Source organism: Azolla caroliniana, unplaced genomic scaffold, assembly GCF_043228905.1.
Source record: "Azolla caroliniana isolate FFs.n. ecotype wild unplaced genomic scaffold, voAzoCaro1.0.p SCAF_11, whole genome shotgun sequence".
Classification (NCBI taxonomy): Eukaryota; Viridiplantae; Streptophyta; class Polypodiopsida; order Salviniales; family Salviniaceae; genus Azolla; species Azolla caroliniana.
This window is the reverse complement of record NW_028230446.1, coordinates 9,058,235-9,130,323: the sequence shown is the minus strand read 5'-3', so window position 1 is coordinate 9,130,323 and position 72,089 is coordinate 9,058,235. Positions and strand designations below refer to the sequence as shown.

The following is a 72,089-nucleotide window of genomic DNA, read 5'->3' as shown; positions in this document are numbered from 1 at the left end:
GATAAGTTAAAAATGCAGCAATAGTTCGAGTCACATGGCATAAGCGTAAATGCACTACAACCGTTCCAATATACCTTGGATTGGTCCCATCTAAACATGACCAAAATTGAAAATAATAGAGTGATTTGAACTAATGTTATTAACTTGGAAATCAAGATAACATGGAGCAGCTCCAAAATATAACTTGGTAGGACAATGTGAGTACACACTTTCTATATGCATCAGAGGATGGATTCATCAATAGGCCCTCTTATATGGACGTATGTCTTTCCATGAGTTGCACAATTGCATAGGTCTGCTGTAGCTTCATCACATCAGTTAGAGATTGAGATAGGGAGATATGCACGAATGCCTCTAGAAGGAAGAATTTGCCAATTGTTTAGGAAATTGTAGTGTTTTTTATGAAATAAGAGGGAGATACCATTGCCTTTTTAAGCAAGGCTTTCGCTCACTATGCAAGGTAATGGAATACAAGGACCGACAATGCTTGGGGTTTTTCTCGCTAGAACTTACGAGTCACAGGGAAAAATTATTGAAGGACAATAGCATGACCACACAATTTTCTTTAGCTCCATCACTCCTCATATACAAGTCAATCACGGACAGGCTACACAAATGGGCTCCCAACAAGGAGATAGCAAAGGGCCTAGAATAGATCAGGCAATAGCAATTTTCCATGCACATATGCCTCGGCCTCATGAACCATGATCCCTTGTCATCGCCGACAAAGTCCATTATCTCCCGGCATTGCAGGTGCTTCCCTCGCTTTGGAGACCTCTCCATTCTAAATCTACCTATGCTAGAGGTTTTTTGAAGGTGAAAATTGCAATATATTTGACGTGAGAATCTTATATGTATAGGTAACAAGATTCTTCAGTCACGTTTCATCTTATTTATTTTTTCGTTTACCTAGTAACACTTACAATGTAATCTTTTGTTGGTCTTATAGGTCATTTTGGCCTCTAGCATTTCATGCCAGCAATCATATAGACTAGGTATTTTATGCTTTTTCTTTGCAGTTTCTTGTCAGGTACACGTGTGAAGGCAAAGGACCTTAGGGCAGGTGCAGCTCTTGTACTTGCAGGGTTGGCTGCAGAGGGGATAACAACTATTGAAGGTGCAGAGCATGTGGATAGAGGCTATGAGGGGTTCGATAAGAAGTTGAGAATGCTGGGTGCAAACATAGAGAAAACAAAATCAGCCTAGCATTGTTTTTTGGCCATGATAATGAATAAACCGACCACCACCCTTCAACTCATATTCCTTTCTCTCCACAATCTTCTTCTGGATGTAAAATATATGCAAATTAATAACAGATATATAATATCTCAGCATTTCTTCCTTTATTTTGGTCAAAGACCGTAGTAACAAAGATAAAGACCATAGTCCTAATGCTATTCATATCCCACCATTTTTAGTAGGGGTGCACTACGTTAGTTGTGCCCTTCATATCTTGCACCCATTGTCATACATTTAAGGATGTCATAATAGGGTTGCAATCTTCGTATATGCTAAATTTTCTCAATGTATAACATGCATGAACTTGGCCAACAATAGATCCTCTTAATTTTTTAATGTGCAAATGGGAATGATGATTCTCATCATTCCTGTTTAGATAATAATTATCTGTAGGTTGAGTATTTCTCTTCATTATATTCTGTACCATAAAGAGTTTCCTCATCATGAGGTTTGTGTAAAATAATTTACGTTTTCAATGATCTTCAGTTTTGCAATTATCTTGCTGTACTAAGCTATATCTGTGCTTTGTATTCTCTTCCAAGTGAAATTGTCAGAATATATTGATTTAAGTGTCTCATTGGTATACAATGTTCTGGTGCCCACGAAGTAGAATAATACCAGCAAGGAATCAACTATACTGTCCAATTGTCCTAGCTATATGATAACATTTTTGCAGCATGGGAAGAAACACTATTGTAGAAATGAGCTAAGGGTGACTGAGCATGGGATGTATGTAACTTTGGTGTACTGGTAGTGGAAGATGGATCAATCAAGGGGCAATGACAATGAAGTGTGCATATTAAATATTCGTGAGTGGTTCAATTATTGCTCATGTCTCATAAAGATATGGTATATGCACTCACTTATCAAGGTCTAAATCAATAGCTTGACGCGAGTGAAAATTGTGCATTGGAGTATGTAGTGGGTGTGGTTTCAGCTCAAACCGAACTGCATTGTTAAGCCATGGTTTAACAATTGATTGGTTCCAATATAATTAAAAGATTTTGTTTTGTTCAATTATTATTAAATGGTTTGGTTTGGTTCTAAAACTCAAAATTACCACTTAAGAGGTTTAAGTGGTTAGGTTTAGGTGTGGTCATCTAAATCTAATGAATATCTTCTCATAATTGGATATGTGATTTCATACAAAATGTTAGAAAATGGTTTGATCTCTTGTCTTGTCCTTATCCTTATCCACAAAACCTTTCATGGGGATATTGTTGAGGAACGATATAATAATGCCCAACCAATACATAAAAGAGCCCAACATCATGGAATCTTGGCACCAATAATGATCAAAATGCAATCCCATAACATTGTATTCATCGCATTTGTTGTGCGAGCCACAACAAAGCTCTCTAATAAAGTTAAATGTGGTGCTCCAAATCTAATGAACATCTTCTCATGATCGGATATATGATTTGATACAACATTTTAGCAATTCATTCTATCTTTAGTCTTCTCCTTACACTCATCAAGGGAACCTATCATGGGAATGTTGTCAAGGAATGACATAATAATGCTCAAGATGCAATCTCATAACACCGTATTCATCGCATTCACCATGTGGGTAACATAGTTCATAACGATTACATAAAAGAGCTTAGCATCATGAAAACTTGACATATACTATAATGTGAAATTCAATGTTCTTGTATGTTTGAACATTGGTTTCAATGTTATAATTTTTGTGACCATTAGCATCGCTTAAAAAATCTAGCACTATATGGTGCTAAGCATTGCCCTATAACATATAATTGTTTTTTTACAAATATCCTATTTTCTATATTCATTATCATTTATTTTGTTCTCTCTTACTCTCCACCTTTCCCACTTGTTCTCTTTTACCCCCTTCATGAATTAATTGTTACCATACGAGATGTATGGAGATTTGAGAATGACAAGTGAAGATGAAAGAGTAAAGTGTTTATGTGTATGTATAAATGTGCACAAGTATAATTGTGGGTGTGAGTAGATGCGTATGTCAACATATGCACACATGTGTGCATTTAGACAGATAAGAAGAGGTGTGAGTGACTGATTAGTGTGGATGGCTAAGGGGGCTTGCACCCCTATGTATCTACCCTCCCTCTTTGTACTATTTAACCCCCTTATAGGAAATGAATGAAACGTAAGGAAGGATTTCTGTCTCTCAACTTCTCTCTCTTGTCATGTCTCTCTCTCTCTCTCTCCTGCCTCACGTTGAACCCCCTTGGGAGGGGGGTGGAGCCATTCTAGGCGCCACCCCCCACCCCACAATTCTTCCCAATGCACATCGCAATCATGCTATTACCTCGTTACATTCATCATCTCCATCATCATTTACATTCGTCATCAATCCATTGTCGCTAACCATTTCTATCTTCATCACTATCATAATCATTAACCCTAAACCAATAACACTATTTTGGCATGCCCTACGGCCTACCCCACTTGGAGAAAAAGTCGAAGAAGGATGCACAATGACAACTAATGTTCGAGAACAACGAGAAATAATGATGATGTGCAAGACATGAAGAAAAAGTGCAAGAAATGGCAGAAATGTTCGAGAATGGCAATGACGTATGTGTGAGTGTACGATTAACGACAATGTGTGTGTGGTGGGAAAGTGTAATGCAAGAGACGACCAAAACGGATAGGAGGACGGTGGAGATGGGGACGAAGGCGGAAAATGAAGATGGCAACATCAACAACAAACGGAGCTGGTGATGATGGCGAAGAAGAAAAAAAAACAAACAGAGTTGATGCCGAAACGATGAATCCAATGGAAAACATGAACAGAGCCGGTTATGATGGCAACAGAGAAGGGAAAAAAAATGAACAATGGCGAGAGCCGAACAACGAGCGACCGGAGTGGCCAAGGAGCGGTCGGATTGACCAGACATTGATCGAAGAATGGCCGGAACGAATGAAAGCAACTAGACAAAGAGCAACAACAATCAAAATGGCGGTCGGCCTGGACAACCGGCGACGGCAGCCGAGTAGTAGACAATTGGCAACAGTAACCGAAAATCAACCGATAAACACAACCAAAAATCGATGGCTAGAACAAACAGAGTAGGGGTTGGAATGGCCAAACAGGGGCCGAACGGAGGTTGGATGAAGAGAGGTGGCGGCTCTCAAAGAATGACTATGCAAGAGGCAAACATAGGCAGCCAATTGTCGACAATCGGAATAACAAGCCAGATAGCGACGAACAACAGCCAATGGCCGAACAATGGGCAGAGAAGCAGCCGAACGAGGCCTAAAGGGCTGAACAGAGACCGACGATTGTCATGAACATCGACTGGAATTCGTAGATTAGGTTCTTGTATATATAGATATATATATATCTATATATATATCCTAGACAAACTTTAGACTTTAAACCTTTGTATAAAGAGTAGTATGTAAGACTTGACATGTAAGAATTAGTATGCGTGATGTTATAATATGTAAGACTAAGTGTGCATGACTTGGCATGACTCGCATGCTTATCATGCATCACTACATGTATAAAAAGGGTTTATCTCCCTTCTTAACATCAAGGAGATCAACACTAGTCATGGAATAGATATTCTCATTCATTGTCATCAACTTCCGCATCTCTCTATCTTGTGAACTTCCCATCTCCCTATCTTCCAACTAATCATTCGTGACAAATTGATCTCCTTCCTTCTTTTTCTTCTTTCTCAATACCCTATTATCTCAAAATCATCTTGTAACCTTGACCAAAATTTGGCGGCCTTGTAACAACTCCAACATGAGAATGAGAACTTGCAAAACTCTATCCAAGAACTTCAGGCGACCACAACTATCATAGCTTACCCAATTATTGACCCTTTTGCCATAGAGCCCAATATCAACTTGCCAGATAAATTCGATGGAACAAGGTCACAGTTAAGAGGTTTCATCAACCAGATCCGCCTTATTATTCACCTTCAGCCCCGGCGTTATTCTTATGACTTTTGACGAGCTAGGCTCATCGGCACGTTCTTGATAGGATAAACCGAAGCTTTGGTTGCCCCTCTAGTGGAGACCTCTTCACCCCTGTTGACCGACTTCCAAGCATTTGTTACCGAATTTGAAGCAACTTTCGGCGAGACCAACAAACAACAAGCCGCACTCAACAAACTATATGCATTACAACAAGGAGAACGTGCGGCATCAATCTATGCATCTGAATTTTGTTAGCTTGAGTGTAATATCGAATGGGACGGACAACCCCTCCTTGATCAATTCCATCGAGGATTATGAGGTGAGATAAAAAAATCTATTGCTTAACTTTCTTGAACCCACATCTTTGAATGGGGCTATTTCCCAACCTGTGTGTTGTCATGAGGAATTCCAGCTGCTAGGAGAAAAGGCTCAGAGAGCACGTGAACGGGGGTGTGCATCAATGCACTCAAAATGTCTTCATGTATAATCATGTGTAAATAAACATAGTATTAGTTGAGTGACCGAGGAATACTAGGCAACTTGAGATGAATGGGTACTTTAATGTCCCACACGTATAAGGGGAATAAAGTAGATTGAAAGGGGGAGGAGATCGAGGGAGGATCTCTAACGGGAAGCAAGTGTCTTAATAGCCTGATGTAACGGCTTCTCTCGCTCCTTGGGCTATAAAAGGAGAGAGAGAAGACAAAAGTGGGGCTACGATTTGGAGGACGAAGTGCGATCATTTTGAGCGTTGAAGCTCTCTCCCTCCCTCTGTCTTGTGCTTTGTGTTGATTCGAGGAAGAAGGTGAAGTCTTTCCTCGCGCAAGAAGCCCGAGAGCTCCCCACCAGAGTTTCATCATTCTATGTGTGTAGGTGGGTGTGTGGAGCTCGAAGCTCTGTTGCCAGCCGCGCCCGGTTGTCCTCTTTCTGGTCCTTTGTTAATCATTACTATTTTGCTAAGTCTGTTCTTGTGTTCGGGTGTTTCCGTGTTGTTCCTTTTTGTTGCTTATGTGCGTCTGAGTCTATGAGGCCGTGAGCTCATAGTTGTTGCCCGTCATCAAGGAATCATTTCCAGATCGGATACGCGTCCGAGAACCAATACGGAAAAGCTATCCGGGATCAATCCAGACTACCTTTCTCACTTACCGGCTCCTTGGTCCGAGACCCCGGTGGTCTTGCCCCATTTCTACGCATCCATGCGGAATACGGCGACAACGCTATGACAACCATCTCCTTGAGTTCCAGCAAGATGTCCAACATCCTTACCAGATCCATGCACCTTGGCCAGCCGATACGCGAAGTCACCAATCGTGGTTGACACCCCCCCCCCCCCCCCCCCCCCCCCTCCCATGTCATCCTCCCCTTCATCTTCAACTCTCGCCATAGATTTTAGCTCCCCAAAGGAGATCAATCTATCACGGATGAACAGTTGGAAGAGAAGGAGATGGGGAAGTTGGCAAGATAGAGAGATGGGGAAGTTGATGGCAATGAGTGAGAATATCTATTCCATGACTGGTGTTGATCTCCTTGATATTAACAAGGGAGAATGACCCTTTTATACATTTATGACACATGATAAGTTTGGTCATGCCAAGTCATACATACTTAGTCTTACATACTATAATATCAAGCATATTAATTCTTGCATGCCAAGTCTTACATACTACTCTTTATACAAAGGTTTAAAATCTAAAGTTTGTCTAGGAGAAATATAAATATATACAAGGACCTAAGGCTCGAATTCGAGTCAATGTTCATTACAACGACGAACGACGAGGATGGGGACAACCAAATGATCAGAGACTACGAACAAAGATTCAAAAGTGCGACAAGGAAAAAGCGGTTGGAGTAATGGCCAATGGCCAAATAACAACAACGGCCCTATGCCTCATCAAAAAGAGACAAACATTGTTGGCAACTAATTGTTGCATCATTGCTGAATGACGGAACGGCCTGCCATATAGCAATAGAGATGGAGACACTGAATAATGGGTGGTCGACAACAATAGGCAAAGTGGCGGACGAGCCGAACAGAAACGATGACCAAACAAACAACCAACCAAAGATGGGGATGATGGTGGAAAGAAAGGACAATGGACGACAATCATGGCGGCTGAACAATGGTTGGGACAATGGCCAACCAACGGTGATGGCCGGATAACCGATAGATAGCTGACCGAAACGAACACAGAGACGAAACCGAAGCCGAAGACAGAGATGGAGATACAGACACAAACATGGGCACAAACAACCGATGATGGAAACAACAAGGTGAAGCGAGAAACAAAAAATGCATAAAAGAAGAAGGAACATAGGAAATGTAGACAAGAAGAAGAATGAAGGAGAAAGAAGATGACGTCAGATCAACGGCAGATGCAGAAACAGAAAGGAAGACAAGAAGAAGAAAAAAAAAAAGAGGAAAAAAAAAGAAAAAAGAAAAAAGAGAGAGTCAAGGCCATTTGACAATTTCACAAACATGAGGGGCACTGGGAGAAATTTTAAAAAATTTGAGGGTATATAATAGAATTTTAAAAACTGAAGGGCATCGACAAAATTTTGAAAACTCATCAACCTTAAAGAAATGGACGCGATCGACTCACGACAACTCAGAGAAAATTAAAGGAAGAACACACATACACACAACGTTTTTTTAAAAGACCCGAAAGATGATACCAAAGTTTGTGTGCCAACAGAACGAGATGTTCATGTCGGGGAAGATTTGCTGACTAAATGATATGTTCAGGTCAAGCATTTCAATCGAGGGAGTCAATTGCAAAGAAGACCGATGAAGTTCCCATTGAATAGAGATGATGATCAAGCGATGTAGAATCGACGTGCAATGCATTGTCCACGAGCATTGCCATATGTGTTACTGTACAAGATGTATAGAGATTTGAGAATGACAAGTGACGGTGAAAAAGTAAAGTGTTGATTTGTATGTGTAAATGTCCACAAGTGTAATTGTGGGTGTGAGTAGATGCATATGTCAACATATGCACATGTGTGTGCATGTGGATAGATAAGAAGAGGTGAGAGTGTGTGATTAGTGTGGATGGCTAAGGGGGCTTGCACCCCTATGTATCTACCCCCCTCTTTGTACTATTTAACCCCCTTATAGGAAATGAATGAAACATAAGAAAGATTTCTCTCTCTCTCTCTTTCCCCCCCCCCCCCCCCACCCCCCCACGTTGAACCTCCTTGGGATGGGGGTGAACCCATTCTAGGCGCCACCCCCACCTGCAATGCTTCTCAATGCACATCGCAAACATGTTATTACCCCGCAACACTCATCATCTCCATCACCATCTACATTCTTTATCAATCCATCGTCGCTAACCATTTCTATCTTCATCATTATCATAATCATTAACCCTTAACCAATAACATTAATTTCCATGTCTCTAGAAACATAAAACTGTCCTTTGGAATCGCTCCCTTTGTCCATCTTTGGACTCAGTTGCGGCGTGCTTTGGTCGCTTGGAGGCTCCTGTGCTCCACTCAATCTGGTCTGTTGGCCGGTTCAAACAACCAAGTGTGAAAAGGCTAAGAAACAGTTATGGGCTGAACTAAAGACAGGTGAGGCCGAGTGAGCAGCAAAGAAAGTTGAACTTAAAATGGCAATAGTTATTATTAGTAGGGGCAATTCACACTCTCTTCGTAACCGCCCATGATCCCTTTTTTAATATAATCTGATTGCTAATACTCTGTTTCTGTGTCCTGTGTCGAGTTATCTATGTTGAGTTTTCCTTACATGTTCTATATACCACATACATAACCAGTTAGATGAATAGTGGTTACGAACGTGCATCCAACCAACGAGGGCTACCGAAGTCGCCGATGAACATCACATAATATCGGCATCTGCCGAATGTTACCAGTTGGGCTAGTCCCCATAGTCGATGATGTTTGCCAAATTGACAGGCTTCGATTACACCTGCAATCTCCTTCTCAATAAAGGTTAGGAGTCCGGTTACGACTCCTTTCGACTGCATTCCTTTAAGCTTCTGGAGATTTTTGTGACCGATTCTTTTGTGTCATAGCTCTATGTTGGCATAGGCTTTATGGCCCTTGGCAAACATTGTCAATTTTAAATCGTGAGAATCGAGGATGAACATTTGACCTTCTCTTTGTCCATAAGAAATAATTCGGCCTTCCTTTTCGATGGAGTAACCTCCGTAATTGAACCAGACTTGCATGCCTTGTTCCAAGATCTGGCCGACTGAGACCAGATTCTTCGTCATAATTGGAACATGCAACATGTTCTTGATGTAAGTCTGATTTCCCTCTTCATCGAAGGGGACATTACCGACACGTTGAATGGGGTGAATTGTGGCCTCCCATGTTTCCACATAGCCAGGTCATTTGGGCTTTTGCAATTTATGAGACGTCATGTGATTGGATGCACCCGAGTCGACAAACCATACTTTTTCTGAACTGGAGGTGTTGGTCGAGATATCGTCATCGAATTCGCTCTATGCCACATCATGAACATTCCACCACGATCATCGTAGTCGTAATTTGAGGCGTAGTTAATAAGTTATGGGCTTGAGAACGTTGACTCGCTTTTTTTCTTCAAACACTCGACCTTGTAGTGGCCGAATTTGCCACAGTATTACCACTAGACACAGTTGATTTGTCAGCTTGGTCTGGCATGATTGCTCCCCCTTCTACCAAAGGCTCCTCCCCTCGTGTTCGAGACCTCTTGTCAGTAGTAGAGGTTGTTCTCATAGGATTACCCGTAGTTGTGTCAGCCTTGGCCGAATCATCCTCTTCTTCCACGGTCATGTCCCCTTCCTACATCCGAGTTATAATAGAGCATGTGTCCTTCTTGTACATTGTTCCTCGTTCGAACGTGATTTTCTTCGACTAGTAGCATCGACTGGAGATCAAAGGAGGGGGTATTCTTCCTTGCGAGGATGACTGACCTTATTGTGCCAAGCCGAGGTGTTAGGCCACTGAGGCATATTTGCACAATTTCATCATCGTCAATGTTAACATTGTTCGACCCAAGGGAGTCGCACAGCTCCTAGAACCTAGAAGTTCTTTTAGACGAGGCATATTTGCACGATTTCAGTTGTAACTGTATTGTCGCCAGAACCTAGAAGTTCTTTTAGATGACTCACATGGAAAACTGGATGAATTTCAACACCATCGGGAAGAGCGAAACGATAGGCTGATGACCCAATGCGTTTGAGGACTACAAAAGGTTCACAAAACCGTGGAGCTAACTTAGCGCACTTACCCTTAGACAATGTCTTAGAATTGTGAGGTACATGTAAAAGTACCTTCTGTCTAGGGTTGAATACACGAGGTTGCCTATGATGATCAACATAAAAACGCGCTCTATCTTGAGCCGTTTTTATAGTATCTTGTGCAATATGCAACATATCTTGCATATCCCGAAGAAAGTTTTGCGTACTTCGCAACTCATCATGATGTATATTAACATCAATCGGGGCTCATGGCTGAAAACCATACATCAACATAAAAGGACTATATCCCATCAACGTATGCTTGGAGTTGTTATAAGCAAACTCCAAAATTGGGAGATAACGTTCCCATTTTGTTGGTTTTGCACCAACGTATGCTCGAAGTATGTCCTCAATAATTTGATTTACTCGTTCTATCTGTCCATCGGATTGAGGATGATCCATGGAACTCATGCTCAATGTAATTTCTAACTTCTTAAAGACTTGTGTCCAGAAGTCACTAGTAAACTTTGGATCTCAATCACTCACGATATCCATCGGTAACCCATAAAAACGAAATAACTCGTCAACGAATTGGTAAGCCAATTCATGAGTTGTTACCGTGGTTTTAGTAGCAATAAATCTTGCCATTTTAATTAGTCTATCAACCACAACCCAGATGGCATCATGACCTTTTTGGGTGAGAGGAAGGCTAACAATAAAATCCATGGATATACTTTCCCACTTATTATTGGGAATGCCCATGGGATGTAAAAGTCTTGCGGCTTTAAGTCGCTCGGCTTTATTAACCTGACATTGGTGACATTTAGTCACATAACTATGTATGTCAGGACGCATCTTAGGCCAATAGAATTGAGTGGAGATGAGAGCGAGTGTACGATGTATTCCAGGGTGCCCTACTGAGGGTGCATCATGGCATTCAAAAAGGATTCTCTTTTTTACCTCAGGCAAATATGGAACACAAACCTTCCCATTACGATAGAGCAGACCGTTAGCAATGTGGAAGCATTCCTTCAAGGATGTGGTGGTGTCTATTCCAGACTCAACTCTTGCCCAGTATTTTGCAAAATAACTGTCCTCGGGATACTTTCCTCGAAGGTGATTATAAAGATCTGATGTTATTTCAGTGAAGCTAAGCATGTTAACTTCACGGATGCGACTTAGTGCATCAACGACAGTGTTCATGGAACCTTTACGATGGAAACATCAAAGTCCTAGATGAGATCAGCCCATCATGCCTTACGACCTTTCAGGTCTTGTTGGTCACAAAAATATTTCAAGGACTCGTGGTCTGTAGTTACCACAAAGCGATTTCCATAAAGATAATGGCACCATGTTTTGAGCGCATGTATAACTGCAAATAATTCCTTTTCTTGAACAGTATACCGACATTGAGCAGAATCAAGTTTCTTACTCTTGAATGCTATTGGTTTACCATCTTGATATAAGACAGCACCTATAGCATCGTCCTCACTTATACGTATTTGATGGTAGCTAGTACGGAGATCAAGTTTCGTAAAATACCGAGCTCCCTGGAGACGGTCAATTAGATCGTCAGCCAGGGCAATGGATACGAATTCTTGATCGTCACTTTATTCAAGTGTCGATAATTAATACACATACGCCATGTGCCCTTTTTCTTTTTAACCAAGAGAACTGGCGCACCCCATGGAGATTTACTATAACATATATAACCCATTCGTAAATAGTCCTTGAGTTGCTTAGATACCTCATCCTCTTTGGATCGACTTAAGAGATAAGGAGGTATACTTATTGGTGCAACGCCAGGTACAATATCTATACAATGGTCTATATTACGTTTACAAGGTAACCCATCAGGTAGTTCACTCGGAAAAACATCACGAAAATCATTTAATATTTCATCAAGTTGTTGTTGTTCAAAATATATTAATTGAACCGAGACATTACTGATATTGTAAACGTGAATGTCCGGATCAAGTACACAATAAAATAGAGTAGAACAAGACAACTCGGATATTGATGGAGAGGAAACAATCGAGAGGGATTGTTTTTTTACACATTGAATAAAATGAGTACAATCGTTCAGTACAAATGTTATTGAATGATGAACCCAATCAATAGATAAAGAAGAGCTTTTATTATAGAACCAAGGATAACCCAGTATTACATCAGTGGTACAAAGATTCATTACATGGAAGTCTACTTCCTCTATATAAGTATCAATAGAAATTCCTAATCAATGAATCGCCCCGTTGATGTATTGTACTCTTCCATCAGCCAACTGCACCGTATAGGTGTGATCACTTACGGTGGGTTGGATTCCCCATATCTGAACCAAATGATCATCACAAAGTTGTGTGAGCTTCCCAAATCAAACAAAAATTGTACGAGAGATCCATTGATATACCCGTTTGCACGTAGTAAATCATTGGGACCCAATACATAGTGAGGGAAAGAACATTGACAATTACTTAAATGATGTGTATAGACCTGAAGGACATTAGGAATCTGACCTTTATGGTCTGCAACTTTAGGTTTGTTGTTGTGCTCTTTCCGTTGGAGCTTCTGACATTGCTCTGTTGTATGACCCTTCTTTTTGTAGAATACACAAAAAGGATGTTGTCGCTTACAATCGCGATCCATGAATTCGTTGGGTGTCTTGCATTTCCCAACAAATTGCAACTGCTTAGTCTCGGGCACTTCGTTGGGTTTGTTGTGGTCCTTCGAAGTGCGTTGATAGCGAAGAACTATTTCAACGGCCTCTTCGAAGAATTTTGGATCCTTATCGTGCATTATCTAGTGATAGTCCGAATTGGGGATGCCATTGACAAAACAAGTTATTAACCAATTGTCCCCTTCTAGACCCGACTTTTGGATTTGGGTTCTAGCATGGTGGACATAGTCTTCTAGCAAGGAAAACTTCCTACTAGAGAGGTTCATTAAAGCTTGAGATACCTCGGTTCGAGAGGGAGGTTGCAGAAATTGGCCCTTAAAAACTGTGACAAAATATGTCTAGGTATCGGGCAATTTCCCCAAAGTTCGAAGCCCACGCCACCAGGCGGCGGCCTTACCCCCTAGTTCTCGGACGACATATGCAATCTTCGTACTATCTAGTGTGGGATAGAGCTCAAAATGAGACTCCCATTGGCCCATCCACGTGTAGATTGCTTCTTCGGTTCTTTCCTTTTCTTCTCCCGTAAATGGCTTAACGACAAACGATGCCTCACCCTGTCGCTCGTCAGGTCTATTAGTCTCACGTTATAAACTAATGGCATGTGCCTCGAGAGCACTTTGAGATTGCCGAAGTTCGTTCATCTGTTGAGCGGTGAAACTAAGGTATTGGGTTATTTGTGAAAAATACATCTCAATGGACATTTTTCCAGTAGGATTTCCTTGAGTTCCTTCCGCTTGAGCGGATGACATCAGGTCGTGTTGGGAGACAGGTCCCTCCGGATGGGAAGGGAGAAGAACAGTGCCGACGAACAATCTCGGCCGAGGCCGAAACCAGATGAGGAGTACCCGGCTACGGAGAGCCGGATGGTGTAGACCCAGTGTGAACCGGATGAGGAGTACCCGGCTACAGAGAGCCGGATGGTGCAGGCCCGGTGAGAACCGGATGAGGAGTACCGGGCTACGGAGAGCCGGATGGTGCAGGCCTGGTGAGAACCGGATGAGGAGTACCCGGCTACGGAGAGCCGGATGGTGCAGACCCGGTGAGAACCGGATGAGGAGTACCTGGCTACGGAGAGCCGGATGGTGCAGGCCCGGTGAGAACCGGATGAGGAGTACCCGGCTACGGAGGGCCGGATGGTGCAGACCCGGTGAGAACCGGATGAGCAGCACCCGGCTACGGAGAGCAGGATGACGCAAACTCGGTGAGAACCGGAGGAAGAGACATATTCGTAAATATGTTTCTGAGAGCCCATCGAGGCTATATTTGTAAATAGCCGAAAAGTCATATTAGTATAAATATGACTTAGGGCAAATATGTGTTGTGTGTGTTTTTCGTTGTCATTTTCTTGTTGGTGCAAGAAGAAGAGAGCACGTAACAGTGTACAGAGAGAGAGAGAGAGAAAGAGGTCGTTGCCTCTGTTGTAACCGCCGCATGTGGCGAAGATCGTGAGCACGAGGTCGTTGCCTCTGTGAACTCACTGTTTTGTACATTCCAACATAGTGATAGTTTGCAGCCTGTGGGCTGCCGTGGTTTTTCCCTCTTTGGGTTTTCCACGTAAACATTCTGTGTACCTTTTCTCTCCTTTGTGTCGCGTGCATTTGTTTCCCGTTTTCTGTGTATGATCCTAAGCTCGGTTGTGGCTGAGCGTTGTGCATAAGGAGCCTTGAGTTCTCGTCAGGTCGTTATTTTGAGCCATTAAATGATTATTTCTGGCAAAGAAATAGGATAAGGTCAGACAAATAGTCATAACATCATGTCGTGATGTAAACATATCATGGGCAAACATTAATCGATATCATGATCTCACGTCAATACCCCTCTAGACGAATGAGATGAGGTTCAAGATCAGGTTACTATGGTAACACAAAGGTGTTTTAAAAACCATGGGGGTGACGAATAAATTTCTTTCCCTGATCTCTATATCGATTTTTTTCATGGCGGCTCCCCGAGGCTCAACCATGTATGTTCGCGTCATGAATAGTTTATACACGAAAAAAAATGTTAACAATAAACTACGTTTCGGTGCCCACATATGTGGTTTCAGCTCTTTAAGTCCTATTACGAGGACCCCGAAGTGCACTTAGACCTCAAGTCTAAACATGTGTTATAGTCATATGTATCAACGATGTTGTATGGTCTTGGTCATATTTGAACTCGAGACCTCGAGAACAAATACATTAAATAGTTGAGCCAACCAAGTAGGTTACTCTTTGTGAATGTTTAATATTTCATGCGTATAAGAGATATGCGAGGCATTTGCCCATATATGTTTTTTTAAAAGAAACATATATGTCAAGAGTCCTTATTTCCCCCTCGTTTACTACAAAATATGTTGGTACGTTACCTAACCTCAAGTCTCGTAATAAAATCATCATTCTCAACATCATTGTGGCTACATTCTCAACATCATTGTGGCTATAGGCATTTCTTTACGTAATAAAATCGAATTCACCAACGGGGATGTCAACAATAAAAAATTGTTGAAAAAAAGGAGGATGGTGACAATGCCATTCTCACAAAAATGTGAGGACGCCCACCAAAATCCTTTTCCCGGAAAGGACAACATTCGATAGAAATCACGTAATATAAAATATACACATATGTTTACTTATCACATATATACGATCAAATACGTATACATGTGACCACTTATGCGTACATTAAACAAATCGTTACATCAAATAGCCATAAATGATATAATTGAGATACGTAATCGAGGCATAAACCCTCTACACACACGAAACATCTAAAAATAAGGGTTCATCATGATACGCAATTGAGGTATTGACCTCTTACGCATATCATTTACAACGAAATCGAGGTATTGACCTCATACGCATACGTAACATATGTATGTGAGCGTAATACACAATTGAGGTATTAATCGCGTGCGCATACGACACTAATCACATATTCAATATATGTCAAATGAGGTATTGACCTCATACACATATGTAAACGTTTCATACAACCAATTAATTATCACTACAACATCATTGAATTAATGAAAAAAATTACATATAGACTATATAGATGATTAGATGGGAGAAGAAAAAATAGAGAAAAAAAAAATAAGGAAAGAGTTACCGAAGTTCCTTTCTTGATCGTTGTCTGGATCAAGGCTGACCGCACATCGATCGATCACCATCAATCAACAAAACAAAAGACAACAAAAGAAACATTAGAACATAGGCTCTGAAACCAACTATTAGAGACATGTACTAATGTAAGCATTAGATAAGGATAGAATATAGATAGATAGATAGAAAGGAGAGAGAGAGAGAAAGAACGGTGCCGATCCAGCCGACCACCCTTGAGCGAAGGGATCGAGACAGACTCAAGCCTCGATCAGCGTCCCATACCACCGTCGTGGCGTCGAATCGTACTTGGTGTTGGCACGCTCGCTACAAGAGTTAACCCACCACAAGACAGAGTCTGGACGTACTCAACCAGATGATCAAATGAGGGTAGGTAGGCCTCTTATTTATAGCGATACCCAAGGCCCCCAAGCAAGTTCACACTTGGCCTAACGGGTTGTCTCTATCCCGAGGATTAAAAGTAATCATCCCCTTCTTTACGCTCTCGTTTAAGCCTCACACTTATCCATGTGTATAGAATACTACGGTAAATTCTCACCGCGGGATATTATATGGTCATGCCCGTAACAGAATCGAACTCAACTTCCCATAAAAATAGGTTTCACACTAGCTAATGACATACCAAGCTAGTTTTGTAAATAGTAGAAAGGGACCTTGCCCTAGTTTAGTTGGTATTTAAACCAACCTCTTGTAACTTTGTTACTGTTGGAAGTAATGCATAGTTTTCTCATCTTAAGACTCTCTCTCACTTTCTCATAAGTGCTCAGACACACACACACACACACACATTGTCCTACCACTACATACACTCACTCTCCTTTCCTTACATGGTATCAAAGCGTGTGGTTTTCTGATCAAGACTAATCTACTATGGTATTCTACATACCGACGATCAACAGAACCGGTTCAAGAAACAGAGAAGAAATAATCATGAATACTCAGATGGGAAGCGCTCTTCCTACGAAGAAACTCGACAAGACAAACTTCGCACCTTGGGAGTACAAGATGCATCAATACCTTGTCAGACAAGGATACTGGAGCTATATTGAAGGAGCTCATGAAACGCAACCCAACCCAACACATGCCGACTATCCCGTTTGGGAGCAGGCTGCAAGTGGTGTGTTGTATTGCCTTGCATCATGCGTACATGATCACATGCTTGGCTATATTCGAGAGACGAAAACACCGAAAGAAGCGTGGGGCAATCTCAAGAAGATCTTCACGGCCAATACGGTTGAATTCCAGCTACGACAATTGTAGCGGAATGTTCACAAATTACGGATCGAATTCCAACTACGACGATCGTAGCGGAATGTTCATGATGAGGCACAAAGTGCACTCAATGGCGACACAAGGTGAAACAAGCACCACGTCCTCAAAGAATGTATGGTTTGTTGACTCGGAAGCATCCAACCACATGACGTCTCATGAAGATTGGTTTCGGGAATTACGAAAACCCGAACGTCCCGGATATGTCGAGACAGGCGATGACACGACTCATCCACTATAGCATATCGGGAACGTCCCATTCGGAAACGACGACAAACAAACCTACCTCAAGAACGTATTACATGTTCCTACCATCACGAAAAACCTGGTCTCGGTCGGCCAGATTGTTGAACAAGGAATGCAATTATAATTCAACCATGATGGGTGCTTTATCGAAAGAGGAGATCGAGTCGTAGTTCACGGCCGTCGTGAAGGCCATATGTTTGTCCTCGAATCGAACGAGGTAAAATCGTCCATGTTTGCAAAGGGCCTCAAAGTTGAAACCGACCTAAACTTGTGGCACAAGAGAATTGGTCACATCAATCTCTAGGAGCTTCAGAACATGCAATTGAAAGGAGTCGTAATCGGACTCCCGAACTTTACCGCAAAGGAGATTACGGGCGGATGTGAAGCGTGTCAGTTCAGAAAGCAACGCACTCATCCATTCCCGAAAGAGCGGAATATGAGCAAAGGGATCTTGGATGTTGAACATTCAGATGTATGGGGACCGGCCCAGACAACCACACTCAGTGGATGCCGATATTACGTCACGTTCATCGACGACTTCTCCAGGCACACCTGGATCTACCCAATGAGACAGAAGAGTGAAGTGTTCAGACACTTCTAGAGGTTCAAAGCCAAAGTCGAAAAAACTATGGGTTGGCACATACGTTGCCTTCGATCAGATGGAGGCAAAGAATATTTCTTGAATGATTTTACGGGCATATCTCCAAAAAGAAGGAATTTGACGAGAATTTTCATGCGGTCACACACCTCAGCAAAACGGTGTAGTCGAGCGGAAGAACCAGCACATAGTAGAGGTTGCACGGGCAATGATGAACGAGAAGAACCTACCAAAATCATACTAGGCAGAAGCAATGAACACAGCCGTATACCTCATGAACAGTTGCACAACCTCGGGAGTACACGACGCAACCCCCCATGAGAAGTTTCTTGGTAAGAAGCCGGACTTATCACATGTTCGTATTTTCGGTTCAATCATTTATGTGCATATTCCCGATGATACGCGACAAAAGTTCGACCCAAAGTCGGAGACATGCATCCTCGTGGGGTACTCGCTCGAACAGAAGGGGTACAAATGTTACAATCCATCTACCCGAAAAGTTCGAACAAGTCGAGATGTCGTTTTCGACAAGTCCGCATCCTGGTATGCACCAGAAACAACTTCAACTCCGACTCCGCTCGACCCGGAATACGCCGAAATAGAGGCAAAAGCCAAAGATTGACTTATGCGCATGTTCGACGAAAGTCCAATCACAACCCTAATAAGTGGGCCACAAGAACCTCCGAGTGATCAAAGCACATCTCGGCTGAGTCCAAAGCTGGACAAAGGGAAGGCGAAAATGCCGGAGTATGAAGACAATCACTTCAACGACAACGAATCGACTCACTCCCTCGATAGTGATGTCGAAGGCCTTGACATCTGGACAAATGGAGCGAAGAAAGTCTTAGTATCCGCGAACAAGAAGCTCCGCCGATCCACCCGTGAAAACAACCCCGTAATCCAATTTGGCTACAACGATTACATGGTGTATCATTACGCCTATATGATGAAGGTAGCGTCAGTACGGGAACCGGAAACCCTTTCCGAAGCCGTAAAGGATTCACGATGGGTTGACGCGATGACTGAAGAAATGCAAGCCCTATTCAAAAACGAGACATGGGATCTCATTCCTCACATTCCGCACAAGAAAGCGATCGGTTGCCGATGGATTTACAAAGTGAAACACAATGTTGACGGCTCCATAAATCACTTCAAAGCACAGCTTGTTGCGAAAGGATACACACAAACGCACGGAGTTGACTACGAAGAGACCTTTGCCCCAATGGCAAAGATGACAATTGTGTGAACCGTGGTTGTAATTGCAACAGCAAAAGGGTGGCACCTCCATCAGATGGACGTGAAGAACGCCTTCCTCCAAGGGGAACTAGAGGAGGAACTGTACATGATCCAACCACTCGACTTTGAATCACGCAATCATCCGAACGTCGTGTGCTGACTCAAGAAGCCACTCTACGGCCTCAAGCAAGCACCGCGTGCATGGTATTCGAAGATCACGCAGTATCTTCTTCAAGTCGGATTTTGAATGTCAAAATCGGATAATTCTCTATACATTCCGAAACAAGTCAAATAGCCCGATCGTCATCATCCTATACGTGGATGATTTGGTCATCGGAGGAAAGGAGCTCACCGAGATTAACAAGGTCAAATCACTTCTCTCCGGCAGATTCGAAATGAAAGACCTACACGAGCTCCATTACTTCTTAGGCGTCGAAGTAATTCGAACACCAGTCAGGATAATGATCTCACAATGACACTACGTCCTCAACTTACTCTACAAGTTCAGCATGACGGAGTGCAAACCTGTGTCCACCCCACTTGACCATAATCTCAAGCTTGATGTCAATTCCAGAACAACCGAGTGCGAGCCAACTCAGTATCGCCAATTGATCGGCAGCCTCATCTACCTAACCATTATGCGACCCGACCTCAGCTATTTGGTCAGCCTACTTAGCCAATTCATGCAAAATCCGTGAAACCTTCATCTTGATTGCGCTAAGAGGGTACTTTGGTACGCTAGTGGTACGATGGATTACGGCATCAGATACAGGTCAAATACGATAATTCAACTCAAAGAGTACACAGACGCGGACTGGGCAGGTTATAAAGCGGATAGACAGTCAACATCAGGATTCATCTTCTCCCTCGACAGCGGAGAAATCTCATGGAGTAGCAAGAAGCAACCGACAGTCACACTATCGAGCACGGAGGCCGAATACAAGGGCGCGAACCCGGTGGTTGCCGCGTGCAAAGTCGTATGGCTCAAGCGTATATTGAAGGATGTGGGTGTACCATCAAGGATCTTATTCGTCTATACTACGACAACATGAGCAGTATCTACCTGGCGCAGAACCCCGTATTCCACGCGTTGTCGTGCCTTTCGGCTCCAGATCGCGCGGACTAAGCATGTCGAAGTGCACTACCACTTTATCCGCGAACGCGTGCAGGCCGGAGATATAGACTTACACCATATCAGCACGAATGTATAGGTAGCCGACATTTTCACGAAAGCCCTGGGTATCGACAAGCTACGGCAATCCGCGTCGAACCTTGGCCTATCTATTCCCGACTAACCGAGCTTGAGGGGGAGTACAAAACAGTGAACCGATCGATGGATCGAAGCTGAATAAGGAGTAAGCAACCGAAAAGCCGAATAATCGAAGTTCGAAACGTTCTGAAGACCGATCCGAAACCATTTTTCGATATCCGGAAGTTGTGTTCGAAGGGGCGTGTTGAGAATCGAACTCAACTTCCCATAGAAATAGGTTTCACACTAGCTCATGGACATACAATGCTAGTTTTGTAAATAGTAGAAAGGGACCTTGCCCTAGTTTAGTTGGTATTTAAACCAACCTCTTATAACTTTGTTACTGTTGGAAGTAATACATAGTTTTCTCATCTTAAGACTCTCTCTCTCTCTGTTTCTCATAAGTGCTCAATCACTCTCCTTTCCTTACACTAGTGATACAAACTTCTCTTTCAAGCATTGCAGCTCCAAAAGGACACATTGGTATTCTTGAGCACTAACAATTGTCATAATATTGGAGGAAGTATAAGAAGATTTGTATGAAGGGAATGAGGGATACGAAGATGAGAACGACACAATTCGGTTCAAACTGTCAGGAATAGTACTAACTTCTAAGACATATCTGAGGGAATTAGTACTAGAGATGAGAATTAGTACTAAGAGGAAAAGGGGTTGTAGAACTTTTAGGACTAGTACTAAGACAGAGAGGGAATTAGTACTAGAGATGAGGATTAGTACTAAGGGGAAAAGAGGGTGTAGAACTCTCGAGAGAAGGATCAAGAGAGAGAGAGAGAGAGAGAGAGAGAGAGAGAGAGAGAGAGAGAGAGAGAGAAAATGATGATAACAAATGATATATTATATGAAGAGACTATACAAGAATAGCTAGGAGGCTTAAGACTAGCGTTGAACCGAATTGGTTCTCAATAATGTCATATGCCTCTTTTTCTAGTATGCTTAGTACTCTTGACATTTCTAGAATGTTCCAGAGAAATCTAGAATATACATGGATTTCCTAAGTGAAATAATAAATGGAAATAATATTCTTCATAATGGTAGGGCTTCCACCCATGTGACACAAGGCCATGGGTCCGAATCTTTTTGAAGTCATATCATGCTATATCATGACAGGTGGAGACTTAACTATCTACTAAATATGTGTCATAGGACTTGACTTCTATGACACTTAGTTTATGATACAAGGAGGTGGTATGTTCATACACTTGGGTATTCCTAAGATGTGTTACCACTCTAGGGAAGTTTAGTTTGATTCTCAACACATATCACAATAACAAAAAAAAAAAAAAAATTGTAATACAAATTTTATTCGACCAAGAATACACCTCATAGAAAAGAAGAGAGGAGATCAAGAAAGAAAAATATCAGGTTTGAAATTTGTTTTGAGCCGGAGAAGAGCCTGATGAGCCTTGTTAGATCACCATCGCTCACAAGAAAAACATCAAAACAACAAAAAAGAAATTGTTAGTAAACACTCTGATATCACAATTAAGAGTCTATTACTAATCAATAGACCAATAAAGTAAAATAAGGTAAATAGATTGGATAGAAGAACCCGTTCACCAGACCACCCCCGAGCTATGATCAAGACATGGCCAACCTACCATCGACGTGCCATAGTGTTGAATATTAGGATAACTAATACCTTGGAAGAGATAACACAATTGTCGCGAAAAAAGCCTAGTCTACACCACGTTAAACATGGTCATTAGACATACTTAACTTTTATATATATATATATATATATATATATATATATATATATGAAAAACCTTTCTACCTCCACTCTTCGAGGCACAACAATGCCTCTAGTAGTGACATATATTGTGTCAACTTCAATACACCTTCCCTTTTCGATAGGATTTGCTTCCATCACATGTCTTCTCTCCTCTACTACTTGCATTCAACTTTTGCTTGATTTTCTTCCATATACTTACAGCTTGTAAACATGAATTTAACTTCCAATAGATCTTCTCAATGAGAAGTACTCCACATACTAATTGTATTTTAAAATGTGCCACTTTTTGAACTTGTGTTGAAGATTGTATAGGTGTCCTACAAATTGGAGAATGTGCACTACATTAAGACGTACATCTCTAGCCCCAAGTTCATCTTTAGCACCTTCAACTATACCATCTTTTCAAGCTTGTTATTGTATGCAATGTCTAAATCAGGTTCCTTCATCTTAATCTCATACAACCTTTGCATCAAATAAACATCACTCATGAATCATCTCGTTTATGTCAACAACTTCTCCCACACCTTAGACCTTTCACAATACAAAACTAAGAAATAGATGTGATGCAAGTAAATCATCAATGTTTCAAGTTGATCTTCTTTGAGCCTGTTTACAAGTATCTTCTTGTCAATTGGCTTCCTCTACCACTTTTGAATCGAAATGTTGCAGATTTAATTTTGCCATAGAGCGAAGTTGATCTCATCATACTTTCGGACCTCAAACCGCCACCTAATAAGCAAATATGACAATTGCAATGAGATGGCATCAACCTTCATGTGATTAGGCCATCGAAGGCAAACTCTTGTATTCAAGAAATGCAATGAATTATTCCAAGTATCAAGAATACTTTAACCAAGGAAGTCATGGCACATTGATTTGTTTATATGAATCAAAATAGCCCCACAATACCAATTTGAGGACGTGAATTCAATGCCAAGAAGACAAGGGCTTTCCTTTTATTTTGAATACAAGGATATCATATATTTTATTGTGGAATTTTGTTCTTCATCAAGGAAGGAAAGCTCAACTCAATTAAATTTATAAGTCTATGATATTAGCAGAGGCAGGCCTAGAAAGTAGGCCTACTAAGTTTGTGAGATGTATGCCTTTAGTTGTTAAGGTTTTAGTTAATAATTGGGGGTTGAGATTTGCATTTTCTCTAATCACTTGGGTACTACACGATTGTTTTATGTCCATTTAGTTTATCAAAAAAATTAAAGTTGCATTGAAGTGAAGTTGGTAAGAGACCGATAGAGTTTGAGCAGAGTAAATAGTTTACACTAGCTTTTTAGAAGTTGAGGCAAATATTGATCGAGAATTGTTTGCCAAATATGCTTGAGCTAAAAATCTAAAAGAGTTTACAGCAACATAATACAAGAAAGTTCCATATGTAAATATTACACAAAATTCCTCCCATGATGATTGGGTCTTTCAGTTATGATGACTACGCAACTGACTCGATAAGTAAAGGACATTTAGCCTCAACAACACACTGATGAGTAGACCTTGAAGATGCCTGACCAAATTGATTTTGTAAAGGAGATTTGTTTCCGTTTGGCAAAATAAAGGAAACACAGGTGAAAATAGAAACCAAAAACCCTTCCGACATGATTAAATGATTACCTTGTTCTCAAAAGTAATAAAATAAACCTGGCTCAATATCATTTTCCTTGACCATAACATGTCCAAAAGAAAAACATTACACAACCTATTCCAGAAATTGATTATAATGAGGTGAGATGTTCACCAAATACAATACATGTGTCACAGTTTCAAAGAATAGTATTATGTGTACACTCAAAAAACAGAACCATCATTGTCAGCTAAGACTTGGAGCAAAAACAAAACTTTTTACCCACATAAAAATTTTCAGGTATTTAAAGAACGTCTCAAAAGAGAAGGAGAATTTGAGCCTCATGAAATAGAAAATTGAACATAGAGTGGTTCAATATGAAAACATAAGTTAATTATGAATTTCACATTGCCCTTCCCTTCCCTTGTTTGCCACCCCTCCTTTTACCCTGACTGGAGGAGGATTTCGACCTCATATTTTTGCTTCCACCAGCAGGCTTACCCTTCCTACCAGGTTTCCCTGATCCATGTGATCTTTTGTCTTTCTTCATCCGACGATCCACTACACTTTTACCTTTTTGTCCTACACCCTTCTTGCCCATTCCCTTCTTTGCAACCACCAGCTCCTTTTTCACTCTGGTGCTAGCTGTAGCTTTCTTGTATAGTCTGTCCATCATTTTCTTCTTAGAGTGTGCAGATATATCAGGCTGATCAGCAATCGCATTCACCTTTGGTTTAATGCTTTCCAGTTTCTTTAAAGCCCTGCGCTTTTTCCTTGCCTTTGCTTCTGCTACTTTCTTCAATGGACGTGTGTTGATGGCTCGGAACTGGGCTTTCGTTGCTTCAATCTCATCCTTAGTGATCGGCTTGATGGGTTTGCAAAACTTCCTCTCATCATCAGCAAACCAGTCCGGAAGACCAACATCATTGAACGTATACCTGTTATACCCATCATCCAATATATCCTCTCTATCCTTCTTACGAAGCATCTTTTTGGCATATGCTAAGATCTCAGCCTTTGAATCTGTGTCATAATCATCATCATCCGAGCTTGAGTCAGATTCACTTTCCTCAACAGGAACCACTTCAAAATCAGTAGTTTCCAAATGTGCAGATGTCACAGACTTATCATCTGATGATTTTTTTTGGGTGATGGAAATATTTTCTGCAGCTTCTGAACCTGCCTTCTTAGGTTTCTTTCTGTAATTCCCATCTTCGAGGTTTACATCAGCCGCATCAAATTCTGTGAAAACATCTTGACTGAACCACTGTTTTGCAATCTGCTCCCTTGAGAGTTGTTCGTCATCAGCCAAGGGTACAATCAGAGGGTTTGCTAAATCATCAATTTTCACATCTTCATCACTGCCTGAATTCTCTCCTTTACCACTTTCCAGTGTCTCTGTAGACTGAAATATATGAAAAAACGGGAAATTTACAAAGCACATCCAGAAAAGCTCGTCAAAGATCAAACTGAGCCTCGATCACATACCTGCCACAGATCTTTATCAGCATTAGCAAGCCTTGCCCTTTTTCTACGTTTTGTACTTCCATCTGTTGTCTTCCGGTATTTCTGATATGCACGCTCTAAGTAATCATCCAGCTCTGCATCATACTTCTGTTTTTCATCATCAGAGTCAAGATCCTCATCACCATCCATCACATCCTTCACTGGCATGTTTACTCTATTCAGGAATTCAGTCTCACTGTCCCCATCGTCTGAAGATGCAGACTCAACTGCTTCTAAATCCTTCTTCCCCTGCATGCAGATATTCCATCAAAATCAACATATCATAAAGCCATAGCATACCTGGACCTTCACGTCATATACAAAGATAAAGAGAGAGATCCTACTCTCAATTTTGACGTAACTTTAAACAAGGTTAAGTAAAGTTTATAATGAGTTAAACCTACACATGAAAGCATCCTGAAGAACCACAAGATTATAAAATCCTAAGACACTAGAAGTTCTTTGATTAAGTAAAGATGGGTTTGAAGACAACATTAGATAAGGGAATGACGAAGGCAAAGAAACCAAAGTCATTGCCTTCCAAAGAAGAGGAAATATGAATCCTTAAACAATTGTATACATTAAAAGAAACTTAAAGTGTTCGAAATATAGATAATAACCAGTCATTGCCTTCCAAAGAAGAGGAAACATGAATCCTTAAACAATTGTATACATTAAAAGAAACTTAAAGTGTTCGAAATATAGATAATAACCAGTCATTGCCTTCCAAAGAAGAGGAAATATGAATCCTTAAACAATTGTATACATTAAAAGAAACTTAAAGTGTTCGAAATATAGATAATAACCCTAACAACAGAAAAACAAGTCTAAATTGCAGATCATTATCTCAGAAATTTGAACTACCCATTTACAACTAAGGTTCTCTTTTTCATTGCTACTGTACTGTATAGCAGGGTTTTATATTAGATGAACAGAATTAAGTGGTCTAATTCTGATCGCTGTAAAGATGACATATATACAATTACTCTAGAGGTAAATAGTATCTCATTCAATGCCTAAAGAAGCAGAGAACCTGCCACTCCTGGGGTAATATCAAACAATGTCTTTAAGTAACTAATCAAAGCCCACAAGAAGCGATTGAAATCCTATCTTCTGTCCCTGTTGCTCTGGATGATTCAGATGCAGAATACCACCAGCTCCTCAATAGTGTTTCACCATCAGGAATATAGCAGCAATGACTCTTCCAAATACATTATAAACTAATAGTAGAAACTGTGGCAAATGTAGCATGGATATGATGTAAGAGTCTCCTCAGAAGGTGGTATATCAAGAATGCCTCTAAGAGCATCATGTAGTCGTGAAGGTAAAGAGCAGGTCTGATAAAGCCCATCTCATAAAATAAATGCACACCCAGTTCATGCTGAAACCAGAAAACAGCTCTCCAAGTGATAGAACCAGTGTGCAAGCATAAGATAGAATTAGGCCCAGATCCTCTTTTTCCTTAAAATGTCATGACAACAACCCGCAGCACATCTATTTTTTAGAATATCTTCATCCAATAAGCTTACATGGGAGTTATCCCACAACTGTTAACTTCCAATCATAGTTGTAAAAAATACTTAACATACAATACATGTATAATACGTATACTAAGTATTTAAGAAGTATTCTACCTCATAGTTGTAAGAAAAACTTAGCATACAATACACATACAATATGTATGCTAGATACCTAAAAGGTATTCTACCTCTTTTTAACACACTTAGAATACATATTCCAATGATAAAATACGTAAAATACATCAAATACTTAGGTGTAACATGTATAATTTTTTCAGGAAAGTCAAAAATAAGGTTTAAGAGAAAATCCTTGCTTCTTATATTTGTATTGCATCTACATTTGTTTTTTGGCCAAAGCATAATCATTTTATACTTCTCTTTACTTTCAGGAAACACATAATACTTGTTATATTAGTATTGCATCTCAATTGTTTTTTGGCCAAAGCATGACTTTCTTTACTTTTAGGAACCATAAAATCCCTGCTAAATACATAGAAGACGTAGAGTACATAGAATTAGAAGACATGGAATACATGGAATATTTTGAAATGGCAATTCTAAAATGTGGAATATGTGTTAAATACTTCAGAGCATTCTAAAACGTATTCTATACATAAAATACACATTTTTTAACAACTATGCTTACATGTCCAATCACATACAATCACAAGGATAATGAAATTGTTCGTGCTCGCCATGTTTTCTTCATGTCAGTGTTCCTGGCTACCCATGGTTGCACAAAAATGCATTTTCCCACAGCTAAAGACACAAAGCCATTTCGACTGTATCTGCAAATGGCATTTCTTTATATTCACAAAAAGACTCCAACAATAACTCCCTCTCCATCCACGTCTGCTTCTCCTTCTTTCTTCTCCTCTCTTCACTCATCATGGCTAAGGATGTGATCTAAACTATTCAACATATTTATTCATTTAATTGCCAGAACCATACAAGTTCACATCCTCATCTAATTCCCCCTCCACCCCTTCATTAATGTAGAGCTTGCAATTCCTCCAATTCTTTGGGATCAAAATTCTATTTCACCATTTTCAAAATATACCTGCTCACTGGTTCCTATGCATCTACCTTTCCCTCAAACTTTCTATACAGTTCTCAAAACTATTTGAGTCAATAAAGAGACTATTAAAATAAAAAACGCCAAACTTCATTCAATTGCAGTATTGATTTTTTACCTTTATACTAATATTACAATTACCTCGTAGTTGTTATAGGGATGCTTATATACCAAGGTAACAATTATTTCACATTTGCGTTCATGGAATCATGAGTGCACATGTTGGAAGTTCTAGATAGGAATTAGCAAGAAAAAAATGAAATGTATTGAGGCAGAAAGCTTCTGAATAAATATACCTTGATAGATGTTAAAGAAAACAATCCCCCTTCTGAATAACCATCCTCCATGACATCAACTTGCATTCCTGTTGCGCTACGAGTTTTTGCCTGTTAAATATCAGAATCAAGACATCCATATATAGTCTGATCATCAAAGAGAATATGCAAATTGATGAAGAAACAAGATAAAATTAAACGAATGAATTTGTAAAATGGAAGAAACTACAATCATGTGTAACCTTGTATGTACTTGGCCATAATTTACGAACAAATCAAAATATAAAAGCATTAATATAAACACAAATGGGTAAAGAAATGGTAAAAGAACCTTGAAAATAAAAATAAAAAGAAATTATGAAATTCTATCCATTAATGAGAAATAGGAGAAATGAATGATGAAAATCAGAAGAAGCTTTGGTAGAAATAGAGAAAAACAAGCCAAAAAAGAAGATAAGGATAATTAATTAAAATGAGGCAATGAGCAAATCAAGGAGATCAATCGAAATAAAATCCATAATTCAAATACATTTAGATGGCCTGTTCAACAAATACAGAATTATCAACTTTCGCATGGGTGGCCATGGCAGGTCAAATAAAATGGTAAAAAAGCAAATGGAATACATGCTCAGTCTGTGTGTGAGAGAGAGGAGACGAAGAGTCAAATAGAGAAAGATATGCAATATGTAAAACAAACAAGCATACAAACCTTTGCTTTTCGCTTTGCAGTTGCTTTCTTCTCTCTCTTTTTCTTTGCATCCATAATGTCTTTAAGCTCAGACATTTCATTTAAAATATCCTCATCTTCATCTTTAGCTGGTAAATCCTCCCCTGACTCTTCTTTCTGAGATGCTGCACTTCGCTTCTCAGAGAGGTCTTTCCGGATAGCTAACCTCCACCTGAAACAAGAAATAGTATATAGCCATCACATGCAAGTATGAGAAATCCTGAACAAATAGGCATTTCTATAGAGAGTAAAAAGACCTACTTGAGGAGATGCTTGAAGTCCTGTTTTCCCAAAACCCGAAGATCTTCGCATAGCAATTTTACCTGGAATATGAACATAAGAATTCAAAACCAAAATACAGAGGATTGTATATGGTAAACCAGAAAGTAAAAGTCTGAACAATGGGCATACTTCATCTGTTGTAAGCTCATGATCTTTTATGGTGGCACAACCAGGATTATTGAATCCTATTGAAGTAATTGTTCCCAATAATTCCAAAGGCTTCTCAGTCCATATAAAATCTGAGGCTAGAGCTTCTTTTCGGAGTGTCGTATTCCCTTCTTCATAGCTGCATTTTTTCCATGGATTGATATTTTTGAAAGAACAAAATTTATAGACAACAGTCATCCATGGATTAAAGTTTTTGGAATACCCCAGAATTAGAAAAGAAATACTAACCCTTCACGATGACGCTTCTGCTTGGTGCCTCTCAATACATCAACCACCTACAAAAGAATATTAATACAATCCCCTAAGCCTCACATGCAATCTAGCATATTTAATGAAATGTTACAAACTTACCTTCGGAGGCTCTACAATTTCTTGAAAGAGATGTTTAACATCCAAGAGACGAGGATCAATTTTGGCAGGAGCACGATACCGCAAACAGACCACATAGATTTCAGCTGATGTGGATCGACTGGCTACAGGTTTTGTCACCTCTACTTTCTCAAAGAGCTGACATTTAAAGCATGCATTATTAATTCTAACAATGTCTTTCACATAGTGTCTATTTTTAACGAAAGACAGAAATATTCACTAACCTGCTTGAAAGCATACAGCAAGGAATTATAATCTTGAGACCGAAACACCTAAAATTGTCACAAGGAAAACAATATTTATTTTCTTGAGAATTCGCAACCAAGGTTTGTTTGTTCCAGACAACTCTGCCCAACAGCTCCATTAATTTACACATTCAAAGCTTGCTAGTTCCAACTTTTCCCAATAAAAGGTGATGGTTATGTCTTTAAAATGAAAACGAAAATGTCAAGATAAAATCAAGGGTTGCAAAAAATCATTTCTATTCCGCAAAGAGATTTATACAAAGATAGAGCACAAGACGTTATCATAATAGATATGTGTAAATTGTATGCACCTTGAGCTTATAGAACCTTGCCTCTACAGGACTTTAACATCAATGTTTAATTCCTCCAATCATCACATTGATACTCACTCATATGCCATTCATCCAAGTGTTACATACTTATTAATTAGAAAACGTTCATCTTCATTGATATGGCACCCATCAACCTCACCAACATCTCAAGTGGATCCGATTTCAAAGCCTTGTTCATATGGCGGTTGACTTTACCACAAAAAGAAGGATGAATTTTAAGAGCAAATAAACAAAGATCTACGCTTGGTACAAAAAAAGTGGAATCTTCATTAAATTTATCGATTCATCCAATTTCACAACATTTGATATAAGCATATTCATTGACTTTACCACAAAAAAAAGGATGAATTTTAGGAGGAAATAAACAAAGCTCTAAGCTTGGTGAAAAAAAAAGTGGAATCTTCATTAAATTTATCGATTCATCCAATTTCACAACATTTGATATAAGCATATTCATTGATTTGACCACCAGAGAAAAAAGGCGAGAAAGAGCAAAACGAGGAGCAAATGAAGTCACTAACCTTGGTAATAAAAGTGCCTTTTGGGGCCAAGAACTCAGTAGCAAGGCGCAGGGAATCAAGCACAAGGGAGGCCTGAGAGGTGGCTTCCTTAGACCAAGCACCACCAACATTGGGAGAACCATCATGGAGAACAACATCGAACATCGTGTGGCCGCGTTCCTTGAGAAGTTTACGAATGGATGACTTACACTTAGGGGTTGTGATGTCCTCCTGTAAGGATAGGGCACCGCGAATGGGGCGGATGGGCACGAGGTCGATGCCGACAATGAGGCTGCCGACGGGCATGTGTTTGTAGGCTACCTGCATCCATCCACCTGGGGCGGCGCAAAGGTCAAGCACGGAGCGAGCAGACGCCAGCACACGGAACTTGGAGTCCAGCTGCACAAGCTTGAAGGCGGCTCGAGAACGATACCCCTGCTCTTTGGCGAGATGGTAGAACCGATCCAACCTGTGCTTCCCTGTGGTCTTGCTCTTCCCCATCCTGCTCCCTCTCTCTCTTTCTCTCGCTCTCTCGCTCTGCCTCACTGCTTTCTAACGTGTCTGTCTGTCTGTCTGTCTAAAACCCTAAGCCTGAGCCTGAGCCTGAGCCTGATGATGTATGTATGTATGTATGTATGTCAATGTGTACAATACATTTGTTATGTATACATAGTGATACAGTAGTATGTACTATGTATGTAGTATGTTCGCTCCTCTCTCCTTCCTGCTTCCTCCTCCCTCTCGGGGATAATAATAATGTGTATGACCTACCTACCAGTACCTATATCGTATATGTATTGTACATATATGTAAATATGTAAATATTTATGCATAGTATGTATGTAAATGCATGCCTCGTGTCTATTTGCTATCTATCATCAAAGTCATAAAGAGGCTTAGCGATGGAATCACGGCCATGGACGGTGAAGTGTACGTTTCTGAGGGATTTGCACTGCCATATCTTTATCTAAAAAAGTGCATCATTATAAAATACACCTCCGATAGTGTTAGGAATATGTCCCTCCTGTGGGAGGAGCTGACAAGTCGAAGACATGAAAGAGTCGACAGTAGATGATCCGGGTCGAGGACAAGACCGACTAGTCAGGCCTACCGGATGGTCGACGACAAGGCTGACTGGAAGTCGGCTAGTCAAATCGACTAGTCAATCAATCGACAAATTAACGATTATTATTCTTAGATAATAATAATAATAACTGTCATATTTGTAAATAGCCCATACTGTGTATGAGAATAAATACACCTAGGGCAAACATTATGATGTGTAGAATAGAAAGTGTAGAACACAACGAAGTGCTTCGTAGAGAGTCTTAGAGTGAGAGTGAGAGCGGCGGCAGAGTTCGGTGAACTCGCCAAGAACCCTTTATGGTTATCCTCTAAGTTTCAGAGAGAGTTGTAATTGTTTTCTTGTATTCTCTGTTGTATAGTGGATCTCTGTTCCCGTGGTTTTCCTGTTTAGGGTTCCCACATAAAACCAGTGTGTTGTGCATATTTTGTCTAGCTGTTGTTTTCTATTCCGAGATGTGCATTTTTGCATATCTTTCTCACTAAAAGACGATCCCCAACCCAACAGGTAGCCCGACTTATTTCCGTAACCTTATTGAGTCTCTCACTACAATAGCCCAACCAACTAAAGGTAGTAGCCCAACTGACTTGGGGCAATACCCCGACCAACTAAGGGCAATAACCCGACTCAAACCAACTATTGACGAAGCTTATTGAAAGGACCGAGAGTCCACTGCCAACCTGAAGGCCCTCGTCACAAAAAGTGACACGAATCAAGGAAGAGGCTGAAATTGAAGTCCCCATAATCAAGATAAGTCGGGGACAAGGTCGAAGTTGAGGGGAAGGCCCATGTGCTTCTATTGTGGGAAGTCGGGGCACTTCCAAAAGAATTGCCGACACTTTCGAAAGGAGAAAGGGGGAGCTGATGGTGGAGCTAAAGAAAATACCATACAGAAAGAACACCTCATCAATCGTCGCGACTGAAGAGGAGTTGTTGTTCATTAGTGATCAAAATGAGGTCAATCTTGTTGACGAAGAATCGACGTGGGTGGTCGATTCGCGTGCATCGTTTCATCTAACCCCCGACCGAAAGTGCTTCTCATCATACAAGGCTGGAGACCACGGTCTTGTAAAAATGGGGAATGAAGGTGCATGTTGAATCGTCGGCATTGGAGATGTTTGTCTGATGACATAGACCGGATGCAAACTAGTGTTGAGAGATGTTCGACACGTTCTGGAAGTTCAACTGAACTTGATATCAATTGGTCGGTTGGATGATGAAGGCTGCATGGGTAGCATCCGGAATGGCGTCATGAAGTTCTGCAAAGGGAGCATGATCGTGACTCGGGCCCGAAAAACCAACACATTGTATATAATGAATGCTCGTTTATGCCGAAACGAGGTAAACGTGGCAGCCGCCATAGCCGGTGAGTTGTGGCATAAGTGTCAAGATTCGAACTCTTGACATAACCATGTTGTAATCGAGTGTTACGTGTTAACCACACATCTAGCATATAATCATGTATATACTTCCTCATTGTAGGTTTTAGCTAGCATCATGTGCATAATTTCTCCCTTGTATTATTAACACTTGGCACATGCATGCGTACCTACTGCCTACATGCTCTATTGTATCACATGCGTGCAACAGGTATGCATGCCACTTAATATAAATAGTTGAGTTCACCTTGAAGGAATTCAAGGTGAACAACGCCAGTCATGGACATATCAATCTAGTATTCCCATTTCGCCCATCCTCTCTCCTTGATCTTCATCTCTATCTTTATGCTCTTGTTCCTCGCGTCATCGCTCCGTCATAGCCTCATCATCCGCGCTCCGTCTTAGTTCGCGCTTGGTGTGTCAATATGCATGCCACTTAATATAAATAGTTGAGTTCACCTTGAAGGAATTCAAGGTGAACAACGCCAGTCATGGACATATCAATCTAGTATTCCCATTTCGCCCATCCTCTCTCCTTGATCTTCATCTCTATCTTTATGCTTGTTCCTCGCGTTATCGCTCCATCATAGCCTCATCATCCGTGCTCCGTCTTAGTCTGCGCTTAGTGTGTCCATGATAGTTTGTTCACCTTCCAACTAGAAGCATCACTCGTCTCCGTCATCGCCCTTGCTTCTAGAGTTACCATCGTCACCGTAGCATCATCAACATCGCTTCATTTCCTATCTTCCTCGTCGTTTCTATCTCCTAGTTTCTTCTCATAATTTTCATTGGCTTTTAGTTCTCCTCATCATTGTCTCTATTTTTTAGTTTCTTTCCCATTTGTGTTTGTGTTCGTGTTCCCAGTGAGGGCCGCACAACGCCGCTCACTCCCGTTGGTGTTCGTGTTCCAGTTCCCGGTGAGGGCCACATGGTCGCTCACGCACGTTCGTGTTCCAGTTCCCGGTGAGGACCGCATGGTCGCTCACGCACGTTCGTGTTCCAGTTCCCGGTGAGGGCCGCATGGTCGATCATGCACGTTCGTGTTCTAGTGCCCGGTGAGGGCCGCATGGTCGCTCACTCCCGTTCGTGTTCCAGTCTTCGGTGTGTTACCCCGTACGAGCTGTATAACACGGTGAGGACCACACATGGTCACTCACTCTAGTTATTTTTCATGTTCCACATCCCAGCGAGGACCGACATGGTCTCTCATGCCCATTGTGGCTCATTTTCCAGTTCTCGGTGAGGACCACACATGGTCGTTCATGCCCGTTGGTGTTCGTGTTCCAACTCTCGGCGAGGGCCAACATGGTCTCTCATGCTCGTTGGTGTTCATGTTCCAGTCTCCGGTGAGAACCACACATGGTCACTCACTTCAACTATTGTTTGTGTTCCGGATCCCGGTGAGGACCGACATGGTTCCTCATGCCCGTTGTTCTTCATGTTCTAGTTCCCGGTGAGGACCACACATGGTCGATTACTCCCGTTCGTGTTCCTGTTCCCGGTGAGGGCCACATGGTTGCTCACTCGTTCATGTTCCATTTCTCGGTGAGGACAACATGGTTGCTCACGCCTGTTGGTGTTCGTGTTCCAACTCTCAGCGAGGACCGTTCTAGTTCCCGACAAGGACCCTACATGGTTACTCGTGACCCTTGGTGTTCATGCTCCCCGTGAGGACTGCACATGGTCGCTCACACCCGTTGATATTTGTGTTCCTGTTCTAGGCGAGGACCACACATGGTCGCTCATGCCCGTTGGTGTTAAATACCTCGTCTAGTGGAAGGGTTACTCTTGTCTAGGATTTACAAAATACTTTTGAGGTGATCTAAGATTTTCATCAACAATATCCCCTAAAGTCAACAAACGATTTGGGAAGGCATCGTTGGAGGGGGGATAATGTCAAGATTCGAACTCTTGACATAACCATGTTGTAATCGAGTGTTACGTGTTAACCACACATCTAGCATATAATCATGTATATACTTCCTCATTGTAGGTTTTAGCTAGCATCATGTGCATAATTTCTCCCTTGTATTATTAACACTTGGCACATGCATGCGTACCTACTGCCTACATGCTCTATTGTATCACATGCGTGCAACAGGTATGCATGCCACTTAATATAAATAGTTGAGTTCACCTTGAAGGAATTCAAGGTGAACAACACCAGTCATGGACATATCAATCTAGTATTCCCATTTCGCCCATCCTCTCTCCTTGATCTTCATCTCTATCTTTATGCTTGTTCCTCGCGTCATCGCTCCATCATAGCCTCATCATCCGTGCTCCGTCTTAGTCTGCGCTTAGTGTGTCCATGATAATAAGAGGCTATGCCACATGAGCCAAAAGGGAATGCAGGATGCTAGCTAGGAAAGACCTCATGTCGGAGATGAAGAAAGTGCATTTGGATAAGTGTGCCGATTGCCTGGCCAGCAAACAAAACCGAACCTCGTTTCGATCGAGGCCCCCGATGAGGAAGAAAATGTTGTTGGAACTCGTGCATATAGACGTATGCTACGTGGACACAAAGTTTCATGTTGGATCACAATATTTCGTGACCTTCATAGACGACTATAGCCGAAAGTTGTGGGATTCCGTGTTGAAGACGAAGGATCAAGTATTATCTGTCTTCAAAGAGTTCCAATCGAGGGCCGAGAGGGAAACCAACCAAAAATTGAAGGTAGTCTGAGCGGACAATGGCGGAGAATACCGTGGACCATTTGAAGAATATTGCTGAGCACAGGGAATCCGGCTCTAGTATATTGCGTCGAAGACAAAAGAACTTAACGGGTTGACCGAGAGAATGAACTGGACCATAATGGTGAGGGTTCAAAGTATGCTTGCACATGCAAAGTTATCGAAGACGTTATAGGCTTAGGCACTAATGATGACACCGTATGTGATCAATCGATCACCCTCAATACCATTGGACAGTGATATTCCACAAAGGGTGTGGAGCGGTAAAGACATCTCATATCGATATTTAAGGGTGTTTGGTTGTCTTGCCTATGTACACGTTGCAAAGGATTAGAGGGGGAAGTTGGATCCGAAATCTCGGCCATGCATATTTCTCAACTACGACAATGATGAATTTGGCTATAGGCTATGAGACTTAACCGAGAAGAAGGTGATTAGGAGCCAAGACATCGTCTTCGTGGAAGAGAAGACTATTGTCGATTGGGAGATTGAGAACAAGTCTCCAACTACCGAATCGAGTAGAAGTCGATTCGATCGAAATCGAATCCGAGCCACTTGGCCGATTTAATACTCGGCAAAATCAAGAACTGACTGAAGAACTAGGGGAACCGGCCAAACAAGGAACCGAATTCGACTTGGACGAAGAAGTCGAAGAAGTTGAAGAAGAACTGGGCGTGCCGAATGGAGGCCGAAGATATCCCCTGCGAGAGGGAAGGCCTCCCTGAAGATTTCCGAATGAAGAGCGTGTACTGCTAACTGATGAGGGGGAGCCAAAAAGCTTTGAAGAAGCTAAACATGATACCCACAACCGAAAGTGGGTAAGTGTCATGCACGAGGAGATGGATTCATTGCATGAGAACCACACATACGAATTGACCAAGTTGTTGAAAGGGAAGAAGGCACTACAGAATAAGTAGGTATACAAACTAAAGCAGGGAGATGGCGGAAATCCACCCAAATACAAAGCACGAATTGTCGTGAAAGGTTTCCAACAAAAGAAGGGTGTCAATTTCAACGAAATATTTGCCTTGGTCGTAAAGATGACGTCAATCCGAACAGTGCTGAGCATCGCGTTGTCGCGAAGATGCGCGTGCGTGCGTGCTTCGCTTGAGCAGGACCACCGAGGAGGACGTTCGCGAAATTGTCGAAAAGAGGACGATGTGTATGTAGGAGTCGAGGAAACTAATGTCACACTTGAGAAGAAGATAGATGTCAAGAAGAAGAATAAGAAGAGTATTATATTCTTATTATTGATGATGATGATTATGATCTCCAAATTGACCCCCAATAAGCCCTATCCCTCCTCTCTTATAGAGGAAAGAGGAGCTTATTTTAACATTATATGCTTTATTTATTTATTTCCTTTATCGCAAAAATGGAATGTAAGAAGAGAGATTCAAACTCTACACCTCTCTACATATACTTACAAGTCTTAACCACTACACTACTACAAGTTACTTATTATTATTATTATTATTATTTATACATTAATTCATGAGATGTGCATGGAATCTCGATTTTTCTCACATTGCACACACCACACCACGACATCCACCCCCACAAAACCGCACATCCTGTAGCATGTGCCAGAGAAAAGTGATGTGGTGAGACCAAAGGTTGTCAACCTTTGTTTTCTTTCCTTCATTGCGCCTTGCCCACACAAAATCAACCATCAACTTCAACATAATCTCTTCGCCATCCGTCTTTGTCCTCCCCTACCGGTCTTTCACGTTGGGTTCGCCAATGTCGCAAAGTTTCGCGTGCGTGTGTCACTTGAACGGGATCGTCGGGGCCTTGGACCGGGGCGACAAAAGTATTGAGGAAGTGGGAGATTAAGACAAAGACATGGAGAAATATACATAATTGTTTATATAGGTTAGGGTTTTTGTTTTTAATTTTTTTACAATTGTTAGGCTTGACACCAGAATTTCAGTGGTTATTACAATAATCAGTTATAAGTCAACCAAAGGCTAAAATAATCTAGCGAAGGCGAGTCTAATGGGCTCGGAGCTCGACTACTTTTGATGGCTATGTTGCCTCGATTCGGAGTAGCCCTTGTGCCACTACAACCTCCCTTCCGCAACCAGCCACCAAGATGCCAAAGAAGCCATTGTGGTAGGAATCCAAGCCCTAAACTCTCTTGAGTAAGAAGTAGAATAGAATCTAAACTCATAAACCCTAAAAACCTAAGTCCTCTAGTATGTTGAGGAGAAAAGAAGAAGCCCTCAAACCCTAACCCTAAAAGGAAAAGATGAAAGAGAAAGGGAGGCTACCAAACCCTAACCCTAGAAGAAGAGGAGAAGAAGATGAAACCCTAGAATAAGAGGAGAAAGAAGAAGCTCGCAAACCCTAACCCTAGAAGGAAAAGATAAAAGAGAAAGGGAGGCTACCAAACCTTGACCCTAGAAGAATAAGAGAAGAAGATGAAACCCTAGTGGTACACCCCTAGAAGACAAAATGGGAGACACAATTTCGAACACCTTTGTGAAAGGAGAGGTGCATGGGCAAGCCCGAACGCTCCCTTGCCACAAGTCGCACGAACACACAAGGAAAATTTACACCAACACGCAAGACACGATTTTGAACTCCTTTGTGAAAGGAGAGGTGCATGGGCAAGCCCGAAACGCTCCCTTGTCACAAGACACACACAAAAATAAGCACAAACGACGATAACATATAAGACACGTAGGTTTGAATGCCTTTGTGAAAGGAGAGGTGCATGGGCAAGCCCGAAACGCTCCCTTGTCACAAGACACACAAACAAATAAGCACAAACGACGATAACATATAAGACACGTAAGTTTGAATGCCTTTGTGAAAGGAGAGGTGCATGGGCAAGCCCGAAATGCTCCCTTGTCACAAGAGACACAACAAATAAGCATAAATGACAATAACAAATAAGCACAATCAAGATTTACACGTAAGACAAGTAGATGAAAGAAAACATTAGTTTATATCAATATAATAGATTCTTTTATAATATAAGAATCATGTTACAATGGGTTGGATGCGAATATGAAGGATTGTTTATAAATGAATGGGGAAAGAGAGGTGGAGGAAAGAAGAGAGTGGAGTATAGAAGGAGTTTCTTTGTTGATGATGCCTCTCGATGTTGTTGATCCTTCTTCTTCCGCTTTCCACTTGAGTAGAGCTTTCGCGTTCCTTCTCCCTCCCCCCCTTCTTCACTAGAATAGGCTCTTATTTATAGCTTTAGGATTACTTGCCTTTTTCCCCTAAAAAAAAGGTTGTCTATATGAGTCGACTTTTCTTTTCCTCACTATTTCTGTTTTCTAGCCCCAAATTTCACATGCAATATATTATTGGAAAGCTCTTTGGGTTAGCTTTCTTATGCATCTTTTCTTTTCTAATTTGGACATCTGACGAGGAAATTACGAGCTTTTTTCTCTAATGTGCTCCTCATATCCACGCGTGCTTCTTCTTTTTTTCTCCCCATCTTTTTCTTTACTTTGGTCTACTTTTGAAAACCGCTTCTAACTTTTTATCCTTTCATTTATTACTATAGTTGACTTAACAACATTAGTTTATTTGGACTACTATTTTATTCTCTTTTAAGGGTGGTTTCACACTATGTGTTGAAAACATCACGACAACGCCCAACATGGGTCTCGAAGTCGAACAACTGGACGTCAAGACTGCCTTCCTTCATGGAGATTTGGAGGAAGAGATATATATGTACCGGCCAGAAGGATTCGTGAGATTTTCTCATCCTCCTATTGTACGTTGATGATATGCTGATTGTTGGACGAGACTCGAAGAAAATCAGAAGCTTGAAGAAGGCCTTGAGTAGGTCGTTCTTGATGAAAGACATGGATCCGACAAAACAAATCCTAGGAATGCACATTGTTTGGGATCGAACAAAGAAATTGTTATGGTTGTCACAAGAGAAGTATGTGACAAAAGTGCTCTAGAGATTCGGCATGGAAAGTGTGAAACTAGTCGGCTCAACACTGTCGACGAACTGAAAGCTAAGCAAAGGACTATGTCCGAAATTGAAAACCGAGAAGGCTGAGATGTCAAAAGTCCCTTATGCCTCGGCAATCGGAAGCCTAATGTATGCAATGGTGTGGACAAGGTTTGACATTGGATATGCAGTCGGCGTGGTCATCCGATATATGAGCAATCCCGGAAGAGAGCATTGGGCTACAGTGTAGTGGATACTTCGGTACCTGAGAGGCACCTTGAGAGTGTGCCTCTGATTCGGCTCGGGTAACCCCACATTGGAAGGTTATATGGATTCAGAAATGTCGGCTAATGTGGACACCAACCAATCCACGTCCGGATATGTGATGACTTATGCAGGGGCAGTTATCTCGTGGCAATTGAGGATGTAGAATGTCGTGGCACTGTTGACCACGGAAGCCGAGTACATGGCCACAATGGAAGCCAGCAAAGAAGTAATTTGGATGAGGGAGTTCATCGGAGAGTTTGGAATTCGGGAAGAGGAATTCCGACTCCATTGCAATAACCAGAGTGTCATCCACCTTTTGACATGAACGACAACCGGTAAAGATCCACATGAACGACAACGGGTCAGACATGTTGACGAAGGTGCTGTCAGCTAAGAAGCTAAATTCGTGACGACAAAGAGTCGGATTGGATACGTACCCCATACCGAAGTGAAGGGGGAGTTTGTTGGGAAGCGGGTCCCTCCGGATGGAAAGAATGAATTAGACAATTCATGAATGGATTGTCGCCATGTTGCAACATGCATGACTATTTTATGGTTTATGGGCAGAGGCTCTACTAATTGTAGTGCACATCATCAACATGTCGTCGAGTAGGCCTCTCGGACTTCAAATTCCGCAAGAGCTTTGGACTGGCAAACGACCTGATTATAGAAAGCTGCGGATTTTTTATTGTGAAGCATTCGCACTTGTGCCAAAGGATGAACGCCGAAAACTCGAGTTGAGGTCACGAAAATGCATTTTCCTTAGCTATGGACCTAACAATAATTTTGGCTACCGACTTTGGGATCTGAAAAACAGACAAGTCATCCAATTGAAAGTTCAGACGTCTTTTTCAACGAGTCGGAGATGCACAAGCTAGCCAAAAGGCCGATTGAAGTTGGAAGGGTTACTTTTTCGGACATTTCGACTCTTCTTGATGGCCCAACTCAAAATACAAGGTCGGCTCCATGGGTAGTTGAACCTCCAATTCCCGATTCAACTGAGAACAATACTAAGGGGGAGAGTCGAAACTTCAGCTTAGTTGACTTCAACGCATCCGACTACCTGAAATATGGATGTACCTAGTACAACCGTATCCAAACCCGTAAGCTCTGTCATACCACGAAGATCTGAATGAATGTCTCTGCCACCAGAGATACTCTCCTAGTCTCTTTTTCACAGACACCAGTGAGCCAACGATGTACGAAGAAACGCCAACATGTGTCGACTCGGACAATTGGCACTTGGTAATGGAGTTTGAAATGAACTCCATTCGGCACAAGCAGACATGGGACTTAGTCAAATTGTCGAAGAATCAACATGCTCTTCTATGCAAATGGGTATTTCGATTAAAAGAGATGTTTGATTCGGGCTTCTGACAGGAATATGGCGTCGAATTTGACAAAATCTTTAGTGGTGAAATTGACCACCCTTTGGTTTCTACTTATGTGGCAACTGAAGATTTGGGGTTGATCCGGCTAGATGTCAAAATGACCTTCCTCCATGGTGATCTCGAGGAGGAAATTTACATGGAACAACCAAAAGGCTTTGTTGTACCCGACCAAGAACGTACAGTCTGCCGACTCAAGAAGAGTCTGTATGGCCTCAAGCAAGACCCAAGACAATGGTACCAATAATTCGACGACTTCATCTAATCGATCGGGTTTTCTAAGAGTGATGAGGACCAATGCCTTTTTTCGAAGCCTACTCAAGCTGGATCTCCCATCTTCCTCATTCTATATGTGGATGATTTGCTTCTTTCCGGCCGAAATGCCAAACCGCTTGCCGAACTAGTTTGGCAATTGTGGTTGAAGTTTGCGATGAAGGACTTAGCCCCTCCTACTCAACACATTCTTTGTATGAAGATCAATCGGCTCCACAAACAAAGACAATTGTTCCTATCTCAGGCCAACTACATTTGATGCGTCTTAGAGCGCTTCAACATGTAGTCAGCCAAATATGCTTCGGCCCCGCTCCCAATTAGTCTTCAGTTATCTCAGAGAGATTGCCCGACATCCGGTCCAGAAGGGGAATATATGAAGTCGGTACCATATGCACCGGTAGTCAGCTCCTTGATGTACGCTATGGTCGTGACACAACTAGATATAGCACATGTCATAGGAGTCGTCAACAGATTTATGCACAACCTTGGCCAACACCATTGGAATGCAATTAAGTTCATCTTCAGATATTTGGTGGGCACACAAGACCGTGTAATCCAATTCGGCCCGAACAAGATCTCGGGCATAGTCGGCTACACCAATTCGGACTTTGCCAACTGTCTGGACAACAGAAATTCAACGATCATCTCTAGGTTTTTGGTCTTGGATTTGGGACAGTTTTGGTCTCCAAAATCAACATCACATGGATTGTGACCTTAGAAACATTTTGTGGCCCCGATTTGATGTCGGATGGACATACTCTCCTTTAACATATCCTTAAACATCCACAAATTTAGTGTCTCATTTTGAAGCAATTACAGAAATGCCACATACCCCAATAAGTTTGTCGTTCGATAAAGTTGATCGACACCGAAAAGTTACACATTCCGTTCATTCATAGGAGGAGGATCTAATATAAGACGTACACAATGAATGGAGGAAGGAAATTTATAGTTAAAATACATACATACATACATAAATATGTATGTACATATGTACATTCAAGTGTGTGTGTGAACCGAACCCAAGCCAACTGACGAAAGGAAGCAACGAACGAACGAGTGGGAGGGAGGCAGGGGAAGCAGCGCAGAGAGAGCAGAGAAAGAGCAGAGAGCAAAGAAGAGGATCGATCAATCGATCGATGGAGGATGCGGCGGCGTTCTTGCAGGGCATGGTGGGGGCGGTTGTGGCCAAGGGATGCGCAGACGTCATCGCCAGGGCCCCCCCCGATCCCATCCTCCACCTCAGCCTCTGGCTTCTCAAGTATGTCGCCAACAACACCAACATAAGTCGCGCCTTCTTCGAGGACAGGGAACACGTTCGGCAGCAGCAGCAATTGAGGGAGCAGACGGAGAAGCAGCGCGCGGAGATGAGGGCGGAATGTGCACGGGAAGAAGCTGAAGCCATTCGTAGGTTGCGTGAGATCCAAGAACCTGATCCATATCTGCTTTTTGATTCATGCTTGAAGACCGTCAAAGCATTTACTGGTAGGTTCATTATATCTTTTAATTTCAATCATCCGTTTATTAGTGCTTCTCCCACATTTATTTGCCTCAAGAATCAAACCTTTACATTTGAAGCCATTTAGTTTTAGGAAGCTCAGGATAGAAAGCCATTTCTCTTTCGTCTCTGGCATCGGCAGGTTAACAGAAATAGTCAGCAATCTTTGTCAAGTTCGAAGATGCCATAACATGATCTTTTGGAGATGTTAATATATCTTTCTTTTTGCTCTGTTTTCGGGGGTCCATTTCTTGCGTTTTCTTTAGTGACAGTACATTGCAGACCGCTCCCTATAATAATCATGAGGGCAGAAAAGAAATCCAAATCTCAGTAAATCCACAAGCAACTTATCACATTCCTTTTTTACAAAGTTCAACATTAAATGACTCATAATTCTTAAGGTGCAGTTCACAAAGATACTATCTTTTGTAGGTAGAAATAAATACTACATTCACAAGGACCAGTAACCCAATCAATCAGGAGGGACACGTTGTCCTTTTCATTAGATGATGTTGTTTTCAAATCTCACTTGGTGCATTCTCACAATGTGTCTGCATCCAAGCTTGGTGACCTAGAATTATACCATTTGAATAGAAACAACCATTAGAATATTAACGCGTAATATTAATAATCCATTGCTTACTCTAACAAGTATGATAATTATACATCAATGTACTGATCCAGTGAATGAAACATATGCATTTTATTGTTCATTCACTTGGGGTTTATTATCAGCCTTAACTACAGATTATTTACTGTACTTGTGAAAGTAGGTTGTAGTTCTGCCTATATTGCCCTTGTGCTTGATAAGCAATGGGAGCCTCCAAGAAAGATATTAGATTCTGAAGAAGAAGAAGGTCTAGCAAATGAGGATGAAGATGAAGAAGTGGAAGAGGAAGAAAATGAAGAAGTTGATGAGCAAGAAGCGATCGAAGATGTTGATACTGATGATGTCACTCAATCAAATGAAGTTCTTCAAGATCAACAAGAAGTGCTGAAGATTGAAAAAGTGAAGCCAAAAAAGCCTATCAAATATAATAAGAAAGTTCTGCTTTATGTTGCAACGACATCAAACAATGAGTTCTTGATTAACAAACAGTTGGATAAGAAACTCGTCTCTCTCTCACACTCTCTCTCATCTTCACCTTCCTTTTTCCAATCTTTGTTATAAAACCATCAATTCAAGTTTCAGCTTGCTCTCTAATTTGCTCTTAGATGTCTGCTATCCATGAAAAATAGTTGAACACCAAATGATTTCAGATTACTGAATTTATGTTTAATAATACTAAGGTATTGTCTGATATACCTGGAAAGACAATGTTATCTCTCCTGGATTTGCCCCACAGCTTCTCAAGCAGAACCATCCAATAGAACTTTCATACTAATGCGTGTGCAAAATATGCAGAATTTAGATTCTGTTAAAATAATGTTGGTAGCTGTTGCTGGATAACTTTGTGCATGACATCTCTTTTTCCAGGAAAAGAGAACATCCGCATTATAGTTCATATCGAAAGGAAAATAAAGATTGCATATATCATAGGGGCTGATTACAAAAGGTATATCAGGAAACGCTAGCCTCTGTGTGTTAGGTGTCATAGGCCACTATTGTGATTTAGAGATATTAATATATCGTTCGTTCTATGTAAGGAGAACAAACAATATTAATATGTACGGATGATTTCTCAGATGCGAAGACATAAACTCACCTGGATCTGCATGTCCATTGGATAAACCCTGAGAATGTAAAAAAAGGAGTAGAAATGCAAGTGTCCAAAAAATGCTCTGGTCGCCTCCTGCCTTAGCAAAATCTCACAGAAGTTTGTCCCTCTACCTTTGACGGCAGAGATGATTTCTATCCAGATGTGTTCACTGTAGGCATCCTTTGCTGAAGTACTGCCATCGTGTGTCTAAATGGTCAAATGTAGCATGTTGTAATACATGTATGATAAGTTCCAATATGAACAAATAATACTATTCATTGTTGCTCAATGCACATCCTGTTTCTGTTTGTACAGCATCGTATCATATATCTGAATAATTAATATCTACTCAATTATAGTAAATGCCCATTGAATCTATTTGAGCAACATTTAGCCCATAAATCCGGTTGCATGAATATTACATTATTTTACCATGTTATAAAAGTAATGGGCTAGCTAATCAGCGGTGAATTTTCTATTTATTGCAACATAGTGGCTTGAAATAATATAAAAGGGAGGAGCTTATGTATCTTGAAATTTCTAGGTGACTTTCAAGATTCATTGTACCATTTGTAGCAGCATTGAAGCTCAGTAAAAAAAGGATGATGTATAACTCCTTCCATTTTTCCATTGAGACCCCAAATAAAAAGCTACTCAAATTTGGTATACCAAGTTGCACGCAGTAGTATATCTTGGATATTTTTCGATGAACCTTCTAGATATCTTTTATACGTGTATGCAGCCTGAAATACTGGAAAAAGAGTGCCAATATGTAATAGGTTTAAATAACAATCGGCAACGGTTCAGTTTGCACCGAACCGAACTGTGAAACCGCGGCTTAACAGTTTTTTTATTTTTTATTTTTTAAAATTTTAAAAAAAAATTTAAAAATTTAAAAATTTACAAAATTTAAAAAATCTTTTCATTTTCATGCCTTATTCTCACATTTTGGGAAAATTTTAAAATTTTTTAAAATACTTAAGCTGAAAACCGAAACCGAACCACGAAACTGCGGTTTTACCGGTTTAATGGCTTAACGGTTTGAATTTTTTTTAATGGTTCGGTTTAACGGGTTTGTGGTTCGGTTTGGTTCAGGTTTCAACATCTCTAAACGGTTCGGTTTGGACCCTTTCAAACCGAACCGAACTGTTGTCGATTGTTAGGTTTAAACCTGTTATTGTACAATATTTTCCAAGTGCCCTAAATATGGAAGCTCAAGAGATGTCATAATAACAAACAATAGAGGTTTCAGTAGTTAGCTTGGTACAAATAAACTGATAATTCTACACTTGGAATAAAGCTCCAGCTGAGTATTAAGTTTCTGTAGACACATTATTATCTCTCAAACTCTCTAGAGTGGGAGGCTATTGCTTTGCGAATTCTACCTTGAAAAGTTTACCATGAAAACATGGCATGGACGCATTTTAATTGTGCCCATGTTTGCTATTGTGCATGTTTATTGTTGAATCTTGCTATTGTTGATTTGCAGATTAGAGGCACTTGTCAGGGCATCTTTCTTTTGTGTTCTAGCTAAATGCCGCTTAAACATATCACTAGAAATAGTGTATAATATTAATGAAATTTTTATGCATTGTAAAACTGGCAGGGATCAGCTACTTTCAGTCTTCTATTGCAACAACTTCCAAAGCTTCACATTCCAAATGTGTTATATCAAGAAGGTATTATATTTTTTCCCTGCAATTTGGATTCTGCCTTACATGTCTTACTTCATTTTAGCAGAAATTTAACATAGAATATGCTATGCATATTTTTGGATATAGTATAGGTGGTCCAAAGAAGTTTTTTTAAATTTTATAGAATAATAAGATGAATTACGATTTTAAGTTTGTTCTTGGCAAAATTTAGTTTCAGACGGGTCTTTGTTGTGTGAAAACATTTCCAATTCTTCGCCAGACTTCGCATTCTTGAAGTTACGTTATCCTTGTGTCAGCGGGATATGGAATCAGGGGAATGATATGTTTAAACGCCTTTGTATTGTTTTTAGGCAATAAGGAAGTGATATCACTACCTCTTCCAAGAATAATTTGGTCCACTCCACAAGACAATGGAATATCAAGACCAACGAGGCTTGCGACTAAATCGAGAGACAGAGAGAAGTTGTTGAAGAGCAAGAATACTATCACAAAACCTGATAAACAAAGAACCAATACAACCTTCTTTACCACCACACTCCTGAATGCTATGAGTCAATAAAGGGCCACAATTAAGATCTCTATGACAACATTCGAAAGGGTTTACAATGGATGAGGCAATAGTAAGTTGTAACATACGTTGAAACAGCATGAATAAACCCTAGAATGCTGCTGGGTAGGAAGAGGACCCATGTAAGGCCTTTTTGCACATGTCATAGGATAAATTTATTATCAGGCCCTCTTTTATGGATACACACCTCTCATGCGCTGTGTAGTGTGGTACTGCAGTTTAGGATCTTCAGTTAGAGATTGAGAGGTGCAAATATGCATGAAATTCTATCAAGGAACAGATCTGCCAATTGTATCAGTGGGATATAGAATCAGGGGAACACTATGTTTAAACGCCTTTGTATTGTTTTTAGGAATAAGGAGGCGATATCACTACCTCTTCCAAGAATAATATGTTCCACTCCATGAGACAATGAAATATCAAGACTGATGATGCGTGGGACTAAATGGAGAGACAAAGAGAAGTTGTTGAAGAGCAAGAATACAATCACAAAACCTGATAACCAGAGAACCAGTACAACCTTCTTTAGCACCATAACTACTCCAATGTGACGAGTCAAATAAGGTCTACAAGTAGGGTCTCTATTACAGCTTTTGAAAGGGTTTACATACATGAGGCAATAGTAAGTTGTTAGGCACGTTGGCCATGTCCATCTAGACTACACCTTCATACCATTTGTTACCCGCTAACCAAGACCTTTATCACCCAATCCTGATGGTGCTTTCTTCGTGTATGAGACCCCTTCATCTTGGATCAGCCATGCTGGAGATATTTCCACCATAAAAAATTGAGTCCATTTAAGCTCACAATGTTAACTATTTAGTTAATGGGAATATTTGATCCCTTTGACAGTTTTACTAATTTAATTATATTCATTTGGGTTTGTTGCTGAGGTAAGATCTCATTTAAAGATGTAACATCATTTTAGGTTACAAAGGACATTTTGGTCTCTAAAAAGATGTGAACATATTTCTATGATTATCATTCGTTGCGCTCATAGGTGTCCAAACAATCAGGTTATTTGGATCCAAATTTGCATCTGCCCCACATTCACTGTAAGCATGGTATCTGAAAGCTCATAATAACCTGAAATGGTGGTCATCTTGAACTCCCACAATGTATAGCTCATGCTGTTGAGTTTGCATTTCAAGACTATGAGTCCCGATTCAATCGCCAGTGCATCATCTTCCAGTTCTTGATGCCATATACAATGTTACATCACGAGCAGATAAGACTTGCATGACACAATGGAAAGAAAAAAAATGCAGAACACCTGAGCGTGATTACAACAGAAGGATAATCCCATGGAAATATAAAGACATGTGCTCTTAAGTGAGCACATACAAATATAACAATGGCATTAAGTGCAACAACTTTAATTTGCTCAACTAAAATTGTCACTTATATATAGAGCCATGTTCACACCTACTGCATTAACTCCTCAGTCATATGCTTCACTGGCCACAATCAAGGGGTCAGTTGATGATTGTTCACACCATCATAACATGTCACTTGTTTAGAAAATATATCTAAATATATGGTTTATATTCTAGGATTCTGAAGTGAAATTTTAAAAAAATCCTGCACGATGGGATTTGAACTGAAACACCTAAATTGAAATTTTAGCAATGTAATCATTCCACCGAGATACTATGAATTGAAACAAAATGTCATGAACTTTTGCTTGTTTTAGAAACTCTAGGATTATGAAGTGAAATTTAAAAAATAATTCTGTACAGTGGGATTTGAACCGAAACACCTAAATTGAAATTCTAGCAACGTAACCATTCAACTGAGATACTATGAATAGAAACAAGATGTCATGATTTTATGTTGCACGCTGGTGCTAATCTGAACCTCTGAAATCACATGTAAGATGGTTGAGGTTAGTAGTTAATAAAAATTAGAAGGCTCGTTCTTCATTTTGGCAAATATTTCATGTATTTTGCCCACCCTTCTTTTTGAAATTAGGTTACTGCGTTTTTAAAAAGAGAAGAAGTGTAAAAAGTTATTATGCTTTATAAAATTCGCTTACTAACTCATCACTCTTCTGTAGGGATCCATTTTTTTCAGGGAATGCCACTAATGGGAGCATATCTGGCCATTCCTATCATACTTCCTACAAACCCTATTCAGGTTAACAAACGGAAGTGTTTTCCTTGATTAACCATTTTATATTGATTTTAAAATGTTGAACTGTTTGAGGAAACACATTTTTTATTTTAGTAATCTAAAATCATATTAAGGTGCAGCAATGAACAGAATACCATGTAAGTCAATTGCATAGTGAGGGTTGTGTTTTCCTTCTTTTAGAAATGGCTGGTACATGTGGGTAAAAACCTAGCCTTTTGATAACAAATAATGGCATAATCTCAATTCAATGGAGATAGGGAAAGTTAAGTAATATGCCATTATGCATGAGAGCAAGGGATATACATGTAGAATGCCATTCCTTCACCTATATTTGAGTGAGAAGTAAAATGTAATGCTATATTAATATCTTCAAAGGCCTTGAGTGACTGAAAGTGACATCTATGTGAATCTTATAATATATATTGTGCGGTTGAACTAAGCAGATAATTAATTTCATCTGGACTAGATAGGCAGTCTTATGTTACTGCAAGGTTATGACATAATTACATTAAGGCTATGATCAAAGTACAAATGATGTAGGAACATGAGGTTCAAGTAGTGCACCCACACGAGGAGAGGGAAGATTGTATGAGAGTAATGAAAAATGTACCTTGTGATAGCTAGCTCCTTGTATCATCCTATAACATCATCCATGCATACCAAATTGGAACCCGACAATTGTATGAAAAAATGATGCACAATGTATGTGGAGATAGCTAGCTCCCTGTATATCATGCTATACTATCATCCATGCAGACCCACTTGGAACCTGTCTGCTGCTCTGAACTAGATGTCTTGAGTCATGACTTCATCTTAACCTAACGAGCCAATGTATGTGCATGCAACATATTCTGCTCCTTCCCATCAATATTTACACTTTCCCAACTGAGTTTAGGGGATATTTTGCTTCAAGTTGATTCCTTTTATAATTGTCAATCTTCCCTTTGTTATGTGTTCTTAAAGTGCATCAGAGCAACCTTTTGGGTTATAAGTACCCATTAAAGTTGCACATTAAAAAGGACTAGCAAGAAGATACCTTTCTTCATCTCATAATCGAATTCTTAAAATGTGGTTTTTTTTTGTTATTTACTTGATAGTTCCTTCACATTTTAAGATGTTGATACGACAAAGCTATTTTGATGGAAATTTGATCTCATGCATTTTGGGAAGAAAAGTTATTGTGGTACTCTTGTGAATAGTTAATCTAACCAGCGGGAACCTTAGCAAATCACTATGGATGCATGAGTTCAAACTTGGGATTAAATTGTAAAAAGCGTGAGATTTTCTCCATTCTGCTTATGTGGAGTTGAAAGTAGGAAGTTATCTGGAACCATCAGAATGACTAAAGTCTCTAAGTGGAATGTGAAGAAATGTTGTGATAGAAAGCAAGGTGATTGAAGGATGAAACAAGAAATGGATAGTACTGATTAGACTGGCTATTTCTGCAGGTGGTTGCTTTGTTGTGTGCTGATACATTAAGAAAGCAAAATATTGACACAGGCAGACCATTCTCCCCTAAAGAACAAGAGTTTATTGTGAGTGTTGCTGAGGTCATAACTGAGGTACTGATGGGAACTGGTTTAGGCACATCTAACAGCTTCAATACAAAAGAGATTATTCAAAAACTTCAGAATGAGATCAAGCAGCAGAACAAGTCTCACAAAGCTGAACTGAGGAGAGAGAAACTAAGAGATTCTCAAGTGAGTGGAACAGATGATGTATTGAAGGAAGAGGTAGACATGACAGAAAATAAAGATGGAGAGGAAATAAAAAGTGATGATGATATGGAAAACAAAACTGATGATGAAGCAAAGGAAGAAGAAGAGGAAGGAGAAGAGGAAGAAGAAGAAGAAGAGGAAGAGGAAGAAGGAGAAGCAGCAGCAGTAGCAGCAGAAGATGAAGAAGAGGAGGAGGAAGAAGCAGAAGCAGAAGGAGAAGGAACAGAGAATGATGAACAAGGAGATGATGAAAAGCAGTTAAGGGAGGTTGGAAAACTATTAAAGCAACAGCAAAAGAAAGTTAAAACTCTACAGAAACAATTTCAAAAGTCTCAGTCTGTATTGGAGAAGCAATCTGTTAAGGTTATGAAGCTGGAGAAAAAAGTGAGAATCTTGGATGGTGCTTTATCTCATTTGCTCAGGATTCGTACTATGATTTTGGATACTTTAGTCCAGCACAAGGTAGGATCACACTTCTGATTATGTGCATTCTTGCTGATATTATGATGGAGTTTGGATTTCTCTGAAACTTTGCTTCTTCTTCAGGATGATGAGTTCAAACGAATTAAGCAATGTCTCTTTCCCACTTCAATTGTCCATCGGATCCTGAAGGCAAGTATAAAGCTCAAGTTTTTTGCTCTGTTATTAAGCGTTTCTTTCGTACACCCTGAACTGCCAAAAGGTTAATATAACAATCCCTTGTTCCCTTGATCTCAATCCAAACCAAGGAAACTAAACAACACGTAGAAACTCTAAAAGGGAAAAGATGCAGTTATTAGGGACGGGCTCAATTAATATACTGTCTTACAGTAAATTATGTTCGAGAATAGTTTACATGGCAAAGAGCAAGAAACATCTGTCTCCTCAATCTGTTAGAATCTCCTTAATGTGGATGGTCTCAGTCAAGGTGTCTATCATGCCTCCGAATATTTGGCACTATGCTCTTGCTTACATGCTAAATGATAATGTCACTAATGATCTCCCAACCACTACGGTCTATCATCATAAAGAATTCCATCACTGACGATCTCTGAACCACATGCCTCTATACAGGTGACATAGACGTTGTGTGGTTATCCAAGATTTTTGAATATGGAGAACTGAAGTTGAGACACACGCAATGAAACCTGAAAGATTTATTTGGATGCTACTTCTTCATTGCCAAGATGTCCTACCAACAAGCACTTAAATAACTAATAATTTGTAGTAATAGAAAAGAGTAGGTGAAAATGGCTGAAGTACATCTTGCACATCTTCTGACAAGAATCTACCTCTTGAAAGGTCAGCATCAAATTTCTATGTATATTAAAGGCTTAAGACTTATCCATGTGACCACTGGATGTCTCAAACATCGTTTTTGCTATTAGAATTTGTCTATATAGCTCTTCAAATGTATCAGGCTAACTCTAAAAATAACCACAATGCTCCATTTTCTTGACCATATCCAGTCTGGCATGTATTATTTTTATCAAGTATTGCGTGGAAATGCTAGTATGGGTGCAATATACTTGCTAATCCTGTTTAAATCAATTGTGACATGTTTTGCATTGATTTAACCCTGTTTCTATCTTGAACAGGGCCTCTTATTCATACTAGGGCAGCCTCATACTGTCATACAGGATTGGACAAAGACTCGGCAGATATTGAATGGAGATCATATCTGTACTGTATGTTACCATTTGCATATTATTTGTTGTGTTTCTATCATACCATCACATGCATGAGTCATTAGCCACTGTGCAAGCAGGCAATGAAAGACTATAAACCTCTCACCAATGAGGATCTCAAAAGCTGGGAATTATGTGATATCTATATGGAGGTAAGCAAAGCCTTTGGACATTTTATTGTTTTGAGGAGAGACCAAGTAGGTGATCTTAAGACGTTGCTGTCATGAGCATGATTAGGATTCTGTCTTTTCTCAGGGTATTACTGATGAAAAACTCTTCGAGGAAGCACCTATTGGATATGTATGTCATTAATGATTACTGTCTCTTTGTTTCTCTAAGATTGTCCCAAAATATAACGTACACTGCTAATGCTAAATCAGGCACTAAAACAGTGCAGGTTTTATGTTCTTTAGTCGAAGTTTATATACTTTATTGGTTTTGCAGCTCTGTCAACAATGGCTGATTGTTGCTAAAAAGGTGGCTTTCAAGATGATTAAGCTTAATACCTACAAAATCAAGAATGACAAAGCTGCTAAGGTATGAATTGGCTGATTCAGCAGAATTGATGCCTAAGATGTCATGTCGGAATTACGGTTCCAGTATTGTTTTAACCTCATTTTTATTCACTCGTGTTATTAATCCAAACATATTCCTTCAAAGATCACTAGAAATGTATATTGTGTTTTAACGTGAATTGGGATGTGGTGAAATAAACAGGAATTTGCTGATGCAGAACTCGAACAAATGGTGGCAGAAATTGACTTGGGGGTAGCAATGGATGAAGAAAAGAAAATAAGCTTTCAATTAGAACAGTTGCAGTGCAAGTTCTCCATTGAAATCTCCTCCGCTCCAAATGACGAGGATGAAGAAATTGGTGAAGATTAGATTTGTAATCTTTTAGGTCTTTAAATTTTTTTGGAAGAATGTACAGACTTCATTCAAAGGCAAGGTTACGTCATGCTGACCATCTTATCGTTCTAAATTGCGTTCATTATGGCGCATTTAATCATTGGCCCTGTAATTAGTCCATGGATGTGTACAACAAAGAAAAAAATGCGGCTTAAATAGATCTATTTATCTAAGAAGAGAAACTTTTATCGTACAACTGATCTATCATTTAACATTAATTTGATTGCATTGATTCCTTGGACATTACAAAGGGCCAGGAATTCCAAATCATGTGAAAATGAATTTATGAAGTAAAAATGTAGTAGTATCACATCCGATGATAAGTGATGTATTCGATTATCTGTTGTTTTATGGAAAAGATTGCTGTGCTGCTTTATATATGTGAAACTAGACGGTTGCTTTACCAATGTTTCCAGATCTTTATGATAAACCTGCACATCAGCACACATGCAATGGTAAATCATAACTGTCTGTTAGATGTGCACTTTAGTCTGGTTGGTGTAGAATGATATGCTCTATTCAGGGAATAGGGCTACTTGGACAGAACTAGTAATACGCATTTAGATTTATTTGACGTTGACAATATCATTTGACACTTCCATGTGAGTTGAAGGGTACCGGTAGTACCAAGAAGGTTTTGCAGAATATAAAAACCAAGAAGGCCAAAGCAACATTTTGAGATAGCAATGGGATAAAAGAATTGAACGATGTTGTGTGTTCACACCAACACATGTCACGATGGTAAAAACCATGATGAAGAAAAGCATGGGGATGATGCTAGAAGAAACAATAATGAAGAAAGACTTCATCTTGGTAATTATGAAGGCCAACTACAATAAGGTATAACTATATGTGAATGGTTCAATCAGAAAATAAGAAGCTGATCTCTATAAGACTTCCCATACCTAGTTATGAAGGTGTGCAACACTTGAATGGCTTTATTAGAAAATGAGGCACCATTGGAAAAGTTGACCAACAATGAGATTTCCGAGACCCAACCATGTAGAGATGCAAGTGATGTAAGACACCTAACATATCATCATTGAGCATGCGTAGGAAAAAATTGAAATCTTAATTGGAATTTGGCATTGGAGGTATAAAAGCAATTGTTCATTACAAGGAAGAAGTTTGGTTTTGGTAAAGAAAACAAACAAAATATCCTGGCCATATTCCTTCACGAAAAACATTAATCACCAAAGGGAGAAGCGGAAAGATGAACCACCTACCCATTACCATGATCCTCCCCCAATAAACAAGACTATATGGTCTTTGGAATATAATTGAGGGTATGAGGATATTTTGCAAACAATTGTCACCATGCTCCCTTGGAAGTTGTGGTAAAAGAGGGCCCCAAGATCTGCCTACACAACAATTTAGATGCATCATGCACATTGAAAGAAGCTCTAGAAATGTCCCAAACGTACTAGGTGTTGAGGGCTTCGAGGGAATAAACTTTCCATCATCTTATACTTAATGTATACATGAAGGGGATGGATTTATTGATGGAGCCAACTACAATAATTGCAACACGTGTTCATTACTTTAAGAAGTTGCTTGATCCAGGCATGTTTATGAGTAATGACGTGATTAGAGTAGGCCATGAATTTTATGATGTGATAGGATATATTGTGCACAACCCCTTTCATCATGAAGTGGTAAGAGGATGTGTTATGGCCTAATAGATGAAGTTTTTCAGCAATATTCCAACATTTTAAAGGGGAGCCTCACTTTGATGTTCCAATATTTTTGGGATTTTAGTTGTATGGCTGGAGCTTGGAAGGTTGGTTTCATCAAATTAGTTCCAAAGATGATATCATTTGATTTAGTTCATCAATGGCGACCTACTATTTTGATGTGGGGTTCTATAAAGTATTTACAAAGGACTTCAAAAATAAATTACAAAAGTATTTGCCAAACTTGATATACCCAACCCAAGATGGTTTCAGTGTAAGTTGAAATATACTGCATAGTTCAAACTCCATACATGATGCACGACATTCTCATCAAGAATTGATTATGGTGCACTTACGTCTGGAGAGAGCTACTGATTATGTTAGTTGGTCTTTCTTGAGTAATGCTTGATGGCAGAATTACATTAGATATCACCCTCAATCCAAGATTAGTCCTTCAAGGATACCCATTAAACCCATTGTTTTGCCATACATAGTTGCTCTTCCCTCGCGGGCGATGCTATGGAGACTTTCAACTAACAGTGATTGTGGGTCTAGGGATTAGGAACCTGTGAATTTTAATCATTTACCGTTCCCACATGTGGGTCAAGAAGTCTTTGCACACCATTTTGCAACATTTTCACAAGGGTTGCATGGAACCATCTTGCATTGGGCGGGCATCAATATTGGATTTGTCAATGCTCATAGACTTTCATCATTTCAAGACTTGTGAAGTAGGAAAGAGTACTAAGAAAGGGAGAACAAGAAAAATCTGGATTTGAGTCTTACACTTAATTACGCATGGTCTGTGGGCCCACATAATGAATGACAAGTGCTGTTGCAGCAGCAGCAGCTGTCTAGCCTAACCTTAATTCATCTTCTCTCTCTCTCTCTCTCTCTCTCTCTCTCTCTCGTGTGTACATACATACATACATACATACATACATACATTATTACATACATACATACATACATACATGAAGAATTAGATATAGAGACGATTGATACAAACAAAAATCTTGACGAGTTGGTAAGTTGAGTGTACTTGTCCGTCCACCGCATGCGTACGTACATCCATCATTCAATCTCGGTATTATTGTGCATTTAAATTATTTTGATTTTGGTGTGCTTTTTTGGGGCTGGGAGGTAATTAATAAGCTTAGGAAGAAGCTGGTAGTATGTATGTATTGCAGCACCGACTGTGCAACCATTGTTTAAAGACTGAATTAATTGAATGAATGTGAATGAAAATGTCCTCTGAACTCTCTACATACATACTGATACTAAATGATATTTGTGACAACACCACCACATAGCTATATAGCTGTATATATATATATATATATATAAATACATATTATTAAACAAAAGTACACACCATGTGTGGTAGGCATGTCATGCTCCAAATAAATCAATTAATGGTCCCCTCACAACATCAACATGAGTAGAGTAGTAGTAGTAATCAAGTAATTTACATCTCTTTTATTTGTTTCTAGTGCTTGGACTGATCATCTCCATTGAGGCTGTAAATGGAGAACCCATGCTTCATGGCAGCCTCCCAGGTCTTGTCCAGGAGATATGTGCTTATCTCATTGGAGAAGTCACTGTGCTTCCAGCCTTCCAGTGCATGTAGGATGCCTGCTGCATAGGCTGCCCTTACCACATATTTAGGGAGTATATCCTGTACATGTATGAATGTGTCAAGTGATATATATATTCATCACATCAATACACTAGTGATCATTACTAGATCAGCTTCATGCTTTTCATTTCCTTAGTTCTGTTTAGTAGATATGGTACTCTAGTGTCAAAATATGATACAACAAATCCTTAATTTACTCGATCCATATTAATTTTGTTCATGGCTTTATTTATTAATACCTCGCAACCATTCATGGTTCTTGCATTGCTCGGTAGCCTCATTGCAGGTATGTATTCGTAGGTACAATCAGACCTACGGGTAGTGGACAATGGGAATACGCCAAAGTGGTGAAAGCATGTCCCTGGCGGTGCCCACCGTTGCTCCTCCTCCCGGACCATGTCATTCACCACCCACACCTACACAAGAAGTACAACATTTGTTATGAATCTCATGTCAAATGCACCTAGTTTGCAGTGGCATCTAATTTGAGCATACACATACATATGAGCTAGCTACCACTGCATATGCATGTTATGTTTCACCATTGATTGCTACGGCCCAGACCCAGAGCGTAGCAAAAACATTGGATGGAAAGAAATAGAGGGGAGGGGCCAAGACGGTATATCTAACCTTGCAGTCCTTCCCGTTGTTGTAGGTAGTTGCAAACACAAGGTTCTTCTGAAACTCTACGTCAATATTTCCTTGTAGCTCATGGAAACAGCTTTTCGTTGGAAGCAAAGCCTGGCAGTAGGCAAAGCAAAGAGCAATTCAAAATATTGGTAGTACATTATTAGTGAATGGTTGATTTCAATGCTATGTGTATATATTTATTTAGCCTTCATTCATTTCTTGCGTTGATAATGAAGCCGCTATAGATACTTTGATCTAAAAGGAATCCGTGAATGTCCAATGACAATCAGTAGAACTTGTTACAAAAGACACATACCACAACTGTTACACCACGTTGGCAAAGGTATGTCGCAACAGCCTGACCGATGCGGGAGTTTGCAGAAGCTAGAAATACCTTATCGACTTTCTGTGCTTCTATCTTCTTCACAATAATGGCCGATGTTAACGTTTCCCCAGTTACAATAGGTATTTCTATGGATCTAGTCCTAAGGAAATCTCCATCTAATAGGTCCTGACCAATAATAGAAGATAGATTAGAAACGTGATCAACAAATTGACGATTCGATTCATGACAACTATGTTAGTTCAATCCATGACATGGTCAGCATATATTTGCATGGTTTATTTGGCATTGGTGATGAAGAAGTGGTATTAAAAGATGAAAGCTGGAACATTCCCATGTTTAACCTTGTTTAGTAGACCTAAGGAAATAACTTTGGCACCAGCTTCTTGGGCATCCAGAACACATTGCTCAACCAATCTTTTGATCTTCGCACTCGCAGGTTTCATTCGATACTAGATGAACCATTCAAATGAAGTATCAAGGTTAAAACGAAACCATTGAGAAATACTTCAAATGACAGATTTAGTCATTTGTATTGTGTGGTCACATCATTCATTGTAGCTACCTGGAAATTGTATCGAGGAATCATCCAAGTCTGGACTTCAAAACTTTTGCCGATAAGTTGTGATGTTGCCACAAAAGGTTTCGCGAAGAGCCAAAATGAGACCATGATCAAGAATGCAAAGGGCCATGTTATCCACACATACCATGGCTTCGAGTATGGCTGGGTTGCAAATGTTTGGAGCGCAAAAGGTTGGTGGAATATGGACAGGAGATCTGTTGGATGCGTCAAATAGACACAATCCACTTTATCATGGTTCCCTAGTAGTAGTGGTAGTAGTAGTAGTACATACACAACCAGATTCAGAAGATTTGATTAGACTCATGATTGATAGCATCTGAAAAGAAAGAGAGATTGAAATTGATTCATCACATTAACGTCATCCTGACAAAGGTCCTCTTTATAAGCAACTAGGCACAAAAGATTGCGCTTAGTTTCCTTGATGTGCTTCTTCTAAGTACAAAGTAAGCATAATCCAAACGACATTGATTATAACGAAGTTGCCACTGCGCTTTGCTGCAATCTAACTTCTACTTTGAAGTGCTGGATGATTGATTTCAGCATTAGCTAGAGGCCTCAGCTTCGGATCATGCATATATCTATATCTATATCTATATCTATATCTATATCTATATATATATATATATATATATATATGTATGTATGTATGTATGTATGTATGTATGTATGTATGTATGTATGTAAATTCTAAACCAAGCAAGCATACTTTCAGATTGATATCTGATACAGGATATATAGCATCCTCTCTTAATTTTAATTTTCCATTCCTCCACAAACACTAAATTCTCAGGATTTAGGCTTCATTCATCACGATAAGATTCTGACAATAATAATTATGGTACCTTTACGGACTTGACGGTGGAGCTCATCACTCGTTGGATCGGCAGTTCCATACATGTAGTCGTATAGTGGCATGAAGAGTGCGAAATTCGTGTGTACTTTGCTATGATGCAAGGAATGGAATCTAACATAACAGGTTACAGTATAACGAGTTAGAAATCATCGTTACAGGATGTATAATGGGGGGGGGGGGGGGGGGTGCCCCCGAAACCGCTAAAGAGAGAGTGTGAAAACTAGGTATATGAGACTTACGAGGGGCTATAAACTAGGTATTTCAAGGGCGGGAAAGCCTCATAGACACTTGTTGGGATGAATTCGAAGTTGCAATGCCCCCAGGAATTCATGGTATCTATGAAAAACACATATAGGTGGTACATTCCAATAGAGGCAGATCCCACAAGCATTGCGCCAGAAATTGGTATTGCAAACAGCAGCGTGTAGAACATTATCTCCAACATGGGGTGATTATTGGCTGCATAAAACAAACATTCGGATCAAGGCTCGATGATCATCATTAACACAGCACGACCCTGCTCGTTTTGCTTAATTAATTAAGGTCATGGTATTATACAGCTAGTAGTAGACTCGCCAGATTTAGATGAGGATGCTAGCTAGCTAGCTATTATACCGAAACACAGAGAATTTCCCCCCACACCCACACCCACACCCACCCCCTTCCCTCCCCTTTTCTTTAAATCATCATTCTTCTTCTCCTTTTTCGCAGAGGGAGGATAAACGGATGAGATATCCAGCATAAAAACATCTGTTCTAGCTTGCTTTGCGATGGAATTATGTATATGGCATAGTACATATTGTGAGGTACAATCAAAGATTATGGTGTGTGGTTACGGCAGCAGCATTTAGGAAAGGGGATTTGTAGGCTTACCAGAGACGGGTTGAGTGACAAAGGAAGAATGATGATGGGTATGGTAGCGCGCGAAGAGGTAATGGTGATGAAGAGCTCGATGCGCCCAATAATAGAGCCATTCAACAGGGCCGACATGCAACAGCAGCGCGAGGATGACTCCTTTCCCATCCCACAATGGCAGAGTGAACAAGGAAGGGAACATAACTTTGAAGAAACTGGCCAGCATTGTTGTAAAAATCACGGAATTCTCCCTAACAGGCAAGGCGAAGGCGTTAAATGTATAATTTTGTTAAAGACGAAAGATAGATACATAAATGTTATGACACACACATTACATATTCGAAGGTATGGAGCGCAAGCATATACATATATGTATAGATATGTATGTGTATTTGATTAGTTAGCTAGGTTTGGTAATGGTAAGAAAAGAAAAGAAAAGAAAAGATTCAAAGGAAATACAGAAATAAATTATTATTTGTACCATGAGGCCTCATGCTCGACTTGGTCGATAGGGATGCTCTTCTTCTGGATGATGAAGGGGCGGTAGAAGAAGGGGAGGCGGGAGACAGAGCCCCAGATCTGGAAGGTGGTGTAGCGCAGCGTGGCCAGGAGGAGGAGGTTTAGGGAGATGTTTGTGATCCATGGGCCGCCTTCCCAAACTGCTGCCCCCGCCACCACCACATACGCAAGGTACTGCGCCAATTTTTTTTTGGAATCATAGTTACAACAGATAAATTTATATACATATACACATATATATATATATATATATCAATCAATCACAGACGATCATTCATTTTTTGAGTGTGTGAGTAAGTTATCAAATGCACGCTCGCTCGCTCGGACGGTCACTCACTCTCAGGCTAAATTATTTATTCCATCCAATTCTTAAATATTTATTTATTAATAATCAAGCATTGTACAACATAACTACTAATTCATTCGCAATTTATTAATGCGAGGCTGCTATATTCTTTATTAACTTACCTTCCAATCGCCAATGTTCTCCCATGGGAAATCATAGAATACTCCTTTCGTGGACGCCCTATACTTCTCTCGAACTCCCATGCTCCTTAACTTAACTTAACTTAACTTAATTAAAGTAAGTAAGTAAGTAAAGTACTGCTTGATGATGATCACGCTCCTAATTGCGGCGTTCTCTACTGCTGCTGCCCACCAGCTGTAAGTACATATGTATAGGAGGGAGGTTTTGTTTGACCTAGTAGTAACCAACTAAATCAATTTAACCGAGTTCTTAGATTGTCGTTCAATTTCACAAACAAAGTGCACATCCACTCTAAGTTTCTTAAGTTACGACGATATGATGATCTAAGCATCAATGTCACAAAAACTCAAGAGTTTTTTAGATATATATATATATATATATGTACATGGATTGATCCAACATCATCAATACAATCTATTCTTTATTAGAACAGTTAGTTAAATACATATGTGTGTGTGTATATATATATATGTATCTATGAATGCATATCAACCAATGTCATTAGTAGTCAAACTAGAGCAAAAGAGATAGATGGATGGTGCGTGTCCATCCATGTAACAACAGACCAATTCATAGTAGAGTTTAATAATGAGATGTTGGTGTTTTAACCTTTGGGCATTTAATGCGCACACACATACATGTATCCATATATACATACATATTATGTATGTATGCATGTATGTATGTATATATGGTGGTGTTATGTTATGTTATGTATGTACATTGTACATAAATTCATAATAATAGTATCCATAAGGTTTTTCCAGGAACCCAGTCATACATACATTAACATATATGTCATGTCCTATCTGTCTGTCTGTCTGTCCTCCTCCTACTAATTCCATGATGAATGAATGCATGAATGATGACAAATCTCCTTCTCCCCCCCTACCTATCTACTTTCCTTCTTTTATTTACATCTATGTTATCTTCTCATTTAATCCCAAGGCGGACTCTCATCTGCCAACCCTCTCTCACTTTAACAAAAACTTTTTATTCTCCTCCTCATCATCGATATATATCTGTCTGTCTGTATCTATGTAGTTCTAAATCATCTATCGCACCCCCGCTCCACTCCACAAAGATGGAAGTGAAAAGAAAGCAAGCAAATTGAATCAAGTAAAGAAAGAAGCCGTGACAGAGCAGACATAGACGAAAGAAGCCCTGTGCCCTCTCTTCTGATTCGTGATTACATTCATGTGTCGTTCGTTTCAACACTAGATAGTTAGTTAGGTCATCATTGATGATGATGATGGATGAATAATGGATGGGTGATTGACGAGGACGTTTGTTGTGGGACTTCAGACTTGACCCACCAAAACACAACGTACACCCTTACATATAATTACAATTTACATACCATACGAGATCATGGATCAAGATTCAAGGCCACGCAAACTCAACTCCCTCAATTCAATGATTAGGTGGAGTGGAGTGAGAAGTGATTGCAACCACACATTTATGGTAGATGATACCCCCCCATCATCATATCATGCCATGGCGTTAATACAATACATACATACATACATACTTCTTCTATTTCTATATCTATATCTATATATTATGTATGGAACACACACACAGTGCACATTGCTGAAGGCGCTGAAAATCCATTTCCCCATAAAGCATTCCATGGATAGCGGCAGCAGCAGCCAAATAAATAAATAAATAAAAGAAACGACAAAACATTCCTCGAGAGTTCATGTGTTTTCTTTCTTTCATATGTACATACTCATATACCACAAATCCAATCCATACATACATATGAAGAGAGAGAGAGAGAGAGAGAGAGAGAGAGAGATAGATTATATTATCCTCGAGAGTTCATGTGTTTTCTTTCTTTCATATGTACATACTCATACACCACAAATCCAATCCATACATACATATGAAGAGAGAGAGAGAGAGAGAGAGAGAGAGAGAGAGAGAGAGAGAGAGAGATAGATTAATCATTATATTATCATCTTCAGAGGTAACTACACGAGTAGTGGTGGAACATGTTAAAATTTCCAATACGGAAGATGAACATTGGTGGGGGATGAAAGAATTTCCATTTGCTCTCTCTCCCTCTCCCTCTCGAGTTATAACACAATCTAATCCATGCACATCTATAAATTACCAACCAAATGCCACGGTGGAATGTAGTGTGGTTGAATGCATGATGATGATGATGTACATCCAAACCCACCCATCTCCAATGTCCAATGTCCACTTTGCCTATGCATCATATAACAAACCCACGGTATTAGGTAAATGTGCAGCCGAGCACTACCATTCGAGCATTCATTATTTTAACATGTCATGCTCCTAAAATTTCCTAGTTACCACATCCATGTATACTCACTCACACATATGTACATTCTATGCCATGTGCCATGTAATATTAAACATGTGATTGTGTTGACTAGTGGTACATAAACCTTGCTCGATACTCATTCCTAGAACATGAGAAAGTATCATGGATGTGCATAGTTATAGTTGATGGATGTAGTAATATGTATAATAACTTGAGAATGATGGCATTTTATTTATTTTCCGAAAATTGACAGTGTGTTTGTTTTGTTTATCTATCCTCGACACACACACGTGTGCTTGTGCACCACTCACTTGCCCCATGTAGTCACCCAACTCTTCCCTTTATAAATGAAGTATAATGTGACCATGTAATTTCATGTTAGTGTAAATATCTCACATATACTTACATTGCCACAATCTAATTTATGTTTTTTGCACTCACTTGCCCATGTAGTCACCCAACTCTTCCCTTTATAAATGAAGTATAATGTGACCATGTAATTTCATGTTAGTGTAAATATCTCACATATACTTACATTGCCACATTCTAATTTATGTTTTTTGCACTTAGAAAAGATAATGACAATTAAGAAAAGCAGACATCTCGATTTCTAAAAATTTCAAGCTTGCATCATATTTACTCATTTACACAACGACCCAAAGCTCACATTTGATTGGTATTATTATAACTTTGAGAATGGCAATGATTGCAGCTTCCTTATAAAAAAAAAGCCTCAAAGCTGGTTTATAAAAAATCGACAATACTAACTAGAACTATGGTTATCGCACGATAAACTCATGATGTGTATTCACATCACCTCTTGAATCCTAAACTGGTATGTCATAAACATGGTAGGTGATCATAATTAGTTAGTTGTACACATGACGAAATGTCAAGAGAACCTATGTGGTGAGGTCTTTAAATTTGGAGAATTCTGATTTTTTTTTTTGTCTTAGTTTGGTGATTTTGCGCGAGGTAACTTTCAAATGCGATGCTTTCCTGTATAAAAGAGTAACTATCTCCTTTATGTGAGATGCAACTTTACTATTTACACTCTCCTTTTGACCGACATAGTTACCTCCCGAGGTACATGGAACTTTAATGCATTCCCATTTTTGTAATTTCCATTATATCAAAGGGCTGTTGGCCAACACCCATTTCTTTTCTTTCTTTATGGGCAGCATGAATACTATGGACACAACCATTTTCATATCCAACGATGGGGGTTGGAGGGGGGTTGGAGGTATAGTAACAATGAACCAACCTCTTCTTTCTTTATGGGCAGCATGAATACTATGGACACAACCATTTTCATATCCAACAATGGGGGTTGAAGGTATAGTAACAATGTATCAACCTGTTCTAATGGTTAACAATGGGCTAGCGATTTTCCAAACATTGCATCGAGAAGACAAGTTCTTTATGTCGACTCTGGGAACCATAAATAGTTTGTGTAGATACATCAAGTATTACATGGTGTGATTGCATAGGTGAGTTAGAATATGTTTTTTTGCCATTTTTACTAGCCTCAAAAATATCTTTTATCAAAGATATTACTTTTCCTTGTTACATTTATGGGTGATAGGTTCAATCACTAGAAATATCAAAACATGCAAAGCTTGCTTTGTGATTTTAAGTTGTTGAGAGGCAAACCTTAGCTCAAAAGATTTATAGGTTTTCCAGATTCTATTCTTCATGTCATATGGACTAGAAGAGTTGAGAATTGCTTTTGGCGAACAAGTGAAACGTGAGTATTTACCTGGTTCATTCTAGTGAGCTTTTAAAGATCATCATTTTACCTGAATTGAACCATAAAAGACATATAAATAACAATACTTGGTATGCATAGATTTGATGTATATTCATGCACGACTCCCACATTACCTAGTATGAGGTCGTGCTACCCAAACATGACTCAACATACATGCTCAAATATCTGAGTTGAAAATACAACTTTGTCATAATACATTTGTCCATGACAATTGGTACAAACATATTACAAATTCTTTTTTGGAGGCATCAAATTTTGTTCATGCAATACAAATGATTTCTTTCATTTAATCTAAGTTTGGTGCACATTAATATTTTGAGCAATGCCGCCCCTTTTAAATGGCTTTTAAGAAGGGCTGATATGCTTGGTGACAACTTTATATGTTTAGGTGAGAGTCATAGGGAACTCCATCTATTAGGAAAGTTTTTACCCAATTTCGTTCGAGAAATTTTGGAAAATATCAATATATAATGTTCTTTGCATTCAAATTAGAACATACCCGCTTCATACTTTTATCCACACAAGGAAAGTGAATATAGCTAAGCAAATTTTGAGAATTTCTCAATTGTTGTTTTTGGCATTTCCTTGTTTTTAAATAGTTTTATAATACTCATGACTATCTTGTCTACCTCAAAATTTGATCAATCTGATGCCACGTCTTACATGATCAAGCATCTCATCATTCACAATTTAAGTTGGACTCACATAAAAAAGAAATACTTGATATCGATATAGAAAAAGGAGTAAAGTAAGAAAAAGAAAAAGCGAATTATGAAAAAGAGTGAAAGGCTAACTTTAAGAAAGGAGATGGAAAGATAATAGTGTGTGTTCTTTGGCGAGTCTCAAAAACAAAAAAGCGAAGTTTGTTTTCTTATGATTTGGTAGAAAATACTTGTGGAATTCATTGAGGCTCGTTGATGTTAGGACGTATTGTCGTATCAACATTTTCGTGATGAACAGATAAAGGTAATGAGAGAAAATTTCTATGTGAACATGACACGCTTTGTTAAAATTGGGATGATTTTTCTAGAGTATATGTATTGTTTGATATAAACTTTTGGTTAATTGTATTTTTCTCATAATCTGAAGTCTTTCATAAGCATGTTGTTTGGAGAGTAGCAAAAACTAAAAAAGAGAAAATAACCTTCATATGATTCGATAGAAAAATACGCATGGAATCATTGAGGCACGTTGATGTTGGGAAGTTGTATCACTAAAATCTACAAATTTGTCATGAAGCAATGAAGGCAATGAGAGACGATTTCACATGAACATGAGATGCTTCATTGAACTATGGATGATTTTTCTAAAGTGTCGGTTATGTTTGATATAGCTTTTAAGTTAGGTATTTATTTCTCATAATCTTCAAAGTCCATCATAAGCATGTCGTTTAAAGAAATAAAGTTTTCTTATGGTAAGAAAATAGATACTCGTGGAATTCATTTAGGTATCTTGATGTTGGGAAGTTGTTATGTTGACATTTATAGATTCGTCACCAAGTCAAAGAGATAAAATTTCTACATGAAGATGACATGCTTAATTGAACTTGAGATGACTTTTCTAGAGTATATGTATTGTTTGATTATATACTTGAAGCCTTAAAGTAGTTGTTTGTTTCTCATAATCATTGAAATTCTTCATAAGCTTGACATAACTTCTTTCACGTGTCTTAGAATATACAATGATGGGATGATTCTTCTAGAGTCTACATATTGTTTGGTATAGACTACAAATTAGTAGTTTATTAATGTTCAAAATCTTCATAAGCCTAACATACCTTCATTATTCCATCATACATAGTTTGTAATATAGTTGAATGCATTGTCAAACATTCTTTAACATACGAATGCAAACGAATGCATATGGTATCAAAACATTCTTACGTTTTTTTTTTACACTTTACCTTAATTTTCTTACCTTAAAAAAATTACCTTATAATAAATAATGAATACAAAAGTATGGTATTTACAATACATACTTGGAAGGTGTTTACCATACTCGAATGATTGAAACATTCTCGAATGCGAATGCACTTATGGTACTTATGGTTCATACTATGCCATCATAGAATATACAAATGTTGTTTTAGAAACAAGCATGAATTTTTGTGAAAGCTACAAAAGATATTTAATTGATGATTATTTATTGATTTATGATAACGAAATACAATTCAAAACAATCTTCATCCATCACCCATACTCTCTTGGCCATGGGGTTCAAGCGTACCCCAAAGATTAAAATCATTGTCTTGAATGTTAAAAACTTAAAACATATCTATCATGTTTTAAATTCTAATTGTGTACATTAATAAAGTTCAAATGTGCTCTATATAAACCAAGTTAAAGAATGAGTGCAATTATGTAAACACCACCTGAACTAAAAGATGAGATGATGTTAACAACTCCAATTACACATAATTTGTGTTCCATTTCTAGTTAGTGGGGATGTTGTACAAAAGCTGCACTCAACCACATCTTGTGTGTGAGAACACTCATAGGAGAACATGTATGAAAGTCTACTTTTGTAATAGGAATATGGAAAACCACCACTAAGATGAATATGCAAATGGGTAACACTTTCCCTAGTGAAACGTTGACATAAATAACTTCGTTAGTAGGAGGTACAAGATATGTATTTTCCTTGTAAGACAAGGATATTACAAGTCTAACATGGAAGAGATGATGTAAACTAATTGGGTTGACTAGCAAAAACATTCTATTTGGTGAGATGTTCTCTCAATTCACATGAGAATCATCGAAGAAGAGATGCCCCAAACTATTTGAGTGGACTAGCATAACATTTTGATACGTTGAGAATTGCCATAACTAGACATGCACCACAATCATTTTTAGATTCATAGTTGATATTGCGCATTGAGGAAAATCACAATTGGAACAAGAACATTGGTTCCAAAAAGTAGAGCATCTGATGCATCATATCTTCGTGAGGAGAAACCAAAAGCTTTTGAACAATCTCCATCATCTTCCTAAACTCTGACTCCTCTCCGGATAAAAGACATTCACCCTCACCAACTCGGAGTTTCCCTTGTGTTTTGTTAGTGATGATGTGACCAATACCTCTCGGGATCCTTAAATTAGGATCCACCCCTTTTCGAACTATCTACTAACAAAGGAGCAACCATACACTTCAACTTTTTTATATACATCCTTATACATTGCATATACTTATAGACCTCATCTTTTACAACACTTTGCTCATGTTTATCGATGGTTACAATGTGGTAATGTACATAATGAAGAATTGATTGGAATCATTACCCAAGATTTCTAGATACAATGACATCTTCAAACAAAACTTCTTCCATGATTCCAAATTTGTGCTCCACAAACCACTCTTAGTGTGAAGTACACAAAACTTTCTAAGGGATGTGCAAGATATGTTACATATAGGTCAGGAAAATATAAAAATGGGTCAAGATAGAGCATGATTTTATGTGGATCAACATTGATGGCCCCATGTATTTCTCCTCGAATGGAAAGTGTTTATACGTGTGCCTCGTGACTCTAGGAAGTTGTCCACGGGTAAATGTGCAAAATTAGCCCCATGCTTTTGTGGACCTTTCACAATCATCAAGCATATTGATTCATCTGCCTATCATCTCCACCTTCTAGCTAGCATCCAAGTTCATCTTGTCTTTCATGTTTGTTTTCTCAAAGAGCTCTTGGGTTCTAATGATAATTTTGTTTCTATTAAAACTCTAGTTACTTTTGAGGATTTACGTGATTTGGGGGGTTCACAAAGTATAGATGCTCAACCTACCTTTGTTCTCTCGTAGGTACATAATGAGAAGATAATTTACTCTACTTGGTACTCTCCAAAATACATGACCTTTTGTCGAGAATACACCCATGTGCTCTCCCACTACATGCATACATGTTTACTATAGATATCAAAACGCATGCATGTATGTTTGCGAGAGATGTCAAAACACATGCATGCATGTTTGCGAGAGATGTCAAAAATGCATGCACGCATGTTTACGAGAGATGTCAAAGCGCATGCATGCATGTTTGTGAGAGATGTTTGCAGTGGGACACCTAAATTCTAATTTACTTTTTGCACAAATCCCGATTTACAAAATCAAATGGCTAATATTGTGAAATGCACTTAGAGAGGATCCAAACTAGACTGTCTTGCTTAATTTATAGTTGATACAAAGATACCCATTTGGGTTGGTTTGGCTACCAACCAATGCATGCAGACATGCTTGCTAAAAAGGTGGCACAAAGGAACAAAGGTACACCACATCATGAAGCCTTGTGCTTGCTCAAAAGGCTCCAAGAAACAAGCAGTTTTATGACAGGGTTAAAGGAGGGGTGGGGTATCAGTAGATGGGCCCGGGGTGCATAGGGCTTGATGTGAGCAATGTGGGCAGAGGTAACTCGACCATTAGAATTGCCTCGAAGCAAGTAGGTAGTGGATTTGATGGCACGAACTAAGGTGAAGGGGTTTATCCAGCGGTGCCTGAGGGATTTGCCGAGCCCACGCTGCCGAACAGGGAAGTAAACAAAGAATTTGTTTCCTGCGGAATAAGTCGAGGTAATTCAACCCACGTTGTAGTGTCGCTTTTGGCATTGTTGTGCGACTTGTCGGTTTCGGAAGTTGGCTCCTCGAAATAGTGGGAGCATCTGTGAGAGGTAGATCCTGCAAGTAGCATCCTTGGTTGTTGTTTTTGGAGAACCTTGTGGAAACCCAGATCGCCCGACAATGGGTGGTCGCGATAAAATTGGAGGTACGATTGTTGAAGGGCATGAGCGATGTAGAGGTGGGGCTCGTGGTGCTCCTGAATGAAGAAATCCAAGTTGTCGCGAACCGTGAACCTCTTTTGTGAGCGAAATGTTTGGAGGGAGCGCAATTGTTGGGTTATCTCTTGGATGGCGGGGTTTGTGGGGCTCGTGGTGCTCCTGAATGAAGAAATCCAAGTTGTCGCGAACCGTGAACCTCTGTTGTGAGCGAAATGTTCGGAGGGAGCGCAATTGTTGGGTTATCTCTTGGATGGCGGGGTCTTGTTGCTAAACTGTGGGGAGCTATGGCAGCGGTAGTGGAAGACCAAACTACTCGGGGAGAAATTGGACAACCTGAATGTCGGCGCGAGAGAGACCATCGGCGACCAGATTGATTACACCTTTCGGATAGGTGAGGGTAGATTGATAATCTTGGCTTGTGGCAACGTGCATCGCAACAAGAGACTGAAGGGGTGAGGCCTATGGATAATGGAACGCAAGGGTTGGTGGTCAGTCTCAACAGTAACCTGTCCGACATGAAGGTATGGGTGAAAACGTTGGAAGGACCAAAAGATCGCAGGTAGTTCCTTCTCGGAGGTTGAGTAGTTGTGTTCAGTCGGGGTGAGAGCTCTACTGATGAAAGTGACTGCCTTTTCATGCCCGTGGCAATTAGCTTGTAGGAGGATGACTCCTAACCCTTGGTTTGAGGCATTTGTCTATAACCTGAATGGTTTGTCAAAGTTAGGGTGGGCGAGCAAGCCTGATTCCTAGACTAGTGTTTTGAGGTGATGAAAGTTGTCTTCTCAAGTAGGATCCCAAACGAACATTGCATCTTTCTTCAATTATTGGAGGGGAAAAATGACAGAGACAAGGTTTTGGCATGAATTGAAGGGAAAAGATGTTCATGCCCAAAAAATGTTGACATAGTGCTTTTATTGAGGTGGGGTGGGGTAGTCGATGATGGTAGCTACCTTAGCAGGGTCCACACGAATTCCTTCGCCAGAGATGATGTAGCCGAGAAAACGTAGGTTGGTGCTCCTTCCTCGACATTTCTTCTACAAGAGTTGTAGGTTATGTTTGGTTGTTTATGTGAGGACTTTCGTGAGAGTTTGTAGGTGGTCGTCCTAGGTGACGATGTGGATTAGGATGTCGTCGAGATAAACGAGGAGGATGCCTTTTCTGATGAGGTTGGTAAAGATGGAGTTGGCCATGCGTTGGAATGTGTTGTCGACATCAAACAGGCCGAACGACATGCAAGTGAATTGGAACATCATGCAGTGTGTACGGAATTGGTTTTGTGGGCATCGAAAGTCTTCAGAGGGATTTGCCAATATCCCGAGGCCAAGTAGAGGGAGGTGAAATAATGGGAGGCACCTAGCTAATCCAAGAGGTCGTCCACGCAAGGGAGCGGGTAGAGGTCAGGGATTATCTCTTTGTTGATTGACCTAAAGTTGATGTAGAAGTGGAAGGTGCCACCGTCCTTTTTGACGAGGTGGTGTTACGAAATCAAGTGGCTAGTGGAGGGGATCATAATACCAAGTTTGGTGAGCATGTGAGTGACAGTGGCATCAATGTGATCGTGGTTGGTGACGTCGGTGGATAGCCATGCAGATTGGATTGGCATCATTGGTATGAATGACATGTTGTACCGAGAAAGATACACTAGCAATGTGCGTGGGTTGCAAGGCTAGCAATGGTAAATGAGCTAACAATTGGCAGATGGAAGTCAACTGCTCCTTTGGATTGAGGGCCACCTGTGCCTGACTAAGGTGGGGGACTATGGGGCTACTATGTAG

General features: G+C 39.9%; 4 protein-coding genes across 4 annotated transcripts in view; 2 read left to right on the top strand and 2 right to left on the bottom strand.

Moving 5' to 3' along the window:
* Positions 1-1,650, top strand: part of LOC147857708 (uncharacterized) — a 13,699-nt gene extending 12,049 nt beyond the window's left edge. Inside the window, exon 6 of the mRNA XM_087327417.1 lies at positions 1,020-1,650. Within this exon, the coding sequence (XP_087183543.1) occupies positions 1,020-1,206 (187 nt within the window). The 3' untranslated portion in view covers positions 1,207-1,650. The remainder of the gene's footprint in view (positions 1-1,019) is intronic.
* Positions 1,651-24,156: 22,506 nt separating this feature from the next.
* Positions 24,157-31,592, bottom strand: LOC147857707 (FtsJ-like methyltransferase family protein). Its single transcript, XM_087327183.1, has 10 exons — positions 31,066-31,592; positions 30,192-30,239; positions 29,950-30,105; positions 29,827-29,873; positions 29,560-29,716; positions 29,410-29,471; positions 29,131-29,320; positions 28,443-28,532; positions 25,534-25,800; positions 24,157-25,450 (listed from the first exon to the last, which is right to left on the bottom strand). The coding sequence occupies exons 1-10, from the start codon at positions 31,543-31,545 to the stop codon at positions 24,449-24,451; spliced, it is 2,499 nt and encodes an 832-aa protein (XP_087183309.1). The 5' UTR covers positions 31,546-31,592; the 3' UTR covers positions 24,157-24,448.
* Positions 31,593-43,175: 11,583 nt separating this feature from the next.
* LOC147857706 (uncharacterized) lies at positions 43,176-54,021 on the top strand. Its single transcript, XM_087327655.1, has 11 exons — positions 43,176-43,536; positions 44,323-44,663; positions 46,856-46,928; positions 49,529-49,608; positions 51,054-51,785; positions 51,870-51,935; positions 52,901-52,990; positions 53,071-53,142; positions 53,246-53,290; positions 53,435-53,527; positions 53,708-54,021. Exons 1-11 carry the CDS (start codon positions 43,191-43,193, stop codon positions 53,873-53,875), a joined length of 2,106 nt encoding a protein of 701 aa, XP_087183781.1. The 5' UTR covers positions 43,176-43,190; the 3' UTR covers positions 53,876-54,021.
* Positions 54,022-56,912: 2,891 nt separating this feature from the next.
* LOC147857705 (very-long-chain aldehyde decarbonylase GL1-4-like) lies at positions 56,913-61,593 on the bottom strand. The gene is made up of 11 exons (XM_087327141.1): positions 61,463-61,593; positions 60,957-61,168; positions 60,494-60,726; positions 59,860-60,079; positions 59,610-59,731; positions 58,750-59,006; positions 58,529-58,636; positions 58,158-58,352; positions 57,842-57,952; positions 57,451-57,627; positions 56,913-57,250 (listed from the first exon to the last, which is right to left on the bottom strand). The coding sequence occupies exons 1-11, from the start codon at positions 61,541-61,543 to the stop codon at positions 57,062-57,064; spliced, it is 1,905 nt and encodes a 634-aa protein (XP_087183267.1). The 5' UTR covers positions 61,544-61,593; the 3' UTR covers positions 56,913-57,061.
* Positions 61,594-72,089: the final 10,496 nt, after the last annotated feature.

Bases quoted from the DNA above. Each gene is read 5' to 3' on its own strand.
- LOC147857707 (XM_087327183.1), bottom strand. From the start codon at position 31,545: ATGGGGAAGAGCAAGACCACAGGGAAGCACAGGTTGGATCGGTTCTAC. The intron at 30,240-31,065 runs GTTAGTGACTTC...TGACAATTTTAG, and splicing joins AAGGCACTTTTATTACCAAG to GTGTTTCGGTCTCAAGATTA. The intron at 25,451-25,533 runs GTATGTGATCGA...CATATATTTCAG, and splicing joins CTGATAAAGATCTGTGGCAG to TCTACAGAGACACTGGAAAG.
- LOC147857705 (XM_087327141.1), bottom strand. From the start codon at position 61,543: ATGGGAGTTCGAGAGAAGTATAGGGCGTCCACGAAAGGAGTATTCTAT. The intron at 59,732-59,859 runs GTAAGTCTCATA...CTGTTATGTTAG, and splicing joins TACCTAGTTTATAGCCCCTC to ATTCCATTCCTTGCATCATA. The intron at 57,953-58,157 runs GTATGTGTCTTT...GCCTACTGCCAG, and splicing joins AACGTGGTGTAACAGTTGTG to GCTTTGCTTCCAACGAAAAG.
- LOC147857706 (XM_087327655.1), top strand. From the start codon at position 43,191: ATGGAGGATGCGGCGGCGTTCTTGCAGGGCATGGTGGGGGCGGTTGTG. The intron at 44,664-46,855 runs GTCTCTCTCTCA...TAAAACTGGCAG, and splicing joins AACAGTTGGATAAGAAACTC to GGATCAGCTACTTTCAGTCT. The intron at 53,291-53,434 runs GTATGTCATTAA...TTGGTTTTGCAG, and splicing joins AGGAAGCACCTATTGGATAT to CTCTGTCAACAATGGCTGAT.